The 62577-nt window shown below is 45.4% G+C and overlaps 4 protein-coding genes across 9 annotated transcripts; 3 read left to right on the top strand and 1 right to left on the bottom strand.

The window, feature by feature from the left end:
• Window positions 1-6767: 6767 nt before the first annotated feature.
• Window positions 6768-21864, top strand: cyhr1.L (cysteine/histidine-rich 1 L homeolog). The gene is made up of 4 exons (XM_018268353.2): window positions 6768-7127; window positions 14245-14483; window positions 15845-16056; window positions 18686-21864. The coding sequence occupies exons 1-4, from the start codon at window positions 6783-6785 to the stop codon at window positions 19075-19077; spliced, it is 1188 nt and encodes a 395-aa protein (XP_018123842.1). The 5' UTR covers window positions 6768-6782; the 3' UTR covers window positions 19078-21864.
• Window positions 21491-24332, top strand: LOC121394512 (basic salivary proline-rich protein 3-like). The gene is made up of 2 exons (XM_041565680.1): window positions 21491-21603; window positions 22718-24332. The coding sequence occupies exons 1-2, from the start codon at window positions 21491-21493 to the stop codon at window positions 23430-23432; spliced, it is 828 nt and encodes a 275-aa protein (XP_041421614.1). The 3' UTR covers window positions 23433-24332.
• Window positions 24333-29075: 4743 nt separating this feature from the next.
• LOC108719487 (tonsoku-like protein) lies at window positions 29076-50138 on the top strand. 4 transcript variants are annotated; one of them, XM_041567010.1, is made up of 26 exons: window positions 29076-29446; window positions 31624-31719; window positions 36150-36292; window positions 36422-36605; window positions 37285-37414; window positions 37715-37886; window positions 38017-38131; window positions 38535-38680; window positions 38802-38954; window positions 39712-39837; window positions 40940-41120; window positions 42954-43015; window positions 43109-43198; window positions 43342-43414; window positions 43502-43665; window positions 43897-44020; window positions 44743-45677; window positions 45952-46046; window positions 46117-46273; window positions 46753-46831; window positions 47122-47429; window positions 47512-47683; window positions 47795-47967; window positions 48169-48242; window positions 48412-48545; window positions 49329-50138. In XM_041567010.1, the coding sequence occupies exons 1-26, from the start codon at window positions 29425-29427 to the stop codon at window positions 49508-49510; spliced, it is 4290 nt and encodes a 1429-aa protein (XP_041422944.1). In that variant the 5' UTR covers window positions 29076-29424; the 3' UTR covers window positions 49511-50138. The 4 variants fall into 4 exon arrangements, with proteins under 4 accessions (XP_041422944.1, XP_041422943.1, XP_018123841.1 ...); XM_041567009.1 differs by having other exon boundaries at window positions 29080-29446; window positions 47792-47967; XM_018268352.2 differs by having other exon boundaries at window positions 29083-29446; window positions 44743-45656; window positions 47792-47967.
• A 3501-nt stretch (window positions 50139-53639) lies between these two features.
• Window positions 53640-62233, bottom strand: foxh1.L (forkhead box H1 L homeolog). 3 transcript variants are annotated; one of them, XM_018266326.2, is made up of 4 exons: window positions 62088-62233; window positions 59618-60156; window positions 56929-57033; window positions 53640-56510 (listed from the first exon to the last, which is right to left on the bottom strand). In XM_018266326.2, the coding sequence occupies exons 2-4, from the start codon at window positions 60041-60043 to the stop codon at window positions 55485-55487; spliced, it is 1557 nt and encodes a 518-aa protein (XP_018121815.1). In that variant the 5' UTR covers window positions 60044-60156; window positions 62088-62233; the 3' UTR covers window positions 53640-55484.
• Between the last annotated feature and the right edge of the window lie 344 nt (window positions 62234-62577).

Genomic DNA, 62577 nt, shown 5'->3' with positions numbered 1-62577 from the left:
AATCAGATTTCAGAATTCTGACAAACAACAAAACAGACCTAAGGGATTTTTAAAGGTGCTGAGCATCAATCTGCCATCTTTTTTACCCCAGTCATAAACCTGCCAATCTGACCAATAACATTCTGCCGTTCCATAGTATTGGAGAACAACTCAGCAGCCCATGTTTGCACAGAAAAAACACATATATATATGTAGAGTATTGATCTTTAGGTTATGTGGTTAATTTTTCTCCAAATCTGACTGGTTCACCAAGAAATACTGGATACAGGTCCATCCCCTTATCAGACCAATGACATTACAGCATTCCATAATATTCTTCCCTGCTTGTCCAAGAAATCATCCAAGTCCCTCTTATAGTCATTAACTGAATCATCACCCGGCAGTGCATTCCCCAACCTCACTGTCCTCACTGTGATGAACCCCCTACTCTGTTCCTTTAAATGAAACTTCTTTTCCTCTAGTCTGAAGGGGAGGCCTCTGGTACGTGATTCTCTTTATGGAGACAGAAATCCAGAGGGAAAGTCCAGGGAGCAATGGAAGGAGGGTCGGACTTGCCTGCCGGGGTACCGGGAAAAAACCAGTTGGGCCCCAGCCTTGATGGGCTCCTTGGCCCTTGTTTTATTTAATTTGTGACTTGTGATGACTCAATAAATAATTTATTTTGTACAGTGAGGTCCGTGCAAACACTTGCGGTGTGGGCCTCAATAAAATCAGAATTCTATTGGTATTGGCAGTGGGTCTACCTCCTCCCGCTGACCATGTCCGTCAATTTGGTCCCGCCCACAGTTAGTTGCTGCTGCCAGTACCTCTGGTTGGACTCGAGGCGGCTGCTGAGGATTCTGTTATCACGTGACCTGACAATCCATTCCTGCTGGCGATTAGCTGCGTCTGCGTGAAAGATTCTACGTTCCCTGCAGCGAGTCCCCTTGGATAAAGGGAATTCATTCAAGAAACTGATGTATTGTTCAAAGTCATGTGTGTTTAGAAGTCAGGACGGCTAAGGTAGGAATGTGCAGGTTAACGGAGAGTTAACTCTTGGCTTACTCCATAGGAGGAGTAAATGTGTTTGTGACGGGCCAGTGAAAGCTGAGGGTTAAGTGTGGGCTTAATGGTGGGGGCTGTCCTCTCGTATCTTTTCTTGCCTTACACTCAGTTCTCAGCAGCTGGAAGATGGCGACAGTCAGGGCCGCCTTCAGAAATCGCAGGGCCCCATACGAAAAAATTTCCTGGGCCCCCTGGGCTACGCCCACCACAAGCCCCACCCACAGGTCCGCCCTCCCCACTGCACACTAAAAAAAACAAAAACCTTGGTGGTTAGGGTTCCCACATGTTAATAAAAAAATATTAGTGGTCAGGGCCCCCCATTAAAAAATATTTGTGGCTAGGACCCCACATGGGAAAAAAAATGGTGGCCAGGGCCCCCCCCCACGTTATAAGAAAATTGGTGGCCAGGGCCCCCCTGAAACTTCCATGTAAAGAAACTTGCCCCCCCAGAAGTTTAAAAAAACAGGGACCACAAAGGGTTACCTTTAGGGGCGCCCTGCCATGTTGCACTTACTTCATTAGTGGGGCCCACCTGCTGTCAGTGAGTTGCCAACTACAGAAGGGAGGAGGGGAGCACAGGTGGCTGCATCTTCTTCCAGTGACACCATTTTCTTCCCTTATTGGTCACAGAATTTCAAGTCCTGGTAAAGCTGCATGGTGATTGGATGAGCTGGAGGAGAAGTTCAAACCTCAGCTATCCAATCCCTGAGCAGCTCAGCCGGGACTTAAACTTAGTGACCAATAAGGGGAAGTAATGGACAGAGCCACCTCCCCTTTTGCTCCCGCCCTGCCTTCCCGAAGTCAGCAGCTCTCAGAAAGCAGGGGGGCCCGGCTAATCAAGAAAGTGCACGGTAACCGGGCCCCCCTTACCCTCAGGCCCCCTACAACTCTCCCCCCTGATGGCTGCCCTGGTGACAGTTGAGGGGAGCGAGGAAGAGCAAACGGAGCCTTTCTGTCCTGGGGACACGGATATAATGGAACAATTTGTATTCCAGTTACTCAGAGTAAGTGTCTGTGCTGCCCCGGCACTGGGATAGGGGAGGGTTTGTGTTTAGGAGCTGTCACTGGTTGCTGGATCATATATCAAGTGTAAAATTCCCGATCCCTTAGCTGATAGTGCCCAGTCATTTGCACCTCATACCCCTTGGATGTTTCTGAACTACATCACCCAGAGTTCTTACCTCAATCCAGCTCCTAACAGAACCCTGGAAGTTGTAGTTTTGCATGGATCCCGGATAATTGTAACCGCTCTAAATGCACCTGCCCTTGCGCTAACACATTTGTTTTTATACTAAATATATTATTAAACTCTCTGGCTCGGAGGGATAGAGACAACGTTAAAAGCTGAAATGATGACGTATAACATATAACGAGGGCTGCTCTATTCGGCCATGCTGCTAGTTGTTGCAGACGTGACAAAATCCGTGGTGGTATGATGAGCAAGCCCTCGTAATGGACAAATTCTTAGCAATGTTTCAATTGGTCTTCATTTTTTATTTTGTATAAATTTTCAATGATTTGCCTTCCTCTGACTCACACCAATGCCTGGTTGTTAAGGGAATTCAGACCCTAGCAACCAGATCAGTGCTGAAATTCCAAACTGGAGAGTTGAACAAAATGCTAAGTGCTGTAATTAAAAAAAAATACAATAAAAAATGAAGACCAATTTCAAATTGTCTTACAATATCACTCTCTGGGTCATACTAAAAGTTCATTTTAATGGGATTCTGTCATGATTTTTATGATGTAGTTTTTATTTCTAAATGACACTGTTTACACTGCAAATAATTGACTGTACAATATAAAATGTCATTCCTGAAGCAGCAAGTGTATTTAGTTGTAATATTGGTGTGTAGGTGCATCTCAGCTCATTTTGCCTGGTCATGTGATTTCAGAAAGAGCCAGCACTTTAGGATGGAACTGCTTTCTGGCAGCCTGTTGTTTCTCCTACTCAATGTAACTGAAGGAGTTGTAATGGGATTTTTACTATTGAGTGTTATTCTCATATCTCATAGTTACCTTCCCATTTTTCTGCTGAAGCTTTGCTGAGAGGGGGGGAGGGATGTGATATCAAAAGTACAATGGTGTTGTATGGTACTATGTATTTTTTACCGTGGGGGGGAGGGTACCCCAGTCCGACACTGAATCGAAGGTCAGTACTGGGATATCCACACAAAGTAGGCAGGGAACCAGGACAAGGGTACCGGAACAGGGAGAGGACAACACAGCCGATTTCAACGCGTTTTTGGCGGATCCGAAATGCTGCGCCAAAACACAGGCGTTAAATCTGATGCAATGAAAAATAAGGTAAGCAATAGCAATGTCGGATGGTGTTGCAGCGTTCATCTGACACGACAATATGCTGCGTCTGCATCCGTATCGTGCCGGTTGAACGCTGCGACAAGATCCGGCATTTGTAGTTCTTACATTATTTTCCGTTGCATTTAATTTGACGCCTGTGTTTTGGTGTAGCACGTCGGATCTGTCGAAAGCGAATTGAAATTGTCTGGGAGTTGCTTGTAACAGTCTTATATGTTCCAGGCCAACATTCCTTCATTTAACCAGTAACCTTCTGTGTGGTACTGTATCAAATGCTTTAGCAAAGTCTAAGTAAATCACATCCACTGCCATCCCAGAATGTAGGTTTCTGCTCACCTCCTAATTAAAGGCCCCTCCCCTTCCTTACAGAATACTTACAGGTCACATACACTAAAGTAACAGAAAAAAAACATTGGGTTATCATTAAGGGACAGACAAAGTAAATCTAAAGCAGTGATGGGCAGAGTCATGTGACTGGATTCTAAATAAATTGCCTTATTCTCCACATCCACAGTGGGCGCTGCATGGGAGGGTCACTATTCACAGTCCCATCTGAAGCCCATAATTGACATCACACATGCCATGATGCAGCTATTGCTGGACTGGTATATAAACATCATATTTATGCCAGGTACATGTAGGGTGCCATGAGGCCCAATTAAAAACAGTGGGTAAATCTGCACCTAGGCAGTAACCCTTAGCAACCAATCAGTGATGAGCTTTTTCCAGCAAGCTGCATGTTGAGCACTGAAAGCAATCATTTGATTCATATGTCTCACAGACCAGGAGCAAATTTCCCCCCATGTCACTAGTTCAGTCTCCAAAACCCAATAGGGCACTGATGTCTGATGTTATAGAAAAAATTCAAGTGTTCCCAGGCAAATTGGCCCTGGGCAGCAGAGGAATGAGGGATTGGGTGAGTAGAGGAATGAGAGGTTCTGTTGGGGTGGTAGAGGAATGAGGAGTTCATTTGGGGTGAGTAGAGGAATGAGGGGTTGAGTTGGGGTGAGTAGAGGAAGGAGGGATTCAGTTGGGTGAGTAGAGGAATGAGGGCTGAGTTGGGGTGAGTAGAGGAAGGAGGGGTTCAGTTGGGGTGAGTAGAAGAAGGAATGGTTCAGTTGGGTGAGTAGAAGAAGGAATGGTTCAGTTGGGTGAGTAGAGGGATGATGGGTTGGGGTGAGTAGAGGAAGGAGGGGTTGAGTTTGGATGAGTAGAGGAATGAAGGGTTGAGTTGGGGTGAGTAGAGGAAGGAAGGGTTCAGTGGGGTGAGTAGAGGTAGGAGGAGTTGAGTTTGGATGAGTAGAGGAATGAAGGGTTGAGTTGGGGTGAGTAGAGGAAGGAAGGGTTCAGTGGGTGAGTAGGGGAAGGAAGGGTTCAATTGGGTGAGTAGATGGATGAGAGGTTGGGGTGAGTAGAGATAGGAGGGGTTGAGTTTGGATGAGTAGAGGAATGAAGGGTTGAGTTGGGGTGAGTAGAGGAAGGTGTGGTTCAGTTGGGTGAGTAGAGGAATGAAGTTGGGTGAGTAGAAGAATGAGGAGTTGGGGTGAGTAGAGGAAGAAGGGGTTGATATTGGATGAGTAGAGGAAATGAGGGGTTGAGTTTGGTGAGAAGAGGAAGGAAGTGTTGAGTTGGGGTGAGTAGAGGAAGGAGGGGTTCAGTAGCGTGAGTAGAAGAGGAGGGGTTCAGTTGGGTGAGTAGAGGAATGAGGAGTTGGGGTGAGTAGAGGAAGATGGGGTTGAGATTGGATGAGTAGAGGAAATGAGGGGTCGAGTTTGGATGAGTAGAGGAAGGAAGGGTTTAGTTGGGTAAGTAGACGAAGGAGGGGCTGGGGTGAGTAGAAGAAAGAGGGGTTGATTTTGGATGAGTAGAGGAATGAGGGATTGAGTTGGGTGAGTAGAGGAAGGGTGGGTTGGAGTAAATAGAGGAAGGATGGGTTGAGTTTGGATGAGTAGAGGAATACGGGTTGAGTTGGGGGGAGTAAAGGAAGGAGGGGTTACGTTTGGATGAGTAGAGGAATGAGGGGTCTAGTTGGGGTGAGTAAAGGAAGGAGGGGTTGGGTGCGTAGAGGAAGGAGGGGTTCAGTGGGGTGAGTAAGGGAAGGAAGGGTTCAGTTGGGTGAGTAGAGGGATGAGGGGTTGGGTGAGTAGAGGAAGGAGGGGTTGAGTTGGGTTGAGTTGGGGTGAGTAGAGGAAGGAGGGGTTCAGTTTGGTGAGTAGAGGAAGAAGGGGTTGAATTTGGACGAGTAAAGGAATGAGGGGTTGAGTTGGGGTGAGTAAAGGAAGGAAGGGTTCAGTTGGGTAAGTAGAGAATGGAGGGGTTGGGGTGAGTAGAAGAAGGAGGGGTTGAGTTTGGATGAGTAGACGAATGAGGGATTGAGTTGGGATGGGTAGAGGAAGGATGGGTTGAGTTTGGATGAATAGAGGAATGAGGGGTTGAGTTGGGGTGAGTAGAGGAAGGAGGGGTTGAGTTTTGATGAGTAGAGGAATAAGGGGTTGAGTTGGGGTAAATAGAGGAAGGAGGGGTTGAGTTTGGATGAGTAGAGGAATGCGGGGTTGAGTTGGGGTGAGTAGAGGAAGGAGGGGTTGGTGTGAGTAGAGGAAGGAGGAGTTGGTGTGAGTAGAGGAAGGAGGGGTTGAGTTTGGATGAGTAGAGGAATGTGGGGTTGAGTTGGGGTGAGTAGAGGAAGGAGGGGTTGGTGTGAGTAGAGGAAGGAGGGGTTGAGTTTGGATGAGTAGAGGAATGCGGGGTTGAGTTGGGGTGAGTAGAGGAAGGAGGGGTTGGTGTGAGTAGAGGAAGGAGGGTTGAGTTTGGATGAGTAGAGGAATGAGGGGTAGAGTTGGGGTGAGTAGAGGAAGGTGGGGTTGAGTTTGGATGAGTAGAGGAATGAGGGGTTGAGTTGGGGTGAGTAGAGGAAGGAGGGGTTCAGTTGGGTGAGTAAAGGAAGGAGGGGTTGGGGTGAGTAAAGGAAGGGGGCGTTAAGTTTGGATGAGTAGATGAATGAGTTGTTGAGTAGGGGTGAGTAGAGGAAGGAGGGGTTCAGTGGGGTGAATATAAGGATGAGGGGTTGGGGTGAGTAGAGGAGGGGTTGAGTTTGGATGAGTAGAGGACGGAGGGGTTGGGGTAAACAGAGGAAGGATGGGTTGAGTTGGGGTGAGTAGAGGAATTAGGGGTTGAGTTTGGATAATAGAGGAATTAGGGGTTGAATTGGGGCAGAAGAGGAATGAGGAATTGGGGAGAGAACTGGCAGGTGAGTTTGTGGCAGAAGAAGATGATGAATTTGGGCAGATAAAAGGTTAATAACAAACACTACAGGTCAATCATCCCAAGTATCCAGTTGAGATCCAGTGTAGCGACTGCCAACCAAAAGTATGGCGGCACTGACTTTCCGAGTATTTTAGCGTCTCCGCAGGGTCAGTCACATGCCCGTGACGTTGCGCGGGGGGCGGTACCGCTGCAGAGAGGAGGAAAGATGGCGGCTGCGGGTATCTGAGCGGAGACCACGAAACGAGATGTCAGAAGAGCGGGAGGCACCGGGGCCAATGGCCTCCTCCTCGGCGGGTCTGGGAGCGGAAGTGGGACAGGAGGAAGTCCCCGGGGGAGCGGGTCCGGCTCGGCTGTTGTCACTCCCCTCAGACTCGGACGGGCCGCCCAAGAAGCGACTGCGCTCAGAGGCCGAGCCCGGGAGTGTCCGGCTGGAGGAGAGACTGTACTCGGTGCTTTGCTGTACCGTCTGCCTGGACCTGCCCAAAGCCTCTGTGTATCAGGTGAGGAGCCATAGCAACTGCTCCCGCCCAACATGGGGCACATTCTACACTCACAGCTTGTTCCGCCCACACACTCCTCTCAACTGTCACTCAGCCACTTCCCCAACGAGTCAGTCTCTCGCCTCGATCTCTTAGTACCGCCCCCGCGGAGACACGCCCACACAGTATTTCTTATTTATCACATCTAGGGTTGTACCGACCTTCCTATATATTTCTCTTTATTCCCTATTAATAACATTGGGATCACTGACCTTCCTATATATTTCTCTTTATTCCCTATTAATAACATTGGGATCACTGACCTTCCTATATATTTATCTTTATTCCCTATTAATAACATTGGGATCACTGACCTTCCTATATATTTATCTTTATTCCCTATTAATAACATTGGGATCACTGGCCTTCCTATATATTTATCTTTATTCCCTATTAATAACATTGGGGATCACTGACCTTCCTATATATTTTATCTTTATTCCCTATTAATAACATTGGGATCACTGACCTTCCTATATATTTATCTTTATTCCCTATTAATAACATTGGGATCACTGACCTTCCTATATATTTATCTTTATTCCCTATTATAACATTGGGATCACTGACCTTCCTATATATTTATCTTTATTCCCTATTAATAACATTGGGATCACTGACCTTCCTATATATTATATCCTTTATTCCCTATTAATACAACATTGGGATCACCTGGCCTTCCTATATATTTCATCTTTATTTCCCTATCTAATAACAATTGGGATCACTTTGAACCTACTAGTATATTTATCTTTATTCCTGATTAATAACATTGGGATCACTGACTTCCTTCTCATATATCTAATATAATTCCCTATTAAATAACATTAGGGATCACATGACCTTCCTATAATATTTATCATTATATTCCCTATTAATAAACATTTGGGTCTACTGACTATCCTATATATTTTTCTTTACTTCCCTATTAATAACATTGGGATCACTGACCTTCCTATTATATTTATTCTTTATTCCCTATTAATAACATTTGGGATCACTGAACCTTCCTCTACTTATTTTATCTTTATTCTCCTATTAAATAACAGTGGGATCACTGCGCTTCCTATTTATTATTTTAGCTGTTATTCCTATAATCAACATTGCGAATCACTGGATCCTCCTATATATTTATCTTTATTCCACTATTAATCAACAATTGGGCATCAACTGACCTTCCTATCATATTTATCTTTATTCCTATTAATAACATTGGAATCACTGACCTTCCTATATATTTATCTTTATTCCCTATTAATAACATTGGGATCACTGACCCTTCCTTATATTTATCTTATTCCCTATTAATAACATTGGGATCACTGACCTTCCTATATATTTATCTTTATTCCCTATTAATAACATTGGGATCACTGACCTTCCCCTATATATTTATCTTATTCCCATTAATAACATGGATCGCTGACCTCCATATATTTATCTTTATTCCCTATTAATAACATTGGGATCATATCACTGACCTTCCTATATATTTATCTTTATTCCCTATTAATAACATTGGGATCAATTATATCCTCACACTCAGGGTCGGACTGGCCCAGATCTGCACTCAGTGGTTCCTCTCCCTGCTGACTGGTCTGAAGAAGGGCCAGAAGCAAATACGCGGGGGGGGCCCTGAGACTGCAGCCCTAATGCCCCCCAGTCTGACCCTGCCCACGCTGTGCTACATCCATTGCTGGTTTTGCTCCAAGTCAGAGGTTGTGGCCAGTCTGTGCCCAGGGGCTGCTGTGAGGTGCCATAGACTGTTTAGCTCTTGTTTACTTGCAATGCCGGGGCCTATTTGTCTCCCAGTCCAGACCTGCACCCAGACATGTATCTGGTGGGGTGAATGAGGGGTGTGGCTTGGGTGAATGAGGGGTGTGGCCTTATAGAGGTGCCGTAGTTGAATTTGCCCTTTAATGTGCACAGAGCTGGCGTAACAGGGTTATAATTACTCAGCAGCGCAGCCCCTCCCTGTGTGGCCCTTGTCTAACTCAGTGTCACATGATGTTGGGGGCCCAGAGCAAGTGGGAGGGATGGAAAGTGGAGGGTGCCTGGCACAGAGTCTAAAAGCTGATGTTTGTGATGCTGTTCCTGTATCATGACTTTCCTGCATTCTCCTTACTCTATGTTATTGGGGGCTATGGGCTGTAGGGCCACACACAGGGACATTAGCAGCAAATTCTCAGTCTAAATGAGGGGACAGAAAGCTACAAAGCCTCCCTCCTCCCATTGAATGGGAAACATTTGCAGTTGCACCTGCTCAGTAACAGGCACGTGGCCCTCGGGCCCCACATGTTGGAGAGGCACACACCTGGCACTAGGCAACAATGTCATTAGCGTCACCTTATACAAGTGACAGTTGCCCCAATTGTACACAACACAGGGTTTAGTCCACTCTCTCTTGCCCTTGGGGGTTTATGCCCAGTCTGACTGTCACATGACATGAAGGCACGAGCCAATCACACGCAGCGTGACAAAACACCAATGATACAGGAGGATTCCAAACAATATCATGTGACTATGCACTCTCATACTGACTGACAGTTTTGCCTTTTCTTCAGGTTTTTTTTTGCTGTTATTCAGATTGCAAGCTCTTTGGTGGAGGCTCTTCACTGTTATCCATAAATAGCAATTATAACGGTGGCACGTGGCGTTTCTCCTGTATAGTGAGTGTTGCAGGGAGTTGTGTGTATATACAGCTGTTAGTGTGACCGTTTTGGCATCTGATGTTTCCCCCCTTGGCATGGGGTAATACCCGAGTATGACTGCCCGTCAGTATTAGGGGCCCAGACATATTAGGGACACAAACTATAGACACAACACAGTGTTTTGCTCCCAGCCCCCACCTGTTCCATGTTTGTTGTGGGGGTGGAGGCACAAGTGCAGGTGTAAGTGTCAGTTTTCTGCCCCCCCCCCCCCCTTATGGGGCTGTTACATGAGCAGGGGGAGGAGGATTATTAGAGAGAAGCAGGAGGCCCCCCTTCCCCCTCCCTGTAAATAAAACCCAGTTGTACTGCGGGGCCCCTTGTCTGGCTCTAAGCAGCGTCCCCTTCCCTAACCTGCTTTTCCTCAGCTGCCCTCTGATTGGCTGCTCTCTCATGTCATGTGATCTGCTAGGAACGACTGGAATGTGGATTAGGATTTAGGTCAGGTTCCCCGGCACAGGGGCAGAACATTGGTGCATGGAGCTGACAATTCAGGATTAGAACTCCCAGGCACCTCAGGACTTTGCCTCAATCACTGACATTTAAGGGAGAAGCAACCCCTCACCCCCAAAGCATGAGCGCAATATAAACCCCAACACTATTATTTGTGGTTTTTGACTTATTTAGCTTTTTATTCAGCAGCTCTCCAGTTTGTAATTTCAGCCATCTGGTTGCTAGGGTCCAAATTCCCCTAGCAACCACACATTGATTTGAATAAGAGACTGGAATATGAATAGGAGAGGCCTGAATAGAAAGAGGAGGAATAAAAAGTAACAATAAATCTGTAGCCTTACAGAACATTTCATTCAGTGACCCCCATTTGAAAGCTGGAAAGACTCAGAAGAAGAAGGAAAATCATTCAAAAACTATAAAAAAAAATAATTAATGAAGACCAATTGAAAAGTTACTTACTAAAATGTACCTTTTGGCAGTGCTGCCTGGTGAGTCCTGGGCATTAGGGATGTGCCCTGTATAAGGGGTGTCATGTGACAGTACCTTCATGATTATTTATAGAAGCCTATTGCTCAGCTTCCATTCATACTGGGCTAACGATAGGGGTACTTGGACTTGTAGTTCACCAGCAGCACAACTTTTGTGGGATATTTACTGGACGTGGCACCCCCAGGGCGTATGGGGGGGTTGGAACATGGGTTCAGCTGAAATAAATATCATTTATTGAAGCATAGTTTATATGTGTATCCTCTACTGTAAATGATATAGTGAATAAAGTACCCCCTCTTGTAAAATATAAGGATATTATTAGTTACCGAGGAGTTTCATGACCATATAAAAGTAGGAGGCCGAAGGCCGAGTGTTTTTATACAGGTCATGGAACTCCGAGGTAACTTCTAATATCCTCATATTTTACAACTGGGGGTACTTTATTTATTATAATACACAAATTTTAGTGAGTCATGTGACAGAAATTACATCACTACTCACCGTTTATAACTGATGACATCACTACTCACCGTTTATAAGGATATAATTTACAGGATATTCATGGCTTTTGTGTATTATAAGGATATTAGAAGTCACTGAGGGGTTGTTCTGTGACCATATAAAGGCACAAGGCTGCAGGCTGAGTTATACAGGGAACTCTGAGTATCACTCATGTATTATAAGGGATAATGTACCCCCTACTGTAAATGATAAGGATATTAGAAGTCACTGAGGGGTTGTTCTGTAACCATATAAAGGCACAAGGCTGCAGGCTGAGTTATACAGGGAACTCTGAGTATCACTCATGTATTATAAGGGATAATGTACCCCCTACTGTAAATGATAAGGATATTAGAAGTCACTGAGGGGTTGTTCTGTGACCATATAAAGGCACAAGGCTGCAGGCTGAGTTATACAGGGAATTCTGAGTATCACTCATGTATTATAAGGGATAATGTACCCCCCTACTGTAAATGATAAGGATATTAGAAGTCACTGAGGGGTTGTTCTGTGACCATATAAAGGCACAAGGCTGCAGGCTGAGTTATACAGGGAACTCTGAGTATCACTCATGTATTATAAGGGATAATGTACCCCCTACTGTAAATGATAAGGATATTAGAAGTCACTGAGGGGTTGTTCTGTGACCATATAAAGGCACAAGGCTGCAGGCTGAGTTATACAGGGAACTCTGAGTATCACTCATGTATTATAAGGGATAATGTACCCCCCTACTGTAAATGATAAGGATATTAGAAGTCACTGAGGGGTTGTTTTGTGACCATATAAAGGCACAAGGCTGCAGACTGAGTTATACAGGGAACTCTGAGTATCACTCATGTATTATAAGGGATAATGTACCCCCTACTGTAAATGATAAGGATATTAGACGTCACTGAGGGGTTGTTTGTGACCATATAAAGGCACAAGGCTGCAGGCTGATTATACAGGGAACTCTGAGTATCACTCATGTATTATAAGGGATAATGTACCCCCTACTGTAAATGATAAGGATATTAGAAGTCACTGAGGGGTTGTTCTGTGACCATATAAAGGCACAAGGCTGCAGGCTGAGTTATACAGGGAACTCTGAGTATCACTCATGTATTATAAGGATATGTACCCCCTACTGTAAATGATAAGGATATTAGAAGTCACTGAGGGGTTGTTCTGTGACCATATAAAGGCACAAGGCTGCAGGCTGAGTTATACAGGGAACTCTGAGTATCACTCATGTATTATAAGGGATAATGTACCCCTACTGTAAATGATAAGGATATTAGAAGTCACTGAGGGGTTGTTCTGTGACCATATAAAGGCACAAGGCCTGCAGGCTGAGTTATACAGGGAACTCTGAGTATCACTCATGTATTATAAGGGATAATGTACCCCTACTGTAAATGATAAGGATATTAGAAGTCACTGAGGGGTTGTTCTGTGACATATAAAGGCACAAGGCTGCAGGCTGAGGGAACTCTGAGTATCACTCATGTATTATATGTGATTATTAGAAGTAACCATATAAAGGCTGCAGCTGAGTTATACAGGGAACTCTGAGTATCACTCATGTATTATAAGGGATAATGTACCCCCTACTGTAAATGATAAGGATATTAGAAGTCACTGAGGGGTTGTTCTGTGACCATATAAAGGCCCTGTGCTGACAGTAACAGGTGGGCTGAGGGGGCTGCAGGCATGGGGTCTGTTAAGCTGGCCATAGACACAAAGATAAAGTTGTATGAAACTAAGGTTCATATGATTTTCAGACTGTGTTTGGATCATCACGACATTTTCCTTACTATGGTGATCGGGACAGGTTAGAAGATTTCAGTTGGCTAATGATAATATCTCTACATGTATTGCCTATCTGACCATATCACTGTGTGACTGTCAGTTGAATTTGTCGGACATAACTTTCCTACAATTGCTGTCTGTCAATTAATGACCAGAACATCTTCTGAGTTGTTCTTTTTACTACTTTATTTCATCTGAATGGTTAGTTGTAGGTCAGGAGACTGCTCTGCATGATCGTTTGTTGGACACAAGGATATATGTGCATGTCTTTGGGCAGCTTTAGTGAGGTCCTGTTGTTCAATATGAGAGGAGAGGGCTGAGACCTTGCGTTCTGCAAAAGTGGGGCCTTCTGGTGTATAATCCTTTAATCTGATCATTTGTGCCATTATAGAAGGAAGATTCCCATTAGGAACGACAGACCGTGTTGTATTGAGTGTGTGTATGTATATGGCAGTATGGTGCATGACTTTACACTTGCAGAGATAAAAACGTTGGAAAGAACTGTTTGTTTTTGTTTGTTTTTTACAGAGAAGGTGACAACCCTACCTACAGTGGAACAGGCCAGCATTATGCAAAGCTTTTCTAGGCTGTTTCAAACATACAGTGGGGGGGGGGGGGGGGGGGGGGGGGGGGGGGCTTTTCATAAGTTTGTCATTATAACCAGAGACTATGAATACATACATGGTATAGCTGAAAGTAGTCTGCAGGGCTAGAGTGTTAGCTCCATCTCCATGAGGGTCAGTTTAATGAAAAACGAGCACTGCAGAGCTAATGTGATCTTTCTCTACAGTCTAGTATTATGGAATAACTCCCTACTGGAGAGCTCCTCTCTCTTATCCAAATCACAATTCTATGTTCTAATATAATATTCCTTCATACCCCCCCCCCCTTAAAGCCAGCGGCCACCACTTTTCATTCAACTGACTGGGAGTGGCCCATGCACAGTTATTAGATGTTTGTAGAGTTAAATCTGGGCAAAAGCTTTTGAAGAGATGTTATGATGGTACCTTCCAGACCAGCAAGCAGTGCAGTTTGATGTTGTCTAGGCTAAGGTGGTTCCATAGAGACTTCTCTCATGTCTGGTGTTGAGGTGGAAAGTAGACTTCCCTTATTTTCCCTTCTCTATTCTGCAGTGCACTAATGGGCACCTCATGTGCGCCGGCTGCTTTATCCACCTCCTGGCGGATTCTCGGCTTAAGGAAGAGCAGGCCACGTGCCCTAACTGCCGCTGTGAGATCAGTAAGAGTTTGTGCTGCAGGAATCTGGCCGTGGAGAAGGCCGTCAGTGAGCTGCCATCGGATTGTGGCTTCTGCCTAAAACAGTTTCCCCGTTCTTTGCTGGAAAGACACAAGAAGGAGGAGTGTCAGGACAGGTAATGGCGCCGCCTCCATGTTGAGATCTAGTTTCTATATGTTGCCTAGAAACACTCACCTCTATAACTCGCCCTCCAGAATAAACGCCAGGTTTACAAGGTCATTTGGATTATGCAGGTATTTTCCTGCTTTTCCTTTAAATGTGGCCTCTAAACATATATACACTCTTGTTTGCATCATTCCATCTCTGTTTTTCCCATCCAGTCGCTGAACAGTCACTAACTGTACAGAGAGCTTGTTTTTAATCTTCATAAAGAGGCAAAAATATTGACACCTGTCTGGAAACATTATTACTTGCTAAAAGATTATTTCAGGAGGTTTTATGGCTGCTACGTATTGTCCCGTACAACTGCAGTCTATTCTAAATGGGCAAATAATGGTTGATTTGCAGAAGATGACTGGCTGGTTTGAGCTGGATGGAAAGATGGAGATGGTGGATATGAATAGGGAGGTGGTGATTGACAAACGAAGGAAGTTAGAAGTGCAAATGGGGAAGAAAAGAAAGTGAAGAAAAAGGAATTTGTTGGTGAGGATGGATATGTGGGTGGTGGAAGGCAAGGAAGTATAGATGAAGGCAAAGGTCCATGGAGAAGATTGAACTTAGATGGAATAAAGGAACGGGAAATGTTTGAACTGATGGGGATGAAAGAGATGATCAGTGATAATGAATTGGGAAAAAATGACTATAAACAGATGGAATGGTGAAGGCAGATGGAAAGGTATGAATATATACATGGTCCAGGTAACCATAAATGCACCAATAATATCATACGAAACTAATTTTCGTACTATATTCAGTGCATGTATTTTGGGAGACGAGCCGTCCGATATCGGCAGAAGACTTGGATGTTGTCGGCTCGTTGTTCGGGCTGACCGGAAGGCACCCAAACATCAGCCATTGTCAGTCTCGAATCGTCAGATACAGGTAGAATTCTATTGTTTCTATATGTATATCTGATGATTCAGCTCTACACTAGTGTATTGAAACAAACGATTTTTCTTTGAAAAATCTTTTTCCTATAATTGTTATGTCTCCGGCCACCTTAAAATCCACCTTAAGAGTAGAAGGCAAGGTGTATAGAAGAAGGCATAAATGGGTGAAGCTATAAGGATGTATGCAAGTAAATGGGTCAGAGACACAGATGAGTCAACTGAGATGGAAAGGTGGGTGGAGACAGTTGGATGTGATTAAATAGGTGTAAGTGAAACATGGTGAAGGTGAATAGAGAAATGGAAGGGTGGAGGAGTGAAGATGAATTGGACCAACTTGACCCAGTCTAAAGTTCCTGCACCTAAAAGCTTCCCACTGACACAGCATGAACACAAGCCCCTAAAACTCCCTGTCCTTTGCTTCTTACAGAGTTACACAGTGCAAGTACAAACGGATCGGGTGCCCATGGGAGGGCCCGTATCATGAGCTAACGGTACATGAGTCCGAATGCTGCCACCCTACTAAAACTGGCAATGAACTGATGGAGATCTTGGATGAGATGGACCAAACGCACAAGAAAGAGATGCAGTTGTACAACAGTATCTTTAGCCTGCTGAGCTTTGAGAAGATCGGTTACACAGGTAAGGCCCCATGTTGGCTAACTACAGACGCTTACCTGTTGTCATTGACCGGGGGGAGATCTTGCTACAAAATGTTTTGCATATATCACTCTTGTGCTTTCTAGGTACCAATAAGGATCTAATTATCACACTAAGGAAGAGCGTGTGCGCCAGAAGAGCTTGCTAACTTTGTGGGTAGTTAAACCATCTTGACCAATGTTGTTGTATTGAAGGGGGTCACCTACAAAAGTCTGGCAGCTGTCACTGAGAATCAGCTGCTGATCTTTACCAAGTGACCCTCCACGATCAGCTTCCTTGATCACTCGCCTTTCTCCGTACGTGTGTAAGATACTGTTAGGAGAGATCTCCTGTTTTACCTGTTTATATTTACTTTCCTTCAGTGGGAAGCTGTGGGTGGGTTGAAAGTGTTCTTGTTGTTCTTTGATGTTGAGAACCAGGATCAGAAGAAGATGGAGAGAGATGTCTCATGTATAAGCAGGAGTGGTGTCCATTTAATGCAGGGTAAAGGGGGGAAAAAAGAGAGCGCCCCTCCAATACCCTATTCCCTTCACCAACCCTTCTCCTTGATTGGCGACAGTTTTGGATTACGAAGTCCTATCATCTTGATCTTTCTGGTGGGAGGTAAGGCAGCATTGTTTCATCTTGTGATCAGTATTGCTACAGCTTATTTACCAACGCGGGGCGGTTCTATTCGCGCTGCAGGCGCTTTCTTTTGCTCTACTTTCTCCTCTTGTTCCTTAGGAACGTATGACTTTATCTGCCTCAGAAATATATGTTGCCCGAGTGCTCAGAATAGCTAGAAATTGCTGGATTGTTTCTTTCTCTCTTTGGAGTGAGTTGTCCTTCCATTAGCAAATATGCTTCTTCTGCCTCTGAAGGGTTCCTAAATAACCTCACTGTTTTCATTTTTCTCCCAGTCCCCCTGTCGTCACAATCAATAGTAACCTCTCAGCTAAACTCTACTTTGCTGGCTGTGCCTGTCACTGATCCGAAGAATAACATGTCCTTGAAAAAACATCTTCATTTTGGCCTTTTAAGTCTTGAGGGTGTAATATTGGCTTTAGCAATATGGCAGCTTCCTTTCCATTGAATGATTAGCCATGTGTCTGAGTGACTGGTGGGTGTTTGCTATGCAAATTGATTTAAACTGGATGGCAGTGTCCATGTTAGGAACTTACCAGGTAAGTACTTGGCCTCTCATTTTGTAGGATGTCTGATTATCACATAATTCAACTGCAAAACAAGTGCAATTGTAACTTTCTTCCCCTTTACTAGGATGGACTTTATTTTCTAGTTGTGAATTTGGGCAGCCAAGCGTTTCCATTGGGCATGTGATGTAGAGACTGTACACGTGGGTTCATGGTATTATTTCTGCTTATAATCATGTATGTAAATGTGTTTGACCGTCTTTCTCTCAACTCATGACTTGCTCAGTGATCTTGCAAATGCTTCCATGTATATTCTGATGGACTGGTTCCTTTGGTTAGGGATGTAAAACCTGTACCTGCATGTATTAGCTGTGTATCACCAAGCTGGAATAAAATGGCTTTATTCTTTAAAGTAATCTGTGTGTGTGTTCTTACAAAATCCCTCTTCCAGGTACTGATATCTGTACCTAACTGTAGCCCCTAATCATCCTTTTTCTCCTTTATTATATTAATGGGGTGCAAGATAAACAGACTGATAACGTGTTCTTCTTTGGTCTGGCCAGTCTGGCTACGGTTGCCTAGGAACAGAAGTAGGCAAGAGGTTCTGCTCCAGAAATGCCACAACAGATTGGGTGCTGCTCTGTGTGGTACCATAGGATATCTCTGCCACAGGGTAATGCCACAGGACAGTTGGTAGGGTAGCTGTAGATTTAATTCAGGGTAATGCCACAGGACAGTTGGTAGGGTAGCTGTAGATTTAGTTGAGGGTAAAGGCAGTAGACAGTAGGTAGGGAAGCCACATGTTTGCTCAGGGCAATAAAGTTCTTAGGTCCACTCAGTGCCCAGGACTCAGGACAGCTGGTAGAGAACTGGAGCCTGTGGCATGGAAACACCTGTACAAACCTGTTCATGTCTATATAGTCAAGTACCGTGGGTAATGAAATTGATCAGACTGGCATGAAAATGGCATCTTGGTTGTAAGAATTGTATTGAGCTGCTGCTTCTATGCCTGGCTTCCATCAAGAACCAAGTGAATTCCTCACTGTTTGTCTTCCAAGTCAGGGCGTACAAAGTCTCTTCAATGAATGTAAGCAATGCTATTATATTCATGTAGTCACGTTGTACCAGAGTGTGAGCCTGTAGGACTGACTAATGTCTGCTCCATCCACATTCTGTGTCTTGTTTCCTACCACCTTGTATTAGGATCCATGATAAGTATTTTTGCTCCCACCCCGCACAGGAACGACTTCTCTTTTTAAACATGTACTGCTCATGCTTATCAAATGAAGTTAGATTGTCCATCTTTCCCCTCTTTAAGAAAGTATAAATCCTTGTGAGGGAAACCAATGCAGGAGCGGCCAGAACGCCGGACGGTGCAGGTAATGTGGTGTTGTAGTGGGTGCGTGGAATGATCGGTTCCCCCACTAACTGTGGTTTTTCTCTTTTTCTTCTCTTTTTTTCCTTCCGCCCATTTGGTACAGAGGTGCAGTTCCGCCCTTACAGAACCGACGACTTCATTACCCGTCTGTACTACGAGACACCGCGCTTCACAGTTCTCAATCAGACCTGGGTTCTTAAGGCTCGTGTTAATGATTCGGAGAGGAACCCCAACTTGTCTTGCAAGCGTACCCTATCCTTCCAGCTCATCCTAAAGAGCAAAATCAACTCCCCCATGGAGTGTTCCTTCCTACTGCTCAAAGGTCCCTATGATGATGTCAAAATACACCCCGTCATCTACCACTTTGTGTTCACCAATGAGAACAATGAGACGGAATATGTGCCGCTGCCAATCATAGACTCTGTGGAATGTAACAAACTGCTGGCTGCCAAGAACATCAACCTCCGGCTCTTTATATTCCAGATCCAAAAGTAACAAGCTACTGCCCTGCAGAACCATACTTACCTCAGCCGGCTCCCTGTGTCTCCACTCGGAACGATGCGTTACATTGGCTCGGACTATTTCTTTTCTTGCTTTAGACTAAAGGCATATGAAGATTAGTAGAAAAGCATTTTTTTGTGTTGCTTTGTATTTTTATATTTATTTCATTTCCGGTTTTAGTGTGCTTCTATAAGTGAGGGGCGTGTTCCGAGTTTGCCATAAGCCTGCGAATTTGCATTACGAGCAGCACTTCTGTCTGTCCGAAGCATCTCTCCCCACTTTCAAATTAACCTTTTCCTGGTGTCTCTTCTAACCACCCTTTCCCTCCCTTGCTTTGACTAGAGCACTTTTCAGCACTTTTCAGCGTCTCATGGCTGCACTTCTCTTCTTGCCTTTGACTTGGTCTCCTCCTCTTCTTGGTCTACTATCAACTTTTCCCATCCAGTCTATTCATTACTGCAACTTCACCCTGTGCTTGAACCTGCTGTTTCTTCCTTTTTTTGTCATTTCCCCCCATAGGCTTACTCTCTACATGCCGAACATCTCATTTTGCTCTTTCTCCACTTGTCTTCTGAAACTTGGCTTTTTCTCTGATCTCTCCAACCTACACTTCTCTCCCTGCTCCTCTCTCCACTTCTTATGTCTCACTTGTCCTTTTCTGCTTTCTTCAATTCTTTTTATTCATGTTTATTTGCACTTTTATGTCCCTCAGCCTCCGCTTCCTATATCAGCTGTTCATTTCTTCATTTGCTTGTGTGCTCTGCATGTTTCCTCTATTGTTGTGGTTACACCTTCTCTCCGTCTGCCTCTCTCTGCTGCTTTACTTATTTTAACATAGAAACGGCCTGTTTTTACTTTCATTTATATTTATTTCAATTCTCTAGGCCTTGTACTGTTTTATTTTCTATAAATTCTCCTACATCTGATTTCTTCCTCTCCACTGGCCTTAACAGTGCTATTAGGTGCTGCACCCAAGTGGTTGTAGAAAAGAGAAGTAGTGTTAGTACATCTAATCAAGGTGTCAGTGGAAAGTGTTTTGTAGTGATACCTCGAGTTGTTTGCCGGCTCAGCTTAGTCAATATATCCCATCATTGCTCTACACCATCGTTAGGTAGATTACCTCTAGCTATTCTGACTATTTATTATTCATTTTATCATGAAAGATGTCTTTTAATTCTGCAGACAAACACAACAGGGTGATGCATGGAATAACGTGGGCATCCGGCTTTCCATCCTTCTGGGTGGGCTCTGTTTCTCTGTATAAAGCTGTACAGTAGGAGGGGATTTTCTTCCAGCCCCACGTTTGATTTTCTTTGATTTATTCTGTACTTGGAGTAGAGGAACGAAGAGCAGACACAATGCTGATAGTGTTGCACGTTTGTATTCAGCCTGTTATTGTTATCTGAAGGTACTCACAATTCCGAGTTACTTCCTACCTGGAACATTGTAACGGGCAGCATTAGCAGTATTACGTAGTCACATGGCCGGCAGCACTGGCTGAATGTCCCAGTTGTAAGGATGTGTGTCTTTCAGGGGTGAACACCACAAGCTGTAGGTCCCTGGCTGAGTATGAACAGTTGTTGCTGATTTGAGCAGTATTGGGCCTTTCCATTAGCTCCCAGTAATGTTGCAGATGAAGTTTAAAGGGGAAATATTGCACAAATTAAAATGTAATATTAGCTTCGGCATATTGAAATAAGAAACTTTCTAAATACAATGAATTAAAAAGTCTTTACTGTTTCTGAAATAATCAAGTTTATCTTCACGATTCCTTTCCCAGCGTCTGTTTCCCTCATTCTGTCTTGATTCAGGAGTTGGGTGTCAGATGAATGATCCAATATATCTCCTTTTGCCTAGAAGATGTATTAGAGGTCACTCTATTAAACTCACCAGACATCATGTCTCTCTACATGCAGGATTTGTGCAAAAGGCAGTTATTTTGTTAGATTGTGTTTGTACTGGAATCAGTTATTTGAATGAGCTCTAATTCATCTGCTAGGAAAGGAGCCCCCCTATAAGATATATTGGATGTAACTGTCAGTGAATATCTGACACCCAACTGCTGCATGAAGACAGAATGAAGAGAAACAGATGCTGAGGGATTGTGCAGATAAACTTGATTATTTCATAAACAATGCAGAATGTTTAATTGATTGTATTTAGAAAGTTTCTTACTTCAGTATGAGGAAGCTTATATTACATTTTCATGATAGTTCCCCTTTAATGTCCACTGAGGCTACTTTCACTGCAGTGTGCCAATGGAAATTATTTTTATATAAACCCATTAGTCACTGTATATGTATTGGAGCAGTGAAATACCGGGCAGTGTAATTGCTGCCGTACAGTGACCGTGTAGTTAAAGTAAAATACTTAGTAATGCCGCCTCCACTGCTGCTGACTAACTGCCATGTACCTGCTCCACATGTGCTTCCCAAGGAGATGCCGTCATTGTGTGCAACTGACTTGTCTGGAAACTGTCCGGAAATATAGAGAAGCACTTACTGCCCTGACGTATTCGAAGTAACTGTTCATAGGTACATTGACTTGAATGCTCCATATAACGGTTACTGGTCGGTTCTAAGCCAGGGATAGCCAACATATTGGTGCAGGTGGCTGGAGATGACTGCAAAGCACAGGGTGGCTCTCCTTGGCTGGGAGAAGGTTACCCACATTTAATTGGACCACCACCTTGTATGAAGTGAATGGATATCCATGCTATGCCTGTAGGTCTGTCTATCTTTATTTTTATTGCTGAGAAATTAAAAAGTTTCATGCACACCATCCCCTGTACTGATCTGTGTGTTTATTGCACATTGGTTCTGTTACAATTTATAATCATTACTGTGTAGAAGCCATTATTGTAAGCGGTACACACACTACTCCCCATACTAAGCTTAGTGCCACAGGTACAGGGAGTTAAAGGGGATATTCACCTTCCAACAATTTTTTTCAGTTGTTATCAGATTGTTCCCTAGAAATAAAGGCTTTTTTCAATTACTTTACATTATTTATTTTTTATTGTTTTCCCAAAATCTAAGTTTAAAGTTGAATGTTCCTGTCTCTGGTGTTTGAGTCTCAGTAATTCAGGTTCAGACTCTGAACTGTTACAATTTTGCAACATTTAGTTGATCCATTTCTCAGCAGCCTCTGGAGTATCAGTAACTATTGTATCAAGTCTAACAGCTGCCTGTAATGAAACCCAGAGATTCTGCTCAGCAGGGACAAAGATAAAAAATGTATGAACTAAATGTATCAATTTAGAACAGTTTACAGGATCGGCGACCCCCCCTCCTAGAGCTGCTTTAGAAGGTGAAAAAGGACACTTTACACTTCAATATTAGAAAACCGGTGACACATAGTAGTATCTCAGAGCAGAAGTAGGCCAAAGCCTGAAGTAGAAGTAGTCGAGCCTGAGGCAAAAGAAAGTGGAAGTAGGCCAAAGCTAGAAGTAGTCGAGCCTGAGGGGGAAGTAGGCCAAAGCCTGAATTAGAGGAGCCTGAGGCAAAAGTATCTCAGAGCGGAAGTAGGCCAAAGCCTGAAGTAGAAGAGCCTGAGGCAAAAGTATCTCAGAGCGGAAGTAGGCCAAAGCCTGAAGTAGAAGAGCCTGAGGCAAAAGTATCTCAGAGCGAAGTAGGCCAAAGCCTGAAGTAGAAGAGCCTGAGGCAAAAGTATCTCAGAGCGGAAGTAGGCCAAAGCCTGAAGTAGAAGAGCCTGAGGCAAAAGTATCTCAGAGCGGAAGTAGGCCAAAGCCTGAAGTAGAAGAGCCTGAGGCAAAAGTATCTCAGAGCGGAAGTAGGCCAAAGCCTGAAGTAGAAGAGCCTGAGGCAAAAGTATCTCAGAGCGGAAGTAGGCCAAAGCCTGAAGTAGAAGAGCCTGAGGCAAAAGTATCTCAGAGCGGAAGTAGGCCAAAGCGAGAAGTAGTCGAGCCTGACGCAGAAGTATCTCAGAGCGGAAGTAGGCCAAAGCCTGAAGTAGAAGAGCCTGAGGCAAAAGTATCTCAGAGCGGAAGTAGGCCAAAGCCTGAAGGAGAAGTAGTCGAGCCTAAGGCAGAAGTATCTCAGAGCGGAAGTAGGCCAAAGCGAGTAGTCGAGCCTGACGCAGAAGTATCTCAGAGCGGAAGTAGGCCAAAGCCTGAAGGAGAAGTAATCGAGCCTGAGGCAGAAGTATCTCAGAGCGGGAATAGGCCAAAGCCTGAAGGAGAAGTAGTTGAGCCTGAGGCAGAAGTATCTCAGAGTGGAAGTAGGCCAAAGCCTGAGGTGGAAGTAATTGAGAGCCAAAGCCTGAAGGAAACAGTGAATAGTGATAGAAGTGGAAGGCAGAAACCTTGTGAAGAAGAAGTAGGCTATTGAGCGACTGTTACAGGCCATTATTCATGTTACAGGCCATTATTCATAAGCTGCCCCTCAGTAAATCATTGTCGGGGTTCATTCCAGGGCTGTTGCCCCACGTTAGTGAGAGCGCCCCCTGCCGCCAATATGTGAGCGGAGCAGCTCGAGCCAACAGCAGCCGTGAAGTCTAAGGGAAGGAAACATGAGAGAATTTACTCTGCTCATCCGGTACAGCGGCCATGAGACTCGGCCTCCCTTCCCAGAGAGTCGGCTCAGCTCATTCCCAGCTAAACAAGTGTTTTACATGACTTTATATAGCGGATCCCCTGAAGGGGAGGAGACAAGGTCGGTGGGTCACAGATCAGACCTGTCAGAATGTGCCGTCACGTGATCTGATCGATGCAGAAGAAACGAAACTCTTCCGCGCGTACTGAGCAACGGTTGCCATGGGCCAGCAGCTAAATCACCATTGGCTGCTTATTAACCAATCGCAGAAAGATGAGACTAAGCGATAAGAAACTGACCCAAACCGCTACCTGCCCGAATTGGTTTGAAAAAAGAGCGCGCTGAGATGACAGGGACACGGAGAACTCCAGGAATTCAAACAAACAAACATGTAGAACGTTTAGTTGTCACTGTGTGAGTCGCTCTTGTCTCTCTCCGGTCTAAATGTATTGTGTCCAATCACAGCCGCTGTCTGTACTGCAGGGGCGGGGCTTGTCAGGATGGAGAGATCGACTGGAGCATCACTGACACAATGACTGAGCGGGAAATCAGAGGTGAGTACTGGCCCTCCCCCCATATACTGACACATGAGACACATCAGACCCCCACAAGCAGCACTGGCCGACCCCCATGAGGAGCTTTAGATGTCATTATCACAAGAGGATTATATAGTGAATAAAGTACCCCCTCTTGTAAAATATAAGGATATTATAAGTCACCGAGGAGTTTCATGACCATATAAAAGTACGAGGCTGAAGGCTGAGTGTTTCTATACAGGTCATGGAACTCCGAGATAACTTCTAATATCCTTATATTTTACAACTGGGGGTACTTTATTAATTATAATACACAAATTTTAGTGAGTCATGTGACAGAAATTACATCACTACTCACCGTTTATAACTGATGACATCACTACTCACCGTTTATAAGTATTTAATTTACAAGATATTCACGGCTTTTGTGTATTATATTTATATATATACACACACACACACATATACAGTGGTGTGAAAAACTATTTGCCCCCTTCCTGATTTCTTATTCTTTTGCATGTTTGTCACACTTAAATGTTTCTGCTCATCAAAAACCATTAACTATTAGTCAAAGATAACATAATTGAACACAAAATGCAGTTTTTAAATGAAGGTTTACGTTATTCAGGGAGAAAAAAAACTCCAAATCTACATGGGCCTGTGTGAAAAAGTGTTTGCCCCCCTTGTTAAAAAATAACTTAACTGTGGTTTATCACACCTGAGTTCAATTTCAAAGGTTATAAAGCCATTTCTAAAGCTTTGGGACTCCAGCGAACCACAGTGAGAGCCATTATCCACAAATGGCAAAAACATGGAACAGTGGTGAACCTTCCCAGGAGTGGCCGGCCGACCAAAATGACCCCAAGAGCACAGAGACAACTCATCTGAGAGGCCACAAAAGACCCCAGGACAACATCTAAAGAACTGCAGGCCTCACTTGCCTCAATTAAGGTCAGTGTTCGCGACTCCACCATAAGAAAGAGACTGGGCAAAAACGGCCTGCATGGCACATTTCCAAGGCGCAAACCACTTTTAAAGGAGAACTATACCCCCCAAACAATGTAGGTCTCTATTAAAAGATACTGAGTAAAACAGCTCATGTGTAAAACCCTGCTTCATGTAAATGAACCATTATCATAATAATATACTTTTTTAGTAGTATGTGCCATTGGGTAATCATAAATAGAAAATTGCCATTTTAAAAAATAAGGGCCGCCCCCTGAGATCCTAAGATTCACTGTGCACACATACAAACCACATGTAAGGTCACATGAGCCAATTAACAGACAGAGTTCTGCCTTTTGCTTCCTCACTTCTTCCTGTTACAGTTAGTGTTGTAGTATTTCTGGTCAGGTGATCTCTGAGGCAGCACAGATAGAGTCACGAAATGGTGGCTCAAAGCAAGAGATGTAAAAGGGCAATATTTATGTAAATATATATTCCAGTTTGGTAAGATTCTTTAATATGTCATTCAATTTGATATAAACTATCTGTTGCTTAAGTATTCATTTTGGGGGTATAGTTTTCCTTTAAGCAAAAAGAACATTAAGGCTCGTCTCAATTTTGCTAAAAAACATCTCAATGATTGCCAAGACTTTTGGGAAAATACCTTGTGGACCGAGGAGACAAAAGTTGAACTTTTTGGAAGGTGCGCGTCCCGTTACATCTGGCGTAAAAGTAACACAGCATTTCAGAAAAAGAACATCATACCAACAGTAAAATATGGTGGTGGTAGTGTGATGGTCTGGGCTTGTTTTGCTGCTTCAGGACCTGGAAGACTTGCTGTGATAGATGGAACCATGAATTCTACTGTCTACCAAAAAATCCTGAAGGAGAATGTCCGGCCATCTGTTCATCAACTCAAGCTGAAGCGATCTTGGTGCTGCAGCAGGACAATGAGCCAAAACACACCAGCAAATCCACCTCTGAATGGCTGAAGAAAAACAAAATGAAGACTTTGGAGTGGCCTAGTCAAAGTCCTGACCTGAATCCTATTGAGATGTTGTGGCATGACCTTAAAAAGGCGCTTCATGCTAGAAAACCCTCAAATAAAGCTGAATTACAACAATTCTGCAAAGATGAGTGGGCCAAAATTCCTCCAGAGCGCTGTAAAAGACTCGTTGCAAGTTATCGCAAACGCTTGATTGCAGTTATTGCTGCTAAGGGTGGCCCAACCAGTTATTAGGTTCAGGGGGCAATTACTTTTTCACACAGGTTTGGATTTCTTTTCTCCCTAAATAATAAAAACCCTCATTTAAAAACTGCATTTTATGTTTACTTGTGTTATCTTTGACTAATAGTTAAATGTGTTTGATGATCAGAAACATTTTGTGTGACAAACATGCAAAAGAATAAGAAATCAGGAAGGGGGCAAATAGTTTTTCACACCACTGTAAATACTCTTCTCTAATTGGTTATGGTGGGAAACCACCCTAACCCACCTTAAAGCATAATCATGAACTAATTGTGTATGTACTCGACCTATAAATAAATGGTCTGTCCACCAATATGGTAGAACAGAACAAATAAGACTCCTGGTCTGCGTCTGTTCTCCTGCATGTAATCTTCCTGCAGCTCACATCCCTTCTTGTACTTCTGGGTGACCCTAACACAGGTAAACGGTGTTTTGCCGTGTTCTCCGTGTGTATGAAATCTGTGTGTATGTGTAACGTATGCAGCACTTGATTCACAAAGTGCCACTGGGATACACAACGATGTACAATGTTACAGGATAAACATTGAAATAAATAATAGTGAATACGTTTAAATACACGGCAATTAAGAGCCACGGGGCAAAGACACATTAGTAGGATGTTGTAGGTGGAAATATCGAAATGCGTCAGGTTAGAGCGTGTGTTTAGGTGGACAGGTGAGTGAGGAGTTTGGGGTCTGCTGAGTTTAATTCATGTAGTTCCCAATCCCCCTCCTCTCATTCCTGTGCACACGAGATACGGCCAGACGTTGTGTGACGTGGGAACAGGTCCTTAAAGGGATACTGTCATGGGAAAAAAAAAAATTCAAAATGAATCCGTTAATAGTGCTGCTCCAGCAGAATTCTGCACTGAAATCCATTTCTCAAAAGAGCAAACTGATTTTTTTATATTCAATTTTGAAATCTGACATGGGACTAGACATATTGTCAATTTCCCAGCTGCCCCAAGTCATGTGACTTGTGCTCTGATAAACTTCAGTCACTCTTTACTGCTGTACTGCAAGTTGGAGTGACATCAACCCCCCCCCCCCAGCAGCCAAACAAAAGAACAATGGGAAGGTAACCAGATAGCAGCTCCCTAACACAAGATAACAGCTGCCTCGTAGATCTAAGAACAACACTCAATAGTAAAATCCAGGTCCCACTGAGACACATTCAGTTACATTGAGAAGGAAAAACAGAAAGCATTTCTCTCCTAAAGTGCAGGCACAAGTCACATGACTGGGGGCAGCTGGGAAATTGACAATATATCTAGCCCCATGTCAGATTTCAAAATTAAATATAAAAAAATCTGTTTGCTCTTTTGAGAAATGGATTTCAGTGCAGAATTCTGCTGGAGCAGCACTATTAACTGATGTGTTTTGGAAAAAACATGTTTTCCGATGACAGGATCCCTTTAATTACAATTACAATGAATTACAGCCACAGGGTCTGCTGTACGGCACTTCCACCACTGGTAACTAAACTCACACAGTGTCTCAACTACACAAAGTAAGTGGGAAACTTCTGAAGGCAACTGGGAAAAGGTTCTATGGCCCAATGGCATCAAAACTAAACTGTTTGTCCATCAGACTAAATGTCATGTTTGGCACCAACTGTCAGGCACCATCTTCATACAGACGCCCCCTCCCATGTGACACAGGTTGACATCATGTTTGTGGGTTCTTTTATGCACAGGGAAAGTGTTGGAGGTGAGAATGGGGAGAGAATGCGGCAAATACAGTGAAATCCTGAGGAAATTCATGGCTGCCCCCCCCCAGTCACCTGACAGTCTGAGCAGCTGTGCAAAGAGGAATGGGGGGAAAATGGCGGCACCCGGATGTGCAAAACTGATAGACCCCCCCCTCATATCCACTGAGACTCTGCCAATGGGGCACCTCTGAACTGAGAAATAAAGTCCAAACGCCTCAGTTATACACGGGGTCAGAACATACCTCCCAACTGTCCCTTTTTCGGAGGGACAGTCCCTCTTTTGACAGCTCAACCCGCAGTCCCTCATTTGTACTGGAAAGTCCCTCTTTTCTCTGCACTGAACAGCCAGAAAAAGAAACAAAGTTTCTCACTCAATTGGCTTTTAGCAGAGAGCCCAGAACAGCTAACAGGTGCAAATAAGATACTTTGTAACAATTTTGAGACACAAAAACACAGTTTAGATAAGGAGAAATATTTTCAAACTTTCATAACCTGCCAAATTCTGTAAAATGAACATGGTAATTAGGGGGTGTGGCCACAGAAAGGGGTGTGGTCAAACAAATTGCTGCGCTATGTGCGGAAAATTTTTTTGTCCCTCTTTTTACTTCCAAAATGTTGGGAGGTGGGTCAGAGTGGGGTCAGAGTGGGGTCAGAGTGGGCCCAACAGGTTTTTCTCTGGGTCCCACCAGCCCAATCTGACCCTGGTCACGTGACATCAGCTAAACACTGACATTGAGGGTCAATACTCACTTTTGGTTTCCCTGTGACAAGAAACAAGTCGAATTCTTTTGATCCGAGTCACAAACCCGCCCACAATCAAAAGCCTTTTCACTCCAGTGACTCTGACCCACAAACACTCGTGACACTCACTTAGCGACGACACCTTGGCGCCAATTCTACCCAGGGGAGGAGCCAGAGTCGCTACGAAACGCTGATAGGTGAGGAAGTGTCACGGGATATTTCCGTAAACAACATAGTTCAAGACGTGAGATGACACGGTCAAACCGCGCGCTCCAAAAGACCGTTGCTAGGAGTAGACAATTGAGATACGATTGGCTGTCCTTTAACCAATCACGGAAATGTTTGATCACATGACAAGCGATTGAGCACCCTCACATATACTCTATTGGTTACATGAAAACACTCGTGAGCCAATGCCGTCTCTAGTATTCGACTGAGTTCTCTTACAGGTCGTTCGTGTTCGATTGACGCCTCTTTCCTCCAATTAACGAACAGTCATGTTGTATCGCGCCCAATCACAGTTGCTTTATGCACATTCGAGGCGGAGTTTGTTAGAAGAGAGCGCGGGACGGGAAGTAAGTGATTGAGGCGATTTGAGGCGCAGAGAATGAGTGAGCGGGAAATTAAACGTGAGTATCGGCTCCTTCTTCTCTTCTCCTGAAACGAACTCATTTATATAAATCATCTCCCCCCCCACATACCGACAGATCCCCCCCATACCGACAGATCCCCCCCATATACCAACAGATCCCCCCATCTATACCAACAGATCCCCCCATATACCAACAGATCCCCCCATTATACCAACAGATCCCCCCCCACATACCAACAGATCTTCCCCCCACATACCAACGATCTCCCCCCCATATACCACAGATCCCCCCATATACCAACAGATCCCCCCCCCATATACCAACAGATCCCCCCCATATACCAACAGATCCCCCCATATACAACAGATCCCCCCCACATACCAACAGATCTCCCCCCACATACCAAACAGATCTCCCCCACCATACCAACAGATCTCCCCCCCATATACCAAACAGATTCTCCCCCCATATACCAACAGATTCTCCCCCCATATACCAAACAGATCTCCCCCCACATACCAACAGATCTCCCCCCATATACCAACAGATCTCCCCCCCCATATACCAACAGATCTCCCCCCCATATACCAACAGATTCCCCCCCACTATACCAACAGATCTCCTCCCCCATATACCAACAGATCTCCCCCCCCACAGGTTTACCAACAGATCTCCCCCCACATGACCAACAGATTCTCCCCCCCATATACCAACAGATCTCCCCCCCCACATACCAACAGATCTCCCCCCATACCAACAATCTCCCCCCCCATACCAGATCTCCCCCATATACCAACAGATCTCCCCCCCATATACCAACAGATCTCCCCCCATATACCAACAGATCTCCCCCCCATATACCAACAGATCTCCCCCCCCAATACCAACAGATCTCCCCCATATACCAACAGATCTCCCCCCCATATACCAACAGATCTCCCCCCCAATACCAACAGATCTCCCCCCATATACCAACAATCTCCCCCCCATATACCAACAGATCTCCCCCCCCACATACCAACAGATCTCCCCCCACATACCAACAGATCTCCCCCCCCAATATACCAACAGATCTCCCCCCCCCAACAGATCTCCCCCCCACCAACAGATCTCCCTCCATATACAACAGATCTCCCCCCCAGATCTCCCCCCAATACCAACAGATCCCCCCATATACCAACAGATCTCCCCCACATACAACAGATCTCCCCCCCACATACCAACAGATCCTCCCCCCACATATACCAACAGATCTCCCCCCACATATACCAACAGATCTCCCCCCCAACATACCAACAGATCTCCCCCCCCCCCACATCCAACAGATCTCCCCCCACATACCAACAGATCTCCCCCCAATATACCAACAGATCTCCCCCCCACATACCAACAGATCTCCCCCCACATACCAACAGATCTCCCCCCACATACCAACAGATCTCCCCCCACCCAACAGATCCCCCCCCAGCATAACAACAGATTCTCCCCCCACATACCAACAGATCTCCCCCAAATATACCAAACAGATCTCCCCCCCCACACATACCAACAGATCTCCCCCCACATACCAACAGGATCTCCCCCCACATTAGCCAAACAGATCTCCCCCACATACCAAGATCATCCCCCCATAATACCAACAGCATCTCCCCCCACAGTACCAAACAGATCTCACTCTCCCATATGACCAACAGATCTCCCCTCCACATACCAACAGATCTCACCTCCTATATACCAACAGATCTCCCCCTCCACATAACCAACAGGATTCTCCCACCCATATACCCAAACCAGAATCCTCCCCCCATATACAACAGATCTCCCCCCAATATACCAAACAGATCTCCCCCCCCCACATACCAACAGATCTCTCCCCCCACATACCCAACTGAATCTTCCCCCACATACCAACAGATCTCCCCCCACTATACAACAAGATCATTCCCCCCTATATACCAACAGCATCTCCCCCCCATATACCAACAGATCTCCCCCCCACATTACCAACAGATTCTCCCCCCACATACCAACAGATAATCCCCCACATACCAACAGATCTCCCCCCAATATTGACCCAACAGAATCTCCCCCCACAGTACCGACAGAGCTCCCCCCCATTCTATATTACCGACCGCTCTCACCCCCCCCACATACCAACAGAATGAGGGAGATGAGGCCCCCAGTGCTGTAACATTGTGTTGCTTTTGCCCCAGAACTAGAGAAGGCAAAATGCAAAGCTCAGAGGTCCCACAACCTAAAGGAGGAGGCGTCCGTGTGTAACCAGCTGGGGGAGCTCCTGGGCCGCACTGGTGAGTTTTATTATTATTTATTATTATTATTCCTGGGCCTTTCACTCATTTCCACATATTTATTTCATGTTGTTTCAATGTGACCATCAAGTTTCTTCCCCAGCCCATGACTTTCATTTCTGTTCATTCTGTCAAAGTGCATAACCTGCATTTATCAACATTGAACCTCATTTTCCAGTTTGCTGCCCAGTTTTCCAGTTTAGACAAATCACTGTGCAAAGTGGCAGCATCCTGCATGGAACCTATAGTTCTGCACAATTTAGTCTCATCTGCACAAATAGAAACAGTACTTTCAATGGCCACCTCCAGGTCATTAATAAACAAGTTGAAAAGCAAGGGACCTAGTACAGAGCCCTGCGGTACTCCACTAACAACACTGGTCCAATTAGAAAATGTTCCATTTACCACCACTCTTTGTAGTCTATCTTTTAGCCAGTTCTCTATCCAGGTACAAATACTATGTTCCAGGCCAACATTCCTTCATTTAACCAGTAACCTTCTGTGTGACACTGTATCAAATGCTTTAGCAAAGTCTAAGTAAATCACATCCACTGCCATCCCAGAATCCAGGTCCCTGCTCATTTTTTCATGAAAGGGAATCAAAGTAGTTTAGCGACATCTATTACACATAAAACAACATTGGCCCAGTCTCATTACTCATTTTGATGTTCAAGGTAGTCAAGCATCTCATTCCTTATTACCCCTTCCAAAAGCTTTACTTCTACTGACATCAGACTTACTGGCCTATAGTTTTCATGCTGAGAACAAGATCCCTTTTTGAATAGCTGCACCACAGTAACAATTGCTCAGTCTTTTAACAATCCTGGGGGTTAAGTAGGGTCCTGTTGTCAGTATGGGTGGGACTGGCAGTTGTGTTTTATACCAACCTTAACCTGTTACCGAAAAGTTTAGGAAAAAAAAAACTGTTTGAGTTCAATGTTTGTTGCTGTATACCCAGTTAATATGAAATATATAATATTCAGGCAGGTCATGCTGGGAATGATTTTATTAAACCCCTTATATTGACAGATATGAGCCCCCATATATCCTCTATTCTGCCCTCTCTTTGTATCCTCCCAGAAGTCAAGAGTTGCCTCCTTAGTAGCAGATTAATAATCTACTGGGGCTCTCTTAAATGGAAACCAAATCTGAGTATCACTCATGTACATTATTATAAAGGATAATGTACCCCCTACTGTAAATTATAAGGATATTAGAAGTCACTGAGAGGTTGTTCTGTGACCATATAAAGGCACAAGGCTGCAGGCTGAGTTATACAGGGAACTCTGAGTATCACTCATGTATTATAAGGGATAATGTACCCCCTACTGTAAATGATAAGGATATTAGAAGTCACTGAGGGGTTGTTCTGTGACCATATAAAGGCACAAGGCTGCAGGCTGAGTTATACAGGGAACTCTGAGTATCACTCATGTATTATAAGGGATAATGTACCCCCTACTGTAAATGATAAGGATATTAGAAGTCACTGAGGGGTTGTTCTGTGACCATATAAAGGCACAAGGCTGCAGGCTGAGTTATACAGGGAACTCTGAGTATCACTTATGTATTATAAGGGATAATGTACCCCCTACTGTAAATGATAAGGATATTAGAAGTCACTGAGGGGTTGTTCTGTGACCATATAAAGGCACAAGGCTGCAGGCTGAGTTATACAGGGAACTCTGAGTATCACTCATGTATTATAAGGGATAATGTACCCCCTACTGTAAATGATAAGGATATTAGAAGTCACTGAGGGGTTGTTCTGTGATATATATACACAATGATTCCGGAGGTACCCGTACTCTCTCCACGTTATACACTCTTGTGCTTGGTTAATTATTGTTATATAAAAGTTGAAGATGGACCAGTACACTCATTTCTTCAATCACCAATATTTTATTGCAACATCACTGTGTAGCCAACGTTTCACCCCACATTGGGGCCTTTATCAAGGATAAAGTGCTAGTGATAAATTAACAGTTTATATACCCATAAAACCCCCCCAAAAAAAGGCACCAAAATGACATCACTACAAAGTCCATTATGTCATTGGTGCAGATAATTGAAATCTATTGATGAAAACACAGTAATTATTACACTATTAGGTGTCACCAGGCTGCAGTGAAAACAAATCTGTGTATTTAGTCCATTTAAATGAAAATGTGAAGAGTTAAATGTTACTTACGTTGTTTCCAGAATCAGCAGATACAATAACAGAACCTGTAGACAAACGAGGCTGATCTCACCCACTTGTAACATTTGTTTCAATCTTTAAGGAAACAAACATTTCTCATTTTCATACAAGGCCAATAGTAAAGAGCTGCCGGTAGAAAAGAAAAGACAATTACTTGAAAGTCAAAAAGCAGCTGAGAGCCCAACATTATGTACTTTATTAAATGTTGATCAACTGCAGGAAAACCAGTTAAAGAGAGAATGACAATGTATAGATCAAGTATATGAGCAGCATTGGATCCAGACAAAAAAGAAAAGAGTTCAGATAACATTCAGATAAATGCCAATGAAACACGTCCCCAAAAGAACAAGGGCTGGTGATTATGACAATAGATAATTAAAAAGGGAAACATTCTGGATCCACAAACTGGACTGAGTGGCACCTGAGGGACTAAAGTGATTTTCTTCCAGTTCTACCGGCAGCTCTTTACTATTGACATTGTATGAAAATGAGAAATGTTTGTTTCCTTAAAGATTGAAACAAATGTTACAAGTGGGTGAGATCAGCCTCGTTTGTCTACAGGTTCTGCTGATTCTGGAAACAACGTAAGTAACATTTAACTCTTCACATTTTCATTTAAATGGACTAAATACACAGATTTGTTTTCACTGCAGCCTGGTGACACCTAATAGTGTAATAATTACTGTGTTTTCATCAATAGATTTCAATTATCTGCACCAATGACATAATGGACTTTGTAGTGATGTCATTTTGGTGCCTTTTTGGGGGTATTATGGGTATAGCTCTAGTAAATCCAGTAATAGGTATGGGTACAAAATAAGCGCAGAAGTACTGCTGCACAAAGTGCCTTTAATCACAAACACGACATGTTTCGAGCATCATCGCTCTTTATCAAGTGTATCAAGGGTTTAGCTCTAGCACTTTATCCTTGATAAAGGCCCCAATGTGAGGCGAAACGTTGGCTACACAGTGATGTTGCAATAAAATTTTGGTGATTGAAGAAATGAGTGTGCTGGTCATATATACAGTATATACATACATACATACATACAGGCAGGGGATTTGCTATTCAGAAAACCCATTATCCAGAAAACTCCAAATTACAGGAAGACCATCTCTCAATAGACTCCATCTTAATCAAATCATTCCCAATTTTAAAAATGATTTCATTTTCTGTGTAATAAAACAGTACCTTGTACTTGGTTCAAACGAATACAGTATATAATTCATCTTTATTGGTGGTAAAACATATTGGATATATTAAAAGGGATCATGTCATCAGAAACGTGTGTTTTTCAAAACACATCAGTTAATAGTGCTGCTCCAGCAGAATTCTTCACTGAAATCCAATTTTCAAAAGAGCAACCTGATATTATTATATTTAATTTTGAAATCTGACATGGGGCTAGACATATTGTCAATTTCCCAGCTGCCCCCAGTCATGTGACTTGTGCTCTGATAAACTTCAGTCTCTCTTTACTGCTGTACTGCAAGTTGGAGTGATATCACCTCCTCCCTTCCCCCCCCCCCAGCAGCCAAACAACAGAACAATGGGAACCAGATAGCAGCTCCCTAACACAAGATAACAGCTGCCTGGTAGATCTAAGAACAGCACTCAATAGTAAAATCCAGGTCCCACTGAGACACATTGTTACATTGAGTAGGAGAAACAACAGGCTGCCAGAAAGCAGTTCCATCCTAAAGTGCTGGCTCTTTCTGAAATCACATGACCAGGCAAAATGAGCTGAGATGCACCTACACACCAATATTACAACTAAATACACTTGCTGCTTCAGGAATGACATTTTATATTGTACAGTGAATTATTTGCAGTGTAAACAGTGTCATTTAGAAATAAAAACGACATCATAAAAATCATGACAGAATCCCTTTAATGTTTAAACTATTTTTTAGTATCAAAGTATAGAGATCCAAATTGCAGAAAGATCCCTTATCTGAGAAAACCCCAGGTCCCGATTTTTCTGGATAATAGATCCCATACTTGTACAGTTAAATGAGAGACATTGTTGATTTGCTTGACGTTGCCTTAATATTTGCCCTTGTCTCCTGACAGTGACCATTCTACCAGCAGGTCTGTACCCCTGTACCCCTCTACTATTCCCACCCCTACTGACTATTTCTGACTAATTCTGCGCATCAGAGAGTGACCGGGAGACATAACGGAAGTGGGGAAAGTTATGTAATGTGTTTCCCTCTCTTTCTCCAATAGGTCAGTACCGGGAGGCTATAGAGGAACATCGGCAGGAGCGGGTGATCTGCGAGGGGTTAGCTGATGTGATTGGCTGTGCTATAGCCAATCGGAAAATTGGAGAGTGTTTTGCTGAGTTGGGGAACTTTGAGGCAGCACTGAAGGTAAGTCTTGGTATCGGCGTGAAGCTATGGCTTTTATTTTGTGGGCGGCTGTGGGGGTCTGTTTGGAGACTGTCTGTGTAGGACCCTTGAATGGAGAGACACTATGTGTGAGCTGCTCCTTTTCTACAGCACCAGCGGCTCCATTTGGATCTAGCTCGTTCTGTTTGTTCTGATGTCGAGGAGCAGAGAGCCCTGGCCACCATCGGCCGCACCTACCTGTATATGTGTGACACGGGCCGAGCCGACGAAGCCAAGGGACCTGCAGAGGAAGCTTTCCTGAAGAGCCTGGCCATTGTGGATGAGAAGCTGGAGGGTGAGGAGCAAAGTACTTGGCTTGTGTTCATTTTATCTGGTCTGGAATCCAATAGGCTTGAATGGTGTGTCAGGGCTATCACTTATCCAATCAGAATATGGCTCATTGGGGGTAATTTGGCCTTTGTTCTAATGGATGACACAGGTTGGATGATGGTGGGAGGGGCTGACCTTTGCACTGTAGCTCAGGAGGATATGGTGGGAGGGGCTGACCCTTGCACTGTAGCTAAGGAGGATATGGTGGGAGGGGCTGACCCTTGCACTGTAGCTCAGGAGGATATGGTGGGAGGGGCTGACCCTTGCACTGTAGCTCAGGAGGATATGGTGGGAGGGGCTAACCCTTGCACTGTAGCTCAGGAGGATATGGTGGGAGGGGCTGACCCTTGCACTGTAGCTCAGGAGGATATGGTGGGAGGGGCTGACCCTTGCACTGTAGTTCAGGAGGATATGGTGGGAGGGGCTGACCCTTGCACTGTAGTTCAGGAGGATATGGTGGGAGGGGCTGACCCTTGCACTGTAGTTCAGGAGGATATGGTGGGAGGGGCTGACCCTTGCACTGTAGCTCAGGAGGATATAGTGGGAGGGGCTGACCCTTGCAGTAATGCCTGGAACTATATACTGACCTGGAGAATTGGGGGTTTCTCTGTGCAGATTATTTGTACAGATTATTTGTCATGTAGGAAAGGTCTCAGTGCGAGAGCTGAATGAGATGAGAGCTCGACTCTACCTCAATCTGGGTCTCCTGTACGATCAACTGAAACGGACTGACAAGTGCAGCTTCTACATCCGGAAAAGTGTCTTTATATCTGAGTACGTCTGTCTGTCTTTTTGTGGCCCCAGCCCTCATGCCTCCATGCACACTCTCATTACCTGTCTCCCAGCCAGATCCCTCTCTGCACAGTCACTTTCCCACACACCAGTCCCTTCTCTCTGTCTCTGCTAATGTTCCATGGATTCCCGCAGTGCATGTGAGTGACTTGCCCCCCTTGTCTGTAAGTCTGGGCTTCCTGCAGCAGCTCCGTCCGTGTGTTTGTGGCTTTTATTGAATGTCCGTGAGCCCAACCACTAACATGGCAAATACTCTCTTCTGGTTTCTGTGGCCTCCTACAGGCAGAACCAGCTGTTTGAGGACCTGTATCGAGCCAACTTCACTCTGGCCGGGATCCACATGCGCAATAAGGAACATTCCAAGGCCATTAGGTGCTGGGAGGCAGCTCGGGAATGCGCCCGCCGCATGCGGGACAAACATATGGAGAGTGAATGCTACAGCAGCATCGGTCAGGTAGGGGGCGTCCGTGAGTTCCTGGGGGAAAGTATAGATTTTATTGGGGGCACAAATTATAAAACTGTAAGTCCAGAACATGGGATATCACTATCTGAATGCCATGAATTGTATCCCTCATCTCTTCCAGGTCTTACTGTCCCTGGGGGATTTATCTGCTGGAAAACGCTCCCTCAAAAAATCCTTTCTCCTTGGCTTTCGGGATCTGACGGACAGAGACATTGTGCGCAGGAACCTTAAATACGGTAAAAGCCTCCGACCGTTGTCTCCTCTCTAATGTCTGACACTGAGAGAGCAGATACAGGGGAGATGTTTAATAGGGAGAAATAACATCCTGGTGCAAAGAGATTTCCCGGATACACATTCCCTCTCACATTGGTTTCTGGCTTGTGCCTCACTTAATGTGTCTGGGCCCACAGTTTTCGTAAGACTGAATGATATGAATCTGAATGCAGAGATATTGCAGGTCAGAGAGGATTTGGAATAGGCTGGCAGGAAGGTGCGCAGGATACTTTGTTACACAGGGAGAGCTGTTTTATTCCGTCCCTTTCTACTCACCCCTATGTTCTTCTACACAAGATAATGTGCAGCCCCTCCTCTTACCCTAAATTGTCCCTTTCATGTGAATACCTGACTCCTCTCCCGCAGCGATGAAAGGTTGTCGAGTGGAGGAGGCCTTGTCTGAGCTGAGTGAAGAGGATCAGCAGGGGGCGCTGTGTCTCTATGAGCAGCTGGGGGACCTCTATTGTAAAGTTGGCTGCTACACCAGAGCCATTGAGTACTACAAAATGCAGGTAGGTACCACATACCCACAATTCCATTGCCCTATGGCTCTGGTTGCTGTATAGTTTTAATTGGACTGTTCTTGGCTGCTGCCATCTTGTTACTCTTCTCATAATTCTCCCCTTGTCCCAGCTCAACTGTGCTGAGTCCCTGGGGAAGCCGGAGCGGGAACTGGCAGTTATTCACGTGTCCTTAGCTGCCACCTTTACTGACCTGAAGGAACACACACAGGCTGTGAAGCATTACCAGGCCGAGCTGGAATTGAGGAAGGGAAACCCATCTGAGGTGAGTTCGTTATGTAAAGAAATTGTTCAGTATAAAAATAAAAACTGGGTAAATAAAGAGGCTGTGCAAAATAAACAATGTATCTAATATAGTTAGATAGGGAAAAATGTAATGTATAAAGGCTGGAGTGAGTGGATGTGTAACATAATAGCCAGAACACTACTTCCTGCTGTTCAGCTCTCTTGCTTTCCACTGATTGGTTACTGGGCAGTAACCAATCAGCGACTTGAGGGGGAGCCACATGGGATCTAACTGTTGCTTTTGAATCTGAGCTGAATGCTGAGGATCAATTACAAACTCACTGAACAGTTATGTCCCATGTGGCCCCCCTTATAGTCACTGACTAACTCAGAGTTAGAGAGCTGACAAAGCCTGTCTATTTACCCAGTTTTTAAATTTTACACTGAACTGTTTCTTTAATGGAACTGCAAATCTTCTTGTGTCTTTCTGAACATACTGAGTTTCCAGAGACCATTCCTTAGTCTGGAGCACAAGTCAGAACTGATGGTGCAGTTTTGTGGAAGCCTGTCTGGACACTGAAGATTACACTTAATGGGCAAATGGACAGACACACAATGAACCTCCCTCTCCTTTCCTAGAAAATGGTGCAGGGTTTATTTGTGACCCCTTTGTGGCTGTCTGGGTGACCCCATAATGCAGCACTCTGCTACTCATTGGCTTTTAATACATTTTCTCAAGCCATGGCCATGCGTTTTCTCAAGCCAACTGTGTTTGAATTGTCTCTATCCTTCCCCAGGAATGTAAGACTTGGATGAACATTGCTTTGTCTTATGAAGAGGACGGACGAGAGCCCAGAGACATACACAGTTGCCTCTCCAGTGCATTGCAGTGTGCCCGGCGGGCTGGAGAGACTGTGCTGCAGGTAAGTAGAGTTTATCCTCTCCAGGACACTGTTAATTCTGACTGTCTCACTCTATGACGCTGCATATTCTGTCTCACTGCATGACCCTGCTTATTCTGACTGTCTCACTCCAGGACATTTCTTATTCTGACTGTCTCATTCAGTGACACTGCTTATTCTGACTGTCTGCTTGCTCCATTGTGCAGTCCAGCCCCAGTGGTGTATGTGCAGAATTAGAGAATCCTCTCCCTGCCTCTGTCTCTGGGCATTAAAGCTACAGTTGTGAGTGTGTAAAGGTGTTTTTCGGGGCTTATTGTATGACTGGGAGGGGCATTGGTTTGACGTTATGTACTAGAACTCCGCCTCTGTTATGTTAGGTAGGTATGTGACTGGCAGAATACAAGGTACATGCGTGTGCGTGTTTGACATGTGTGGGATTGATTGTAATGTGCTCTCTGTTAATAGCCCCATACAGACATGCACAGGTTATGTTGTCTAAGAAGTATTAAAGGGGTGGTTCACCTTTAAGTTAACTTTTAGTATCTTACGGAATGTCCAGTTAAAGCAACATTTCCATTATTCTTCATTGTTGTATAGTTTTTTTGTAATTGTTTGCCTTTTTCTTCTGACTCTTTCCAGCTTTTAAAAGGGGGTCACTTTTTATTCCTCCTCTTTCTATTCAGGCCTCTCCTATTCATATTCCAGTCTCTTATTCAAATCAGTGTATGGTTGCTATTGTCATTTGGACCCTAGCAACCAAATGGCTGAAATTACAAACTGGAGAGCTGCTGAATAAAAAACTCAAGTCAAAAACCACAAATAATAAAGAATGAAAACCATCTGCAAATTGTCTCAGAATATCCCTCTCTACACTAAACTAAAAGACAAATTAAAGGTGAACTACCCCTTTAATAAATGGTAAAAAAGCAAGGTGAGAATATCATTCAGAAAACAGATTGGCTGTTGTGTTCATATGATCTTCACACATGACAGAAATGTGAGCGACTCCCCGACAACGAGATCTCAGGGTGTAACTCCCAAGTCTGTCCTGTACCTTTCATTTCTGTGAGTCCTGGGGGTGGATATAGTGAATAGGAACTGAGTCTTTGGTTTTGGTTCCCAGAGGAAGGTTCTCCGCCAATTGCTGGCCCTGCAGGAGAAGTTGGGGGACCCAGAAGTGGGGGACACAGAGGCAAAACTGCAGGAGCTTTGTTCTGGAGTCAGTGGGGAGTGCAGTGAGGAAGAGGAGGAGATGGAGAATAGTGAGCCTCTGCAGGAGAGCGACTTGGAACTGTCACAAAGCGGTGAGAACGAGCCCATGTCTGAGACTTTCTCTTGCCATGTCATCTATTCCCACCTCCCTTAAAGGGAAACTAAATAATACTAGAAATGCTGTATTTTGTATACTAAACATAAAAATGTGCACCACAATCCTAATTAAAGTAATGATTTATGCTTTCAAAGTTGCCCACAGGGGGTCACCATCTTGTAACTTTGTTATACATCTTTGCAAGACCAAGACTGTGCACATGCTCAGTGTGATCTGGGCTGCTTAGGGATCGTCATAAATGATCAAAACAGCACAAGTCAAATAATATCTGCCAGAAGCCGATACACAAGACTGATTAATAATCAGAATATACAGACTGCACTGGCTCCTGTGTTGTCATGTCATCTAATGTGGATTTTATAGTTTTTCTATTGTTTAATACAAACTTTCTCCAACTCTGCAGAACCAGTGGCTGCAGCAAAATAATCCTCCAAATAGAATCCCAGTTTATCTGTTTAAATCTGGCTCCATGATCTTTGTCCCTGCAGCTGGAGTTGGAAACAGAGGATGTACAGGCAAAAATAAAATCCCATTTTTACTTTATTAACTAAAAAAGAAACCTATCCCCAATAAAAAAATGTGTATAGTTTTTATAGGCAACCTGACTGTATGCAGTGAAATCCCCCCTTCATTTACTTGCTCTGACTGCTGCAGATATGAATCTCTACATGGTCGCCGGCAGTTCTACAGGGAAACAAACAAAGCTGCTCGAGTTCTGGGAAGTCCCTCCCCCCTGCTGTTGGAAAGTATGATCCTTTCCCTGCAGAGCAGTTAGGGACTGTCTGAAGTTTCCTATCCACAGCAGTCAGAGCAAGTAAATGAAGGGAGAATTTCACTGCATAAGGTTTGTTATGAAAACGGTACACATTTTTAATTAAAGTATATTGGGGATAGGTTTCTTTTTCATTAAAGAAAGTAAAAAGGGCATTTCATTATTTTTTTTTGACTTTACATCCCCTTTAATTCCTGTGCCAACCACTTGTGACAGCCCCCTGCACCCTCATGTGCCCCCCATTGCTGAACACAGGCTAATGTCACACATGTATGTTGTTGTGTCAGTGTTGTCCCATTATATAACATTAGAACTGACACAGGAATGTTTCTGGGTGGCCACGTTGTTAGGTGCCAGCCCTATTGACTCCATCGGAAACAATGAGTCTTCCCAGCTCTCCATGCACAGCAACTGCCATCACCAGCAACGAAAGAAGTGGCGGCAGTCGCAAAAGCCCAAGAAAAGAGACCGGTATCCCCCTCCTCCCCTTTTTGACTATTCGTTCAATTTATTTAACTGAGAAGCTCTAAGTATAAACAGACCCCTCCCTTTCCCAAGCTGCAGCCTGTCAGGCTTTCAGATAAGGTGCAGCTGATTATATGGAGTTAATCTCGCTTATTGGCTGCTTTGTTTTAATTTTGCTCATGTGAACAAGGAGTAGAACGATTTTATTACCCGTTTCAGATTTTTCCCCGTTTATTACACAATTCTGAAATTACACAAACCAAATATATTTCATAACTGAAACAATAGAAAAAGGTTTTTTACTGCACAATCCCTTTTTAAATGCCAGACTGCCCCTTTAAGACCATTTGTTACACAGGATTCATTATTCTGATCCCTTTACCCAGAAAGAACACTTTAATTCAAATACTCGCTAGAGGAAAATTGTCCTTGGAATATGGCATTGCTGCAAAGTGTCCAGCCGACCAAGCAAGCAACGTGTATTCCTTTAAATAATCAGCCATTTTGTGGTTTATTTAACTGTGAACTGGAAAGTGATTTTGTTTTTGATGAATTTTCACTTCTGTGCAGAGGATGATGAGGATCTTGATGGCTATGAAAAACTGGTTCCTGGCAAGAGAAGAGTAAACCGGGTAAGACGGGGCTGGAGGAATGATGGGGTTGTAAGGAGATTGCAAGCTCTTTGGGACACTCTTCACTTACTTTTGTGCTTCTTTATGTGACAGTGGAAGCGGCGCAATGAGAAGGGTGAGACTGTGCTGCATCGGGCCTGTATTGAGGGCAACATCAAGCTTGTCAAGTCTTTGCTAGAGAAGGTAACGCCACTTACTGAGCCTGATTGATCCGGGTGTCGCTGCTCTTCCTTCCATGAACAATCACTTTTGTCCCATTGTTTCCTCCATTCTGTCATTCTGTGCTACTCTCCTGTCACTGGCCAATGATTGTTGCTCCCTTGCAGGGCCATCCTCTCTCCCCCAGAGATTACTGCGGCTGGACCCCCCTCCATGAGGCTGCTAACCACGGCCACTTGGGTGAGAAATAGAGAAATATATAGAAATGAAGGCAGGAGACTTTTAGCGAGAGTACTGCTAACTCCTCCCATTCCCTTCTCTCTCCAGAAATTGTGCAGATTCTATTGGACAAAGGCACAAACATTAATGATCCGGGGGGGCCTTTGTGTGAGGGTATCACCCCCCTCCATGACGCCCTGTCCAGTGGCAACTTCCTCGTGGCCCAGCTGCTAATCCGCCGAGGTGCATCCGTGACTATGAAGAATGGCAAGGTGTGTGTCTTGTTACATCACTTCCTGTGTTATTGCATCACTTCCTGTGTTATTGCATCACTTCCTTCTCATTTGCTCTATATTGTCAGTGATGCTACTGCATCGAGTGCAGGTTAATGTAATGCTTTCACTGCTGCTAAATGTTATACAGCCCCTAACCCTAATACTGGAGTATGTATTTGGCAGGCCTGAAGTTGGTCTGTTTAATACTCTGCTTTGTACCACCGATAGGGTGTCACCCCTTTGGGAAGCCTCCAGGAATGGATCCGTACCTATGGGAAACATCTGGATCAGGAGACCAGGCAGAACTGCAAGGAAACTGAAAGCCTACTGCGGGAAGCTCTCGCCGGCCGGGGTAAGATTTTGGTGGGTAGCTGGGGGTGCAAAATTGAAGATCAAGGCTGCAGATTTATTTGGGTATAGCGTGACCACAGTCTCCAGGGTCCCCCTTTTGTTTCTCCTTGGGTAGAAATTCACAATATCAAAGTCCGTATGAGTCAGCGGAGGGGTTGAAGGGGTCGATCACCTTTAAGTAAATTTTTAGTATATTATAGAATGGCTACTTCTAAGCAACTTTTCGATTAGCCTTCATGTTTTTTTTTTTTTTTTTTTTTTAATTATCTGCCCTCTTCTAACTCTTTCCAGCTTTCAAATGGGGGTCACTGACCCCATCTAAAAAAACATGCTCTGTAACATGTATTGTTACTGCTAATTATTATAACACTTTTTTTTTTATTCAGGCCTATCCTATATATATATATATTCCAGTCTCTTATTCAAATCAGTGCATGGTTACTAGGATAATTTGGACCCTAGCAACCAGATGGCTAAAACGGCAAGCTGGAGAGGTGCTAAATAGGGCAAAAACAATAAATAAAAAAAATGAAAACCAATTGCAAACTGTCTCAGAATATCCCTCGCTACATCATACTAACAGTTCATTTAAAGGTGAACAACCCCTTTAAGGGGTGTTGTACTTGATAGTGTAATATTGTAAGGTGACGGTCTCATAAGTTAAATCTTTCTCTACTGTCTGGTCTTGTTGGGGATTATTCTCTGCCTTCTTGTTTTCTGCAGTGGCTGCTGAACCCTCTCAACCGGAGACCCTTCAGGACAGCGAGTTGTTCGATGCCGAGGGCTCCCAGCCGGATTCACTGGCTCCTTCCTGGGATTCCAGAGCTGATCAAGAAAGGACTGAACCTCATAGAGAGAGAAGGAGGAGCGACAGGACAACCCTACCCAAGAATGTCCCACTTTCAGCCCTAGATGAAGAGCAGGATGATTTTCTCAGCTCATCTCCTTCTATCTACACAAGCACACAAGCTGGTGGGGATTTTAGTGAGGAGCCATTTGAGCAGCTCTTGACTCCATTAAAACCTGTTAAAAAGAGGCCTCGATTTGAGGGGAAATTGCCCCTGTCAGACTCTGCTCTTGTAAGAGAACCATTAGATGAACCTGAGGCAGAGAATCCATCTTTCCTTCCAATCCACCAAGCTAGGCTGCCCAACAGCGGCATGGAGCAGTACCAGAAAGCCATGAGGGATTTGGGCAGTGCCAAGTCTCGGCTGCTTACTCAGTCTCTGGCACAGCCAACCAGCTTTACTCAAGACACTCTATCCAAGATGGCTCTGGTACCATCCGAGGAGTACCTTGATGATGATTGGCTGGAAGATGACCTCCAGGAGGCCTCACGCAGCAGAAAGAGACAGTGCAGGTCTCCCACATTTACTCCAAGCATAGAGGAGGATTCGCCAGTTAGCAGCCAAGAGAGTGATGTGGTAGCCCAACTCCCCCGTGTCCGGGAAAAGCTGCCGACTCGCTCGCTCTCTGTGTCCAAGAAACGGTCGCGCCAGACCAAGCTGACCCAAATAGTGGACAGGACAGTGGTTGGAAGGACAAAAGACCCTGTACAGAACAACACGTTTATTTCCCGTGTGCAGGAGAGCGCCCCCACCAGGTTGCTCAGCTCGGCAAAAGATTCCTCAGGACTGGTGAGTCCCATCATTATACAGGTGGGCAGTTAAGGTTCTTAATAGTAGGGGGACACCATGGGAAATGGCATAAGCTGCAGTTTATTTTATTATCCTTGATTTATCTAACACGTTCCTCTGCTCCTTACAGATGTTATACATTATTATCAGTCCCTGACCCAGTGGAGCTTACAATCTAATATTCACACATACACACACACACTAGGACCAGTTTCATGAGTTGACCTGCCTCTTATGTTGAGGCCGATCCCACCCATAACATGGAGTCTCACTCACGTTTTGCTTTGTTCTGCAGCCCACCGGGGTAATGCTAAATCCCACCGTGCCTCCACCAATCAGAGTGCGAGTCAGAGTACAGGATAACATCTTCCTGATCCCAATACCTCACAGGTGAGCAGAACCTCACTGAGAGTCTCAAGGTGTTGAGCCCAGAATTTGAGTTCTAACTTGTCTTTCACAGTGACGGTGAGAGCCGGGAGATCTCGTGGTTGGCCGACCAGGCTGCTCAGCGCTACTACCAGAGCTGCGGGCTCCTCCCTCGCCTCACCCTGAAGAAAGAGGGGGCCCTACTGGCTCCCCAAGATCTCATCCTACATGTGCTGCAGAGCAATGAGGAGGTCAGTGTCGCCTCTAAGGCTGTATTATACCCCTAAACATATAGTTACCTTGGATCAGAGGCGTAGTAAAGATTATTGTAGCACGCTGGGAACCTCTAGTGGCCAAGCAGAGGTACAACCATAACTTTAGAAAAATAGTCCCAAAGCATGCTTGGAGATATAAAAATATACGTTTATTCCATATTATAATATATATTGTGGGGAGGGTCTTTGAGAGCCAATACTTAAGGTTCAGAAGCAACTAACTTGTTAGAGATTGCCTATGACTAAGTGCTAGGTAAGCATGAAACGCGTTAGGCACCATAGGGGGAATGTTTGATTTTTTTATAATATGGAATAAACCTATATTTTTATATCTACAAGCATGCTTTGGGACTATTTTTCTAAAGTTATGTATTATACCCCTGCCTACCTCAATGTTCCCCCTCTCCCTCCCATCCCCCACTTGTGCTCCATCTCACTAAAGTGGGTGCTTTCAGGTGCTGGCGGAGGTGCATTCGTGGGACCTGCCCCCTCTCACAGAGCGCTACAAGAAGGCCTGCCAGAGCCTGGCTGTGGGTGAGTTGCCGCATTGAATATAAGGGATGGGTGTTTGGAGCAGCGTTACCAGGGGCAGCTAAGGAAGAGGCAGGGAATTGTGGGAGAGTTTCTGGGTGAGAGAAGAGAGACGACATGGAGGGAAGATTTAACTTTCTTTGACACTTTTTTGACAGATTTGTGGGAACAAGGGAATAGGCAGGGTTTTAATTCTGACTCCTCCCAGCCAGTGTTTTCTTTGACCCTTTATCCCTCTCTCCCTTCCCTTTTGTACACGATCCCTCTGTGATGTCCGACACGTTTCCCTGCAGAGGAGAATGGCCTGTTGCTAAAAGCCCTGGAGCGTCAGGAAAGCAGCCCGTGCCTAACGTTTTCCCACCTGTCTCTCCGCCCACGAGCCCTCGGCCCCCTCCTCCGAGCCTTAAAGCTGCAGAACTCCCTGCGCCAGCTGCACCTCAGCGGCAATCTTCTGGGGGATACGGAAGCGTCGGAGCTGCTGGCAGTGCTAAGTACAATGCCCAACCTCACCCACCTCAATCTCTCCTCCAACCGGCTCACCCACGAGGGCATCAGGAGGCTGGCCAACAGAACAGGCGCACAGGAGGACGGCCCCTTTAAGGTGACTTCTTTAACACTAGAAGTGCTGTGTAAGGCTGTTAGTTTTGTGTTGCTTAGTAACCGTATTCACTTCCCCTCACCAGAGCCTGGAGCATCTGGACCTGAGTGTGAACCCACTTGGGGATGGTCTGTCCCAGCCACTGGCTCTTCTTCTTCACTCTTGCCCAGTACTCGGCACTTTACACCTGAGGGGCTGCCAGTTGTCCGCCAAGTTCTTACAGCAGTACCGCATGCAACTGTCAGAAGCCTTCCGAGGTGAGACCCTCCTCTTTATACCCGGGTTATCGCTTGTCCCCTGCATTACTAAGCGCCAGTTTGTTACTTCATGAAGACTGTAGGGGGCTCTCTTCTTCTCTGTCCCAGGAGCTGTGCACCTAAGGACCCTCTCCCTATCCCACAATCCTCTGGGCTCCACTGGTTTGGAACTTGTCCTAAAGACGCTGGCGCCTGACACATTAACAAGGTTGGACATCAAAGCAGTGGCTTCTGGGAATAAGGAGGGTCTTCTGATTGAGCCGTTGGTCCGATACCTCTCACAGGTTTGTGTTTGGGGCATCCCCCGTCCCTCGCTTGTTATGTACAAATTGGGGTTTATGGGTAGAATGGAAACTCCCTCTCCCACTTTTACTGTAGGGGTTGGGGTTACTGCTGGAGCTCCCTATTAATTACCAGGCTAATAAAGCTCATGGTGCTTCTGTGTTGGAATGGTCCAATACTCACTGTTCCCTCTGTTTGTTCAGGACGGATGTGTCTTGTCTCATCTGAGCCTCTCCTGCAATCACCTGACTGACGTGTCTGTGCGGGAGCTCGCCAGGTATGTTCTGCCTCTGACCCATAAACATGGCACTGCCATTCGTTCACTTTGGGCATAGGTGGGACCTACCTATAAACACGTCTCTGCGGATGTAGAGTTTGGGCCTAAAGATGGCGGTGTGGGTAACAGACAAACATACATTTTGATTTTAATTCTAATTATCTGGCAGGTGCCTCCCTGTCTGTCCTCCTTTGGTCTCCATAGACCTGTCTGGGAATTCGGGCATTGGTGCTGATGGGCTGGAATATCTCTTGGAGGGGATTGGAGAGCGGAACACAGAGATGGTTGACCTTAACTTGACAGGTGAGTTAATGAGAGAGAGGTAGGTGGGCAGCTGAGAGACTTTGGGTTGGGAAGAGTCCGTGCACATTTCAGCTCAGCACTAGGGGCAGAAACAAAGGGAATAAATCAGACTCAATAGGAACATATTGTGTATGCAAAACACAGGGCCTGGGCTTCATGGAATACACCCTGGGGTAGTAGTTCAACTATAGCCTGGCCTCTATTTCTGATTTTCTCAGACTCCCTTATATCTGGTAAGGTACCTATGCGTTGGAGGAAAGCTGATGTCATTCCTAAATTTATAAAGGGATTACGATCTCAGCCTGGCAATTATTGGCCAGTAAGTCTGACATCCATGGGGGGTGGGGAGTTAAATAGAGTGGGGCTGCAGGATTCTGACATTTGGGGTGCAGTAGTTTTTTGGGTTTTGCCAAAGCTTTTGATAGGGTACAGCATAAACATTTGCTGTTGATCCGGGTGATGCTGTTGGCACATGAATAGGAAACTGGCTACTGGATTGGGTACAGAGAGTGGCTGTCAGTGGAACTTTCTGTGCTTGGAGTAGGGTTCTTAGTGGGCAGGGTCGGACTGTAGCATTGGGTCTAGGCTTGTGGGGGCTCATGAGTGCCGGAGCCCACCGGGTTTTTTCCCGTCGGCCCAGTCCGACCCTGTTAGTGGGGTCCCACAGGGCTCTGTATTGGGTCCACTTTTATTTAACCTCAGGGAATATGTATATCCATTGTACAATGAAGGTTCTCTATGGGGAGAGGTAGGTACTGACAGAGGTTTGTGTTTCACCCCCAGGCTGCAGTATCCGCGGGCCCCTCAGTAGCTCCTGTTTGGACGCCATCTCCTCCTCGCTGTGTGAACTCAGACTGGCGTCTCATTGCCTCAGTAAGATGGACAGAGATTCCCTGGCACAGGCCTGGCACGGGGACCCACTGGTACTTAATCGCCAACACAAAATCTTCTGCAAGAGCCGCTGACTGGAATGAAGAGAAGGTCTGATTGGGACTCTGTGTCACATGGTGTCTGTGAGGGCGGAGTCAGGGAGTGACACTCTTCAGGTGCACAGACCTACCTGTGGACACTGCAATGTAATGGACTGACCCACGGGGATGGGGGTGTAGGGTTAGGATAATGGGGCTCAGATTTTTTTCTCAAGGTTCCGGCTCTGGTGCAGGTTCTGGGAGTTTAACACTGAGGGGCAACTTTCAAGTGGCCAGAGGACTTATAGGAATAGCCCGTCCCTAATAAACGTCATTGCACCTTCCTGCAGGCCACAGGAGCATTCTGGGTAATGGTGCATTATTTGTGGGGACAACAGAAAAGTGCATTAAAATAATGTTTGTACTTCCAGCACCTGCCAGAGGTGGCGCCACCCACTGCCCTCATTAACTGCCCATTGCTGGGAGCGACCTGAATGTGTTTATTTTATGTGGCAGGAATTATGTGCGGCTCTTTTTAACCCTGATGTTTTTAGCTGAGAGGGCGGGTACTGCTGGGCATGGGGGTGTGGCCAATTGTGTTCAGCCAATAGCATCTGCCCTTTATGTGCGTCTCTATTTATGTTTGTGTGTTCCTTTTGGATCCAAATAAACCCGTTGTGGAAAAGCCTTTGGGTTGTTCTGGGTGACGGGTTTTGGGTCAGGTGAGACTCTTCATCGTTTGCTCACACTTTGTATAAGGGAACCAGTTATATGGCTCTATGGGGGCCCTAAGGAGCGACTGGAGGGGCCCAACCTGAGGACAGTTTAGGGTGAGATTTGGGGGAAAACTAAAGTGCAGCTTCAAAGGCAACAAGAGTTGGATATTGGGGGGTGCTAGTGGTGACCAGGTTGGGATTTCCCAACTGCCCCTTCCCACTCTGACAGTTTTACCTCTGGACGGGGCAGTTGTGACCAGTGGGGAGAGGCCCAATATCCTCACCTGGTTCCTGTTGTATTAACCTTCTTTAGGTAAGTCAATCCCGGGTTCTTACCTACAGGGTCCCGTGGTTGGGCAGGAGGCAGGGCACACTCTGTAATCATGGGGCCACATCATTCATCTGGGACCCCTGGGTGGTGGGCTCTGACAAGTGAAATGGGGCCCCTTGCTTTACCACGCCCCAGTTATAATTAAACTATAATTAACCCAAAACCTGGCCACATGCCCCACCCCTTCCACAATTCTCTCTCTGCTGACTGACAGCAGGACCCCCCCGTGGGCAGGGGGAGTGGCTTCACCTAAACTGGAACATAAACAAGATCGTCCCATTGGCTAATGTGTGCGGGAGAAGCTGAATGACTGCGTTTGGGTCATTACATGGTGTTGTGTGTCCCTCCCCAGCCCAGAGTCACTAAGGACTTCAGGTGGCCACACACGGGCAGAAGATTGAGCCGCCTATTGGCCAGTGTATGGGCTTCTCAGTTGGGCCTCCCAGACCCAATATCTGGCCATAAATCAGCTCAATAATGGGGTCTTCATCTTGTTTGTCCGTCATTGTAATCATAGAGATGATTGATCGGACTGGACCAATATCACCTGCATTTTGATGGGCATATCCAGGGGGAGATCTGTTTGTTTGGAGACCCCGGCAGACGAAAGTATCGGCACCTTTATTCTAAAGTAAATACACAGATACAATTGTATGAAAGTTGTAAATAACAGCATAGAAACCAGTGCAGTCTGCAGCAGAATTGATTCATAATCAGCCCTGTAGCATCAGCTTCTATGACAGGTGAACCCCACTTTCTACTTGATTCCCCCTAAACTCGGCTTCTCCCCAGAGCCAACTGAAGTACATTCTATTAAATACAGTATTTCTAGACATTTTTTTTTAGACAAAAGTTCTTCATTAAAGGGGGGGTAATCATACAGTCAATTCCTGCTACGCTGTGGGAAGTACTATTGTGGCATATTCATGGGGTTGTTCCCCTGTTATCCTCCCCCCCCATATTTTTGACAAACTTTTTTCTTATGTAAATGTAGATTGGTATTTAAACTACAATGTGGTTGCTATGACTTGCATACCCTAGCAACCATGGAAGTTGAAAGGAAATGAACTGAAAATGAGAAAACTCAGCTTCTATATCTCTAATAATAAATTCTTCATTGCCCCACCCACCAGCTGATGCCCCTCCCACTTACACCAAAATGCCCCTTCAACTGTATCTTGTATCTGTGCTTCTTCTTGAACTGATCAGTGAGAAATAATCATACGAATTGGCCTATATCTCCTGTGCCCCAAATACACAAATAAAGTTGTCTCAAATGTACCCCACAAATCTCCCCCTAACTGACCTTCAGACTGGGCCCCCTTAGCTCATAACAAGGTTACAGATATATAGAAACATTGGGGTAACAGTCACCCTGCTATAGTTCCAGGGGTACCCAGGGTACAAATAAGCACTCACCCCAAATCTCCCCCTAACTGACCTTCAGACTGGGCCCCCTTAGCTCATAACAAGGTTACAGATATATAGAAACATTGGGGTGTCACCCTGCTATAGTTCCAGGGGTACCCAGGGTACAAATAAACACTCACCCCAAATCTCCCCCTAACTGACCTTCAGACTGGGCCCCCTTAGCTCATAACAGGGTTACAGATGTATAGAAACATTGGGGGGTCACCCTGCTATAGTTCCAGGGGTACCCAGGGTACAAATAAGCACTCACCCCAAATCTCCCCCTAACTGACCTTCAGACTGGGCCCCCTTAGCTCATAACAGGGTTACAGATGTATAGAAACATTGGGGGGGTCACCCTGCTATAGTTCCAGGGGGTGAGATTATAGGGGAGGGCAGTGGGGGGGAGGGAGAAGCTGTGAAACAAATGGTTTGATGTCAGATTTCCCACTATCTCTGCAGGGGGCCCCTGTTGCAGGGGATGAGAGTGAGGGGCCCGGTGGGGGGGCTTTGATATGCACAGAGTGGGGGCTTATAGGACAGTAAATCATTAGATACAACAGGGAACTGATTGAGGGATCAGAGTTTGTGTGGCCCCAGGATGGACGTGTTGGGGATTTAGTTGTTTCAGTTGTATTTATTTCTTGTAGTAGGAGCTGCCATGCTGGTTGCCATACAAGTTATAAATGAGCTTTTACACTGACTTCTTTGTGTCTCACTGGCCCCCAGGTTCCAATACGAATACTCTGGGCTGACACTTTATTTTCATACAATATATCTCATTACATCTATAAGGGTGGGAGGTACAATAACCCCTCTGGTGCCTAAAGCTGCCCCTATACTCTCATTTCTGCCTAATCCGTTGGGCCTCAGGTCATGGTGAACAAGTAATATTGACGGAGATACAAAATTCCTATTGGTTGGATGAAAGGAAGTAGGCGGAGCCACATGCCTGTTCTTATGTGCAGAATACGGTAAAGCTGCCCATGCACAGCCCCTGTATTGCCTGTGGGCCAATGGCTGCCTTCCTATACCAGTAGCCCCTCCCAGCAGCCACAAGGGATCCAATCAGAATAGAGGAAAGGATTGTTACAGGGAGTGCTGGGAATAATCCCCTGAATCAGTTGAACTGGCAGATATATTAGACTGGTACAAGGAAGGGTCGGATGTCTTTTTAGCAAAGGGAGAAAACATGGGGCAACTGTTAGAAGATGATCCGGGAACTAGCCCAAGTTTTTCTGGCAGCCAAACTGGACAGGTGTTTGTCCTCCTCACAGAGTATATGAGGTTGTGCAGGGAGTCAGTGACCCCAGCAACTAGAAGGCAGGGTTAATATATTTTCCAGTAACTTATTTAGTGCGTATATTAAACTACAAGTCCCAAGATCCCGGTGACCATTAATATTAATAAGCCCCAAACAGCAACACTATGGCCCAGAGTAAGTAACTGCCCCGGGGAACGTAACTGCCCCAGGGAACCTAACTGCCCCAGGGAACCTAACTGCCCCAGGGAACCTAACTGCCCCAGGGAACCTAAGTGATCAGTGGGAAGTGCCATTAGGATTCCTAAATCTTATGACCCAACATCCTATGTAGTCACCCCTGTCCCAGATCCTGTGGGGGGGGAGGGGGTGTAATAACAGGCAGTTTTGGCAATAACTGACCATTTCATGCAGATCCCATTAACCCCCGAGGCCCCGCAGTGAAGAGAGATGAAAGCACAGAGGCAGTTAAAGTGCAAGCGCGGGTTTATTCATGGCACAGTCGGGTCACACAAACAATATCATATCAAGTACATCCAGGATATTAACAGGCTCTTCTGTTGCACAGACATCCATTGGGGCCGCTCCCTGGGAACGGAGGTTTCTACGTGGGGCCCCAGAGGGCCCAGCTTCCATTACAGATTAAGCAAAACAATATAATAAACCCAACTGTCAATTCAAAATGTCTTCTGGCGCCACATCAGAAGAGGCAGCGGAAAAACCCAGCTCATATGTACAATCCACAAGAGGTTAAAGGGGAACTAAACTATTGGCTGCTGTTCTGTCCAACTTCTCAGTATCCGTTCATTCCTCATTCTCATTGGGTTTATAGTTGTCGTTATGTTATGTTTGTCCGTTTCTGTTCTCTGCACCGCTGGTTCCCACTCCAGAAGCCCCCAGCCAAGAAGAACAGAAAGGGACGGACAATGACAAACATAAAAATTACTATAAAACCCAATGAATGAGGAATGGATGGATATTGGGACATTACATTTCCTTGTATGGGGGCAGCCACATTGCTCTGCTGATGCTTTAGTTGGAAATATGGCAGCTCCCACTTGTGGACTGCTCAATAAACAGATCCATTAAATTGTACAAGGAGTCACATTCCCATCATTGACACACAATCAGCTCCAGTGCACTTCAGTGATCCGGCACTAGGGGGCGCCATCCTCAGCATTCCAATGGACAGATTGAGAATTAGAAACAACAAAAAATGTACAGACAGAATAGCAAAGAGCAGTGCAGCCTGCAGCAGGAGTGTCACCCATTGGGTTTAATTTATAATCACAGCCATTAAATGAACAGAGGTGTAGGGCCCAATAGGGAGACCCTCAGTAAGTTGCAGGGGATATTGTAGGTCACTATATACTTGAAGGATGATCCACACCTCCCCATTATACCCCCATGTCTATAGATCGGGCCGTACCCCCTCTCTCATTTGTCCCCTAGAGAAGAAAGAGGTGGGAAACGTCACCTTTAAAAGCATTTAAAAAGTCTTTTGCTCATTGTCTCACGTTAGAAACTTTAGGGACTGGGGATAAAGCCCTCAGCCCAAATAAAAACATTCAAATAAAACCTTACAAAAAGTCAATTGTCCCCGACTGATTGGTCCCTAGAGGCAGACCAGTGGGAGGGGCAATCTCTTCCCAATAAATAAATCTCTAATAACATCCCCTCCTTCATTCATACAAAATCCCAGAATTCCACTGGCTCATGCTGGGACTAATGGCCGGCTGCCCACAGAGGTGCCAGTCCTGGTCTGGGCCCAACGAGCCATAACTTGACCAGTCTTTCCACTGATACACTTGGATTTTGGAATGTCAAATTAGGGGTGTCGTATTGCAAAGTTAAGGGCCCTTATAAAAACCCCTCAATTAAAGACTACTGGTCAAGGGGCATCCACCCAGTAGCTGTGGGACAATCGGTACTGGTGGCACCAGCGACTGGTTATCAGCAACTGGTTATCAGGCCACTCAATGTTCAGCCTCCCAGTATCCCTGCCAAGAGGGGGCTGCAGAGTAACATGATGGGGCCCACAGCAACTCAACATTAGTGCAATATGTAGGGTACAAGACCCCCGTCAGTTCCTGGCAGAACCCAGACAGGATTAAAATGGCAGAAATATAAAAAAACACTTTAGATCTGGTTCCTCCCTGCTGTAAACAACCCTCCAACCACCCACTACTCCCAGAACCATGGGCCCCACAATATCTACAGCAATGTATGAAGTCAGTAGGAACAGAAGCACCTGGTACCCAGGTTTCATTTCATTGAGTGTCCACTCCAGGTCAGGCCAGGAGGCCTCCGTCTCTACATAAGGCCTTGTCTGCTTGGGTACGGGGAACCACTGCTGCCCAAGCATTGACTGAGGAAGGACGGATGGACGAGGTCACCTGGGTGACTTGTCAACACATCAAACACACTCTTGTTGGGTGGCATGGCCCGTAACATGTTGTCTAGGTCCAGAGGAGATTGGGGTCCACGTGGACTATCCCCACCAGAATTTGTAGGATGTGGAAAACCCCAGTATGGTGGGGTCATGTAGGGTGAAGGTCCATAATTATAGTAGGTGAAGCGAGGAAAATGAAAGAAGGGCAGGACACTTGGTGGTGCCACTACATTAGGTGCCACACTCTTTGTGTAAGAAGTGGGCAAGTCCAATGAAAGCAAGGGCATCTTCTTTGGGGGCTCAATGGGAGAGTAGTTCCCAGTGTCAGGATCTGAAGATGTGGTACTGCAGTCATCGTCCTCTCTTGATCGTTTAATGGGATGGCCAACCCTTTGAGTTTGTCGACCACTTTTCTCCTGCTCCTTCTGAAACCCAACGGGGGAGATTGTAGAAATGCTGGAGCTGGAAGAGGAGTACGTGGAATGGATGGTGGACAAACCAGGGCTTCTGGCATTCCTTGTTGGCTTGGAATGAGTGTAGAGAAGAGGAGCAGAGCTCCACATATTGTTCATGGCTACAGCCGGAGAGATCCTTTGGTTCTCAAGGTTCCTGGAGGCATCAGGCAGATCCACCTCTTGCAGGTCATGGAGTAGGGAATCAATCATAAAGGATGTGTTAAGTTTGCCACCAGTGTTGGTCTGTTGAGAGTCCTCTGCCAAAGACAGGGATCTGGCATGACTTGGAGGCATCTGGTGACCATACGCCCCTGCATTGTGCTCATATTTATAGTTATGTAGGATGTATGGAGCCAAATCCTGGACAAAGTAGTCTGATCCACCTCGGGTCAACGCAGTGTTCTGCAGCTTCATCGCATCCAGAGGAATCCGGCTCACATCCACCGTCCAGAAGTTACCCTTGGCCTGGGGCTTTCCAGGGTCTTTGAGAATCTGTAGATGAGATGACAAGAGGCCAAGTTATTGCTGGTGCAACTGTTCCTGGGACAATAAATTAAATTAATCCAAGATCTCCCACTGTCACTAGATGGCAAGAATAATTAAAGGCAAAGTTACTTGGGGCAATAGAAAATGACAGACTTCACTGGTCTTGATTCCCACATGTCAAATTCTACCCCCGTTCCAGTAGCAAAGGTACTAGCCATTTCACCTGCATTATAGACGTCAAGGGTAAGTCAGACAAAACCAGAGGAGCTGAAATTACAAAAAGTATCCCATACCTGGGGATAGACTATCCCACCCACACCTGTTATAGACCTCCCCAGGAGATACCACCAATCCCACATATAATGGGAGGAAATGGCCCAGACCCAGGTCTAAGTTTCTGGTGTCAACCACAACTCACACTTACCTTCTTGAAGCAGTCACTGGAAGACAAGTTGTGCCTGATGGAGTCTTTCCAACCCATATAATCCCCATTAAAGAAGGGGAAGAGTGTACTGACCTCCTTCAGGATCTGCAAAGGGAACAGAATTCAGGAAGGCTGAGTTATACAGGGAACTCGGAGTATCACTCATGTATTATAAGGGATAATGTACCCCCTACTGTAAATGATAAGGATATTAGAAGTCACTGAGGGGTTGTTCTGTGACCATATAAAGGCACAAGGCTGCAGGCTGAGTTATACAGGGAACTCTGAGTATCACTCATGTATTATAAGGGATAATGTACCCCCTACTGTAAATGATAAGGATATTAGAAGTCACTGAGGGGTTGTTCTGTGACCATATAAAGGCACAAGGCTGCAGGCTGAGTTATACAGGGAACTCTGAGTATCACTCATGTATTATAAGGGATAATGTACCCCCTACTGTAAATGATAAGGATATTAGAAGTCACTGAGGGGTTGTTCTGTGACCATATAAAGGCACAAGGCTGCAGGCTGAGTTATACAGGGAACTCTGAGTATCACTCATGTATTATAAGGGATAATGTACCCCCTACTGTAAATGATAAGGATATTAGAAGTCACTGAGGGGTTGTTCTGTGACCATATAAAGGCACAAGGCTGCAGGCTGAGTTATACAGGGAACTCTGAGTATCACTCATGTATTATAAGGGATAATGTACCCCTAACTAGCAGAGAGATTATATATATATATATATATATATATATATATATATATGTGTGTGTATGAACTACAGCTCTGAGGATGCAGCAAGATGCCGGGAGTTGTCAATAAACAGCAGCTGGACATTTTCAGGATGGAGAGAAGATAAATTTGGCCCCACAAATAGTTTTAGCCCGGGGTCCCTGTAACAAACTCTCATTATCAAACATCTCGGTGCCTCCGGCCTTATCTCGGAGCTGTCGCTGTCACTCAGGAGCCCAGATAGGAGCCCCCTATAGAGTGCAGACTCCCGGCCCCCTGCTGGGAATCCCTGGGGGGGGCTGATTTCTTATTTGGTTTGACCTTTGCACTTTGCCTTTCGTTTACAGTAAGGAGTTAAATACACAGAGCGGGGGCTTATCTGCTGTTCAACTGTATGGGAAAAATAAATGGACCTTCCTAAGGACCAATCTGAATAATCCCTGCCCCTCCCCCATCTGCCCCCCCATCTAATCATTTACCCCCACAGCTCACACTCACATCCCAAGCCCGGGGGCTGCCGCTCCTACAGGGGGCCAACTGGAAACATTGTTGCATGTGAGTTACTTCTACAGGTCTAGTATTCAGGTGCTTATTGCTACATTGTTTCAGAAGTCAGAACCAGCAGTGCACAGAATATAAACCACCGGACAGACACAACGTTCAGTAGCAATTACACAGAACTTTAAACCCAGTGAGAATGAGGAATGAATAGATATTGGGAAGTTGTATCAGGAGTCAGAGGCAGCAGTGCAGAGGAAGGGACAGACACAATAAACCCAGTGAGAATGAGGAATGAATGGATATTGGGAAGTTGTATCAGGAGTCAGAAGCAGCAGTGCAGAGAAGAGAAAGGGACAGACACAATGACAGTTACACAGAACTATAAACCCAGTGAGAATGAGGAATGAATAGATATTGGGAAGTTGTATCAGGAGTCAGAAGCAGCAGTGCAGAGAAAGGGACAGACACAATGACAGTTACACAGAACTATAAACCCAGTGAGAATGAGGAATGAATGGATATTGGGAAGTTGTATCAGGAGTCAGAGGCAGCAGTGCAGAGAAAGGGACAGACACAATGACAGTTACACAGAACTATAAACCCAGTGAGAATGAGGAATGAATGGATATTGGGAAGTTGTATCAGGAGTCAGAAGCAGCAGTGCAGAGAAAGGGACAGACACAATGACAGTTACACAGAACTATAAACCCAGTGAGAATGAGGAATGAATGGATATTGGGAAGTTGTATCAGGAGTCAGAAGCAGCAGTGCAGAGAAAGGGACAGACACAATGACAGTTACACAGAACTATAAACCCAGTGAGAATGAGGAATGAATGGATATTGGGAAGTTGTATCAGGAGTCAGAAGCAGCAGTGCAGAGAAAGGGACAGACACAATGACAGTTACACAGAACTATAAACCCAGTGAGAATGAGGAATGAATGGATATTGGGAAGTTGTAATCAGGAGTCAGAGGCAGCAGTGCAGAGAAAGGGACAGACACAATGACAGTTACACAGAACTATAAACCCAGTGAGAATGAGGAATGAATGGATATTGGGAAGTTGTATCAGGAGTCAGAAGCAGCAGTGCAGAGAAGAGAAAGGGACAGGCACAATGACAGTTACAAAGAACTACAAACCCAGTGAGAATGAGGAATGAATGGATATTGGGAAGTTGCATCAGGAGTCAGAACCAGCAGTGCAGAGAAAGGGACAGACACAAAACTATTATTAGTAGTCAGTTCCAGCAGTGATACAATATAACACTAATATTATTGAGTCGGTACCAGCAGTGATACAATATAACTAATATTATGGAGTCGGTACCAGCAGTAACAAGTGAGTTGAGAGCAGGTCCATGACAAGTAGATGCTCAGGAGAAGGTGCCAGACACACAAGGACTACTCCGGCAGATATTCGAGTTGCCCCACTTGCCCCCCTTACCTGGGAGAGTTTGAGCCTCTTCTCGGGCGAGTTCTGGATGACCAGGGCAATCATAGCCAGGTAGGAATAGGGGGGCTTGTTATATCGATGATAATTCTTCTTTTTGCTCTTCCTGGACCTGGTCTGGTCTCCTGCCATTGAGTCCTTGGGGCCCTCGTGAGTGTGGGTGCAGGAGCCCTCGTGGGTGCCGGGGGAGAGTCCATACATACTGCCTCTGTCTGGGCTCCACGTGCCCCCCTCTCTGTACAGGGACAAGGGTGGCCAAGGTTGGGGCCAAGGCTGGACACTGTGATTATAGGACTGGCCGGTGGCCACTGGGAGCTGCTCCTGGTCTATAGAGCTCAGCAGGGCAAGGCTGGGAGGCTCCACACTTTCATACTGGGATCCAGCTGGGAATCCTGAGTACAGACTGGAGGGGTCTCTCATCCTGAGACTCGGCACTTCCCTCCCTAATTAACCCTTTGTTATGCAGATCAACCTCCAACAAGTGGCTCCTCAGACTCCAGGGCTGGGGGGGGGGCGCGAGGTGAGAACAGGGTCTGGGGAGACAAGAGGGGGATCAGTCAGACATAGAGACCTCCCCTTCCCAAGTGGAACCTGCCCCATCCCTGCAGCAGCGAACCCCAACTATAGGGGAGCCCCACCTTCAATACCCGAGAACTAAACCAGCACCCCCCCCCCAATGGCAGTGACATGTTTATGGGTCGGTCCCTCCGGGGTCCAATAAATTCTAATGACTTGGGCCCCAAACTGATCCCTGGGCCAAACCAATAAGATCTTCTGTGACAACATTGGGGACATTTAGGGGCTCAGTGTTGGGGGAGACGCAGACGATTTTGGTGCAAAAAAAACGGTTATTCTGCATTTTTGCACCAAAATCCAAGTATTTATTTAGACCTGGTCCGTCTCTTCTACCAACCCCTAGTTCTACTCTGGCCCCCCAGACTGGCATCTCAGAGGAACCTGCAGAATCTCTCCCACGGGGCCCCCCAGCCCTAGGGCCCAGCCATGAGTCACCTGCATCCACAAGCCAAACAGCAGCAATTTGTGAATGAATTGACTCTTAGTAAATACTGATACTGGGAGGAACCGTCCCCGGCCGACCCCATTGTCCCCTTGCTGGCGGCTCCCACCCTCATGATATCTGCACCCTCCCCCCACCCGGGGCAACAACAGACCTAAAGTGGCTGGATCCAACTTGTGCTCATGTGGTTAAACTACATATCCCAGAATCCTCCGACAGCTGTACGACCCATCCCCCCTATAACCCTGCACCCATACAAGGGCGTGGCCCCAAGTAATGGAAAAAACTCGTTACCCTGTGGCCCCAACTTAAAGGGAATGAGCTGCATCTATTAGGGGTCCCAACCTGTGTTATATTTATATATATTTATTAAATGCCCAATTAAATGTGCCCTTTGCTCATGTCTCTACCCCCAGGGGCCCTCTGGTTGTGGGGTCACTGCACATAAAACACAGTTACAGAATTAAACTGTTCTATTCTCTGCATCTTGCAATTTCATCTGCTGCTGGGGTTGCCAGGCTGACTGTCCCTAGCAACCAGACAATCCACTGAATCTCACTATAGAAAGTATTTACAAATAGCTGAAGAGAAAGAGCAGCAACACATAGTACAGAGAGACCAACTGCAGGGCTGTTAATTACTCTATTAATGATCCCCATAGACTTTAGTGGGGCAGCGCCATCTAGTGGTAACAAAGCGGCAGATACAGAGAACCACAAATGTATTTTGGGGGTGCAGGGAGTTGCCACGTTGCCCAGAGCAGTGAATGGGGCAGTAACTAATTTCGGTCACTTACAGTAAATCAGGCCCCAAAATATTAACTGACCCCACTCACACCCCCCCTGGACAATTGCACATAAATATAAACTCATTGAATGGAGATTGGGAAGTTGCTTTAGTGTTTCAGGAGTCAGAGCCAGCAGTGCACAGAATACAAAGGGACAGACACCGGCAATGACTTAGAGAATGAGGAATAACAACCTTTTGGGAGGGGGTTAATTTAAAGGCACAGTGTACAGATAAATTAGGAGTAAAGAGACAATGTCACTGCTCTGTGGCTCCTGATTAACTCACGGGGCCCCATGTAACATCCATGTGTTCTAATGATCTCAGAGCCACACGGGCCCCGGCCAGAACAGACTGAAATAATGGAGTCTAATGAGATAATATCCAGCTAGTGCAGGGTTAATGAGAGAGGGGGTCCCTGTACCCCACATACTCACAGTTTGGGGGTCCCATCCTCTCACACCAGTGAACCCCAGCAGATAATTGTTTGCAGACACAGCAGGATCCTCAACCAGCAGTGCAGTTTCTGCTAATGAGCAGCTAATTAATCCAGCAGGGAGTTCAGGGGTACATAATGCCCCCCAGGAATGGAAACTCCCCCCAATAGTCATTGATTCCTGCAAGAGGGGACACAACTGCTTCCAACGTTCTGGGACTTACCTGAAAGTCTGGGCTTGAGCGTTAGTCACAATCCACAGTGATCAGCCCCACAGCCTCGAGGTTAAAGGTCAATGTGGGGCAACTCAGGTGCAAGTCATTTACTATAAGTGGCAGCCCTTAAAGGGACCACAGCGCGAATATAGTGGTTGTTGGTGTTGTCGGATAGAGGTTGTATTCAAATACCTGAGATCTACATGAGGGACGTCACCAGAATAGACCCCGGACCCCCGGGAATCTCTGAGGCACTTTTATATAAATACATTGTATTCATTAAAGGGGAACTGAACTCAAATAATGAGAAATGAAAATGTTCTTTAATGATAGAAAATATCAGTCAGTGAAACTTCCCAATATCCATCCTCTTCTCTGCACTGCTGCTTCTGACTCCTGATACAACTTCCCAATATCCATTCATTCCTCATTCTCACTGGGTTTATAGTTCTGTGTAACTGTCATTGTGTCTGTCACTTTCTCTGCACTGCTGCCTCTG

Source organism: Xenopus laevis, chromosome 6L, assembly GCF_017654675.1.
Source record: "Xenopus laevis strain J_2021 chromosome 6L, Xenopus_laevis_v10.1, whole genome shotgun sequence".
Classification (NCBI taxonomy): Eukaryota; Metazoa; Chordata; class Amphibia; order Anura; family Pipidae; genus Xenopus; species Xenopus laevis.
This window is presented reverse-complemented; position numbering and strand designations above follow the sequence as displayed.

Bases quoted from the DNA above. Each gene is read 5' to 3' on its own strand.
- cyhr1.L (XM_018268353.2), top strand. From the start codon at position 6,783: ATGCCCGTGACGTTGCGCGGGGGGCGGTACCGCTGCAGAGAGGAGGAA. The intron at 14,484-15,844 runs GTAATGGCGCCG...TGCTTCTTACAG, and splicing joins AAGGAGGAGTGTCAGGACAG to AGTTACACAGTGCAAGTACA. The intron at 16,057-18,685 runs GTAAGGCCCCAT...CATTTGGTACAG, and splicing joins TGAGAAGATCGGTTACACAG to AGGTGCAGTTCCGCCCTTAC.
- foxh1.L (XM_018266326.2), bottom strand. From the start codon at position 60,043: ATGAGAGACCCCTCCAGTCTGTACTCAGGATTCCCAGCTGGATCCCAG. The intron at 57,034-59,617 runs GTAAGGGGGGCA...TTCCCTTTGCAG, and splicing joins AGAGGCTCAAACTCTCCCAG to ATCCTGAAGGAGGTCAGTAC. The intron at 56,511-56,928 runs GTAAGTGTGAGT...TCTCATCTACAG, and splicing joins CCAGTGACTGCTTCAAGAAG to ATTCTCAAAGACCCTGGAAA.
- LOC121394512 (XM_041565680.1), top strand. From the start codon at position 21,491: ATGTACCTGCTCCACATGTGCTTCCCAAGGAGATGCCGTCATTGTGTG. The intron at 21,604-22,717 runs GTAACTGTTCAT...AGAGCGAAGTAG, and splicing joins ACTGCCCTGACGTATTCGAA to GCCAAAGCCTGAAGTAGAAG.
- LOC108719487 (XM_041567009.1), top strand. From the start codon at position 29,425: ATGAGTGAGCGGGAAATTAAAC. The intron at 31,720-36,149 runs GTGAGTTTTATT...TTTCTCCAATAG, and splicing joins GGAGCTCCTGGGCCGCACTG to GTCAGTACCGGGAGGCTATA. The intron at 37,887-38,016 runs GTAGGGGGCGTC...CATCTCTTCCAG, and splicing joins GCTACAGCAGCATCGGTCAG to GTCTTACTGTCCCTGGGGGA.